This window comes from Protopterus annectens, chromosome 4.part1 (genome assembly GCF_019279795.1).
Source record: "Protopterus annectens isolate FY-2018-M chromosome 4.part1, PAN1.0, whole genome shotgun sequence".
Classification (NCBI taxonomy): Eukaryota; Metazoa; Chordata; order Ceratodontiformes; family Protopteridae; genus Protopterus; species Protopterus annectens.
Window position 1 is genome coordinate 886,240,618 of NC_056734.1, and position 72,089 is coordinate 886,312,706.

The window sequence follows — 72,089 nt, forward strand, 5'->3', positions numbered from 1 at the left end:
TGAAGAAATCCTGAAGAACAATGCTTGGTAAATCACAGTCTGTCTTAGTATGGCAAGTTACAGACCTATTTTCCATAGACAGTTGCTTTCCTTTTGTAGGTAATGCTCAGTAATATGTAATTGCCTATGCATCAATCCATGGCTTAGACGTGTTAAATGCATCTAGGATATCTGGGTTACACTTTGATTAGCCAATGACATAGCACAACAGTGCAATATTTAATGCCTTCATGTAGGCCTTAGCCCCTATCTTAGCCTGTGAGATGGACATTAGTGAGGTGTGGAGTCTACAGCATCACACAGGGAAGGTAATAATACTATCCACTGTTGAGATTTATGAGGTATGTCCACAGTTTTGCAAGCTGTGTTTGGCCATTGGCAAATGACTTTATGATTATCTGGCAGTTCAGTGTTCAACATTGTGGGTTGAGATCAGTAAGGGGGAGGAGGTATGTGGGTGTCAGACATCATACCTGTCAGAATATGCATGTTGCTGCAGCAGTTGGTGGTCTATCAGCTCTGTATGTTTGTGGGGGCAGACTGTGACACATGTCACTTTTGCTTGCCCTTTGCCTCAATCCCTTTATGTATGGGTGTCATATGGATCCTTTGTTCTAGGGTGTTGTGAGGTATCGTAGGTCTGTAACAGGTATCGTAACATACAGCTGCATATGCTGCAGCCTGCAGCTGCTGCTTTTTGCCTAGGACTCCTAGTGGGGAGTGTGAACATGTTGGAGGATGGCAAGCTGTATGTCACTGAGGGAACAGTGTCAGCTCTGTCGTCACAGCAGAGCCAGGGTAAGGGTACCCATAAAAGTCCAGTCAAGGCATGTGCCTAGGGTACATCTGTTAAGTAACAGTGCCAATCAGAGAGTAGTAGGAGACAAATAGGTAGGCTATACAAATATGTGCAGTGTGCCCATACCTACAGTCCTTTGACTTGCTAACATGTAACAGTTAATTCAGTAGCAGCAACCTGTTTTGGTTAAAATTGCATGACTCAGTCATTATTTGCTGTATTGAGAAGAATGCAATTGAATTGCAACACACTGGATTCAAACCCAGGACTGTGGGTGGCAAAATGCACTGCATGCATGGTATTTAACAGACTGACCTACAGAGTCACAGCTGCAGCAGATGTATTTGCAAGATATATGTGCATGCATACAGTCTGTGATACAGGAATTGCATCAGCATGTGTTTTCTGATGAGTATGTGGTGTGCCACTCAAATGTCTGTCATTATTTTCTAACCTCAGTCTTTAATGACGTGCCATTACTTTAGCAGACAGATATGTTTTTGTGAAACCATGCCAAAACTAGGGGGCATCACTGTGGACATTCTGCAACAGTCTGTACAGTTGATGGCTATACCTGCTATCCCAGGCTTCAAGTATATCCATTAATATCTATTTGGATGTGTACTTGTGTAGTGTCTGCATCACAGTCCCAAGTACACTGCCAGTTCCCCCATTATATGTGCTTCCAGTGTGAAAGTGTCAATCGGGAGCTCCCTACCCACTGGCAATCAACACACTGCTCCTTCACTGCCCCAAAGGTGGCTGTGCTGGAGGCTGGATGCCAGGGTCACCTTACCTCTCCAGGTTGGCCAGTCTGTCCTCAATCCAGTGCAGGCAGTTCTCATAACCTCGATGCACTATCCTGCGCACCATCACTGGTAACTGAGCCTGAGTGACAAACCTACTCCGCCCCTGTTCCCAGGGAGACAGGCCCCATCCCCTGAGGCAGTTCCACCCATAGGTGGTGCAAAGCCAGCAGAGGGGGCACCACCGGCTTGGGTCCCAGATGTGCTGAGACTCAGAGTCATGGCCAGCTGAGGTAGGGTAGGTAGATCGTCAGGAACCAGCCTACCCATTCGAGCTGTGGTGTTGAGGTATTTCAATGTGTATAGGTTAGTAATGAATATAAAAACATTTTGGTAGTTCTAACAGCATGCCAGAACATTGCAAATAATCCAGTAACATACTTTGCATAGTATATAGAACACAACAATAAGTGAGATAACAGTCAGTATAGCAACAGCATGCCAGAAACAGTTATGGCATAAGACCAACAACATAGGTAATTCAACGTTATGTTAGTATGCAACCATTGTATTGCATAGCAATAATAACACAAGGCCCAACATAACGTTTATAGAACAACATTTGTTAATAGTAAACCATAACCGATGTATAACAATAATAAATTATAATGAATATAAGGGGTAGGGGGAGAGAGAAATACAGTCCATTAGTGCCAGTATAGGATAAATAGTTTGTAGCAGTAATGGTAATTACTCTACAGGTCTGCCCAAGTTTTATGTATAACAGTGCCCTATAGCTGCTGTAGCACATACATACCCTACAAGCTATCTGCATGGGACAGTACGGACCAAGCTGTAACACCTACAGGTGCACAATTACAGAGGACTATTACATGTCAGGTGGACCTATATGACTACCAAGGTGTACTGTGGACTGATGTAGTGTGACTGTCCTATTGACATAATCATGTCGATGATAGATCTGGGACAGAGTGATTAGGAGCCAGGGATTACAGTCTGTGACAGTGTAACACTTGCGAGACATGTATCGTGTACAGTACAGAGAGTAAACAAATATTATGCCGTCCTTAGCAGGCATGGGGTTAGACTGATAGTAAATGTACACAGGCAGAACAAGCACATAGCCATACCAAGATTACACATTTTATTTATTGTATTAACTTTTATTAGTACTGTACTTGTTTCTTTTATTTTGGTGAAGTCTTATCCCATTCCTGAGCAATGCTGCAACTGTTACATCTGAACACACAAATTATTAACCCATACTTGGCCTACTGCACCAATTTACCTGAAATTCCTGTGGGGTGGACATCTGTTAACAATACATAATGAATTCAATAATATTTCGTAGTACTTGACACTGGATTCATACCTAGATCTGTGTGTGACAAAATGTACATCAGACCTAGAATTTATCAAACTGAACTACTGAGCCGCTGTTGCATATTAACTGATTGTTATTTGCCTAGAGCTCACCTGGTAACAAAATATGACCTGGTAATAGAAGTAGAGTGTTATACAAGACTGCAGTGACACTTGAATAGACATGCATGAGATTCATGCATGACAGAAATACTAGGTGAACTGTACATTAATACAGAGAATGCAGGTGTAGAGAATAAAGCCCTATTGGGTGAAAATGTCTGTGATGTGTGCAAACCATATTGGAGTACTCGGTTGGCTACCTGACCCATATACAGTTGCAGATGGCATATTATGCAGTCTACGGCTATTACAGTTTCATACTTGCCTGCAGCACCGTACCTCAGAGCAGGAATGCATGTAGCTGATATGCAATGGTTACCACAAGACAATCCTGATATGCACAATATACTTTGGATGTCCCTGGTAATCCTTCAGATCTTAGTGCAGAACAAATATCATAATGCATATATCTTGTAGTACAGCTCTAAATCTACACTTTGGCCGATGCAGATGCAGAACACTCTTTCTTAGCTAACCTTGAGTCACTTAGTGGTATTCTTTGTGTTTTCAGTTCAGAGAAGATATAATACTTGATTTCATGAACAGCCCAAAATATACACACGCTTTATGAGGGGTGACTTTATGCAGTTATTGTTATATTTTCAAGTCTTTATTGCAGAACAGTTCATATAATGCAGGTGTTGCAATACAGCTGTAATTCCACAATTAATCCAGTAGAAACTTTATTTGCTTAACATTATCAGGTTTCACACTTTCATCATTATTTAACTATACGTGGCATTACTCACTTATTTCAGTACAGTCATATGACTACATTCATTGCAGTACAATCAAAACTGTATATACCTAATGGCAGTTAATAATTTACTTTTTCTTGTTTACATGAATATAGATTGCAAGATGCATCTGTACTCACCACACTCATGGTGCAACCTGGACAGGCGCCCTGCATAGGCTTCTAAGTTGTGAGCTCTCACCTCTGCAGCTGTGGGGAGAGAAGAACACCATTATGCATACCTCTCTATCACACATTCAGATTAGGTATTGCTAAAACAATGCTAACAGTATTTACAGATTTGTGGGTCATTCCCATCCTGAGCATCCAGGACTCAGGTCTCCAGAAGTCCCCTCTTCCATTGCTTCACATCATCATAATGATGACGGGCCTGCTCACCTGTGCAGGGGATACCTGGTGGGATCGTGTGCCAGCAGGTCCCAGGCTTCTGACTTGTACTCCAATCCCTGGTACTGGCCCTGCAGCAGCCAGGAATCATGGTATTTAATTGGGAGTCCAACCATGACTCTGGACTCCAGAATGCCCCACCGTTGTGCCTGGAAGCATGCACCCTCTCCAACACCCGCCATTGTTCCTGCCAAGTTCAAACTTCAACTGGTTCTGCTCTATTTCTGCCTGTTGCACTTTAATAAGCCTGTTTTTCTGCCTTTACCACCATTGGGAAATGTTTAAATATGCTGCACATCGCTCAGCACCGCAGAAACCCATTGAGCTCAGCTGAACAGTGCATAAACTGGCAATGCTCAGCAATGCTTAGCAATGCACAAACCAACTTAGCTGTACTCAGCAATTCTTAAACTGGCATTGCTTAGCAGTGCTTCACACCGCTTAGCAATGTGCACACCAGCTAGTAGTAGAATTCTTCATGCATTCTGTTCTTTTTTTGTGGTTTTAACTTAATGCATGGTGATAAATTGATGCTGCATTGCCTTTGTGCTTTTCAAGCATTTCAGTGACTCTGAAAATCTTCTGATTGCCTATATTCTTACTGCACTGCACCACAGACCAATTCTGTAGTTCTCCAGTAGCACTGTATAGTAAATCTTCACATCACACTGTATTTTTGACATTTAGGCTTGCAAAAACATGCTTTTATTTCTGATCAAGATTTAGTTACACAAGCATCTCTGTCCAATGTATTTTTATTGTGTTTGCAAACACAGTTTTATTTTTCAACATATAACTTAACCAGATCTGTCCCAATATTTTTTTAACATACACCTGAAAAATAACAGTAGCTTACATGCAGATTTATTCAAGCTCATATTGTAGACTCAGTGATTTTATTAAATTCTGCACCATCAAGTTTAAACACAGTTGCTTTGGCTTTAATCTGAAGCTTTTCTGAACCAAAATTCCTTCTTGCATTAGTTCATTCACAACTTTATTGCGATTAAAAATGTGGCCAGGATTTAAAAGAAGACTTCAGCAAAAAGGGTCTGTTTTTGTAATTGTGAAAGCAATGATTAGAGACACAATATCTGCAATGAGGAAAGATCACATTATCAGCTAAATTGTATGTTCCTTCGTCACTATTTGAATACAACAAGCGCTAATAAGCCATTTTCTGTTGCCTTTGCTGTAATCACCACTGGCAATCAATGCATCATGTTGGCACAGGCACCCCACTCATACATAGAGCCAAAAATATAAACATATGCATAAATATACACATAGACCCCCATTACACACACACACACACACACACACACACACACACACACACACACACACACACACACACACACACACACACACACACACACACACACACACACACACACACACATACATCCCTACACCTCTTACCTATCTCATAGTTTACTATTTCTTTGCCCCTTGTAGTTGACAGATGATTACAGTCAGTCAATAATGATTGGTTTTAGAGTTTCATTTCTCAGAAAATGCATTGTGCTAAACTTGTAGATTGTTTTACCTTTTTATGTAAAATTTGTCCTTTCTGTCATCTAATGTTTCTCCCAGATTTGTTCAGAAATCATCAACATCCCATTTAGAGGTATGCCAGCCCCTCTATATGGACACACACCCCCACCCCTCTTGACTGTCCTTGATTTTACAGAATGCTCTTGCCTCTTACAACTGCACTGTCCCTCATATTTCATGGACCATTACAGTCAGTCAGTAATTCATTAGAGTTTCATACTTCTTTTTGTTCAGAAAGTACATCAGGATGCCATTACAACCTCTTCATGAAGTCTGCAGTTGATGTTCAGAACTAAAGCTTTTGTTTATTAATGCACTGCTCCCTGTTCCAAGGGTACATAGTTTAAAGCCTTTTCCCTTTGTATTTTTCTAATGATTTAAAAGAGTTGAAATATTTTTTCCTGGTGTCTACTCTTACTACAGAGGACAAAAGTGCTGCTTGCTGCACTAAGGGCAGAGGGTTTGAAGTGTTTTCTCTCTCCTTATCTCTGGTGCCTAGTGTTGCTTCCCCATCCATATGTCTTTTATACTGCAAAGTTGTCATTCTATTAAGTCTTTAAGTGAATGTTGGATAAAGTCAATGTAGGCTAAAGTTAAAGTGTATCACTGATGTCTAGTGTTCCCAGCACCTATGTATCATTCATGCTGCAAAATTGTTGTTCTATTATTTTTTTTAATGACTGTAGTGTTATGTTAAAGGAGTATTACTGAAGTCTAGTGCCCCCTGCCCATATGTCTTTCATGCTGCAAAACTGCTGGTCTGTTAGCAATTTTAAGGGATAGTATGGTTACATTTAAGAAGCATACCTGTTGTCCAGTGTCCCCAAAATACTTCAGGATTTGTTTATTAGTCTAAGGGTGTTTAGAGCTATAACAATCCCCAAACACAAACACACACACACACACACACACACACACACACACACACACACACACACACACACACATATGTTGGCACATTCCTGCACATACACATACAGACCCCACCACCTGATCACAGAGTGTGTGTGTGTGTGTGTGTGTGTGTGTGTGTGTGTGTGTGTGTGTGTGTGTGTGTGTGTGTGTGTGTGTGTGTGTGTGTGTGTGTGTGTGTGTGTGTGTGTGTGTGTGCGTGTGTGTGTGCTAGGAAGTTGACATTTCCATACATATATATTGAACGAGAGAAACACAAACACACACACACACACACACACACACACACACACACACACACACACACACACACACACACACACACACACACACACACACACACACACACACACACACACACACACACACACACACACACCCACACACTCACACACACTTCTGAGACCACTTATCCTTCTGCATGCACTCTTACATGCAGCCACACAAATAGACACATGCACACAAACCCCAGTGGCAGTACCTGTCTTCTAAATTCCACAGCAATTACCTTTAACAAAATGTCACTCATTGAAAATGAGGGTAAATGTAAACTTTTGAATGAGTTAATTAACTTGGTTGGCCAAGTTAACTTATGAAGGGTCATGTAGGTATTTCATGGGATAGAACAGCCCCCGCCCCCGAATGCCTTATTAGCATATTGCTCAACTGAGGAGACTGCCATTGTGTTGATCCTAAAGAACACATAGAAACATTGCAGTGGATCTGTCTCTGAATTAGAAAAGGCCTCCACCAGCAGTAGTAGACCATGTTAGGTCTCACTGCTAGAGGCAGCCCTTTCTGAATGTGGCTTATGAAATCCACACAGCTCATCCAATCACACTCACAGACATACTCACCCTTTCACCCATACCTCTTACTAGTTCCTAATTTAAAAAAACATCCTTGATGCTGGGTCTTATATTTCCCCATCCATCGTGGATCATGAATGAATACATTCAGTCAGTAATGCTATATGCTAGAGTTTCGTTACTTCTTGTTCAGTAAATACTTCCTGATGCATGACTTACCAAAAAACACACACATCCCACACCTGTTCATACTCATGGACACATTCACGAACTTACCCATTATTACACACCGAAACATACACACACACACACACACACACACACACACACACACACACACACACACACACACACACACACACACACTTGACAGCACTCATACCCCTGCGCACACTCAGACATGCAGCCACATATGTACAAATACCCCAACACTTTCAGTCATCAAACTCTCTGGCACTTACCACTAACATGATCTTACTTCCTGAAAGTAATGGGAGAAAGCAGGTTTTTGGTAGGATTAACAACCACAAAGTAATCCACAAATTAAGTAAAAACACACTTTATTCCTCTGACTTCTCGGCCTAAGCCTTCAAGGAAGGCCTTGAAGGCTTAGGCCAAGACGTCAGAGGAATAAAGTGTGTTTTTACTTCATTTGTGGATTACTTTGTGGTTGTTTTTCCTTTTGGTGTTTGTTGCTACTTTTGGTAGGATTAACATAACAATGAACCCAGAGCGGGGGTGAGCTCTATGTGTTTTCATTACTATTTATTTACATAACATTCCATGCACCATTCAGCTGAATGAAGCATTTACCTCAGGAGTTTCCAGTGGGAGAGCAGATGGCTAATTACCACAATCTGCCCCCCAAAATGCCTCATTAACATTTGCAGTAGCCAGAGAGACAGAATGGTTACCACTAGCTGTTAAAAGGGCTTACCACTGGTGGCAGTCTTTCTGAACCATGGCCTGTCACTTTCATTTGTACATTACTTTTGCAAAGTATATTCAGAGACTGCACACAGCTGTAGTAAGATGCTTTCCAGGATTAACAGTTCATCTGATTACACTTCATCAGGGGTGTATAATGTCTTCAAAACAAGGTGAGCTGCACAATGGGTTGGATAACTGGAATGGGATGGGTCATGGTCAATTCTGAGTACAGTAACAGTGTTAAATAACTACAAACTAGGAATAATAATCCTGAAGATAATATAAATAGTACAAGCAGAATGAGTCTGAGAAAAATCAGTTTAATAAAATGCAATACCAGTTCTAGTGCCTTGGCTAAATAACCAGCTGCAATGTGGTACTCTTCAGTAGTCATGCTTGATGTATACAATACGTGACCTGATCTTTATTAGAGAAAAAAATATGTATAAGTTTACCCATTCACTTACCCTGGAGGAAGATAGCTCTTATATACTATAATAGCTACTAGACCAAAAAAGCCAAATATATTACTTCTGTTCCATTACTAAAATTGGAATCATGCTTTATGTGCTATTTAAAATTAATGAAAGTAGTTTGTTGTATTCTTGTGTCTTTAGTAAGAGCTTTGAGGGAAATATATGTAGTCTGTAGTTATAAGTGTCAGGATTTTCTTTACTCACAAAACATATTTCACATCTTGACCTTCTTTCATTTATCTCTGCAGACCAAAGGAGTCAGATGAAAAGCATATACTTCACTCAACAGAATGTAATAAACATTATAAATAAAATAAACTGTCAACTCCACAAATGTCATAATTTCTGTAATAATATTAAAATAAAAATGAAACATAGCCTTCACAGTTTTGCAGACCTCCACATGAATGGTACAAATTATTACATACAAATGGTGCAAAATGGTACAGTGTATTGTCTCCAGATGACCTATAGTACCCACAGGACTGGGATGCAGACAGAATAAATTCCACTCTGTATCTCTTCATGTAGCACTTCTTCATAAAGAGATACTAAGTCACAAATGTCTCCAAATGAAAACACTTCCTATATACCTATATCCACTGGAGAGGCAGCAAATGTTTTTTTCTGAAGTAATAGCTATTTTACAAATTATACGGTCCTTATTAGTCTACCCTAAGTTGTGACTTTTTCTTATTTGCTTCTGGTTATTTTCCAGATACAACCAGTGCCTAACTGAAAGTTTCTTCACACAATCAAATTCATTAAAATGTGCTCCACTAAGCTCTTTTACATATTTATTCAAGAATTATAAAATAGCTAATCTACGATTCTTATTTTTGGCAGTCAGTAGAAAAAAATCTCAAAAATATCAGTTCAAACTAGTGATAATTTCTTTAGCTAAGTGTCTGCATTGTCTGTCTGTCTTGATGCCTGAACTTTTTAACCCAGCTCAGTCTCCCAACTTGTAGAACAGCAATTACTGCAAGCTCCACAACTCATCTTAAACTCAGTAATTGTCAATTGGGTGCAATATGCTTTCCACAGGTGACATGCTTTTCCACTGTGTTTCCTTTAAGCCACTCTTCTACTCTTTTCCACACAGATGTTCTTGTAGGTCCTGGCATCTTATCAGACCTCAGTATAACCATCAATTCTGTTAACATTTTCAACTCATACTGGGGTAAAATATTGTTGTAAGTGAGCTCTGCAAATATTGTTTTGCTCCTTATCATAAACATCCATTTTCCTGGATTCTACACTATGGATTTCATTGTTTTTCTCCCTTTTTATAACTCATCTTGTTCTATAACAGACTTCCATTTCACTGGCTTCTGCTCTGTGGGTTTCACCCATTACAACTCTTTTTTTGTTTGTTTTACTCTGTCCTGTTTCTTAATAGACACTTCCCTTTATCAAGTGAGTTTTTCATTCATTCCAAGTGTCTCTTGTAATATCTGCAAGTATACAATAATATCCAACTTTCTTGTGTTTTTATTTCCTTTGGAATGCTGTTCCCACAGCCCTTTACTCTATCTTCCATAATAATTTGATTTTCTGTGCACTTGCTTGTCTATAGCTCTTCTGGGTATGATAATTTCTGGGGATTGTAATGGAGCCCTCCATGTAGATTGGCATCACCACTGCAGTATTCCAGAATTTGGAAAAAAATCATGGGGTTAAGTTAAGGTTAAAAAAATTGATGAGAGATTTTGAGAGGGCATATTTGACATTTATTGAACATTTAAGTATGCTGTCACGTCCCATGGAAGAAGTATTGTTGCTGTTTATTAGCACCTTTACAACATGCTCCATGGTGATAACATGGTGTAAGAGGTTATCTCAAGGATGCAGCTTGCAATAAACTTGTTTGCTAGTACACTGTGTTGTCTATTGAGTTGGAGTGGGGGTCCTATTTAGGAAATGTTCTAAGCATTCTTGAGGATTGTTTCTTAGTTTCCTAACATAACTAACAAAGGACTGTGGTTACCCTTAGCTTCAGATGTTATGTTAGCCTAAGTTCATAGGTTACTTTATTAGTCCAAGTGGCATTTTTTTTATTTCCCTGGTAATATTTTTATACTACCTTTGTTACAAGGAGTTTTAGATCTGCTGTATACCATAAGGATTTTTTCCTTGTTGTAAACTTTATTTTTGATGGTAGACTACCAGGATAGTTTGCTTTTGGATTCTCCATTGTATTCTTTTTTTCCAATATCTTTATTTGGATTTCCGTGAAGAAATATAAAAAAAAAACTGCTTCAACACATGATGGGCATAATGCTTTGTTTATAGCACAATGAAGAATTAACAGAAAAAAAGAAAATAACATAACAGCTATGTATTCTGCTCCTTTGGACTGCTCATTCTATCATTTGTCTCAGTGGGCATAGACAGAACTCCTATGTGAAGAAGACTGCTGCATCAGCACCCAAACTGATGATGTCATAGGTGAAGACTGAGATTTTGTTAGATAATTGCATGAGGCTTTCCCACTTGATGTGCTTAAAATCAGAGATGTTGGTTTCAGAGGCCAAGATAAATATGGTAAGTTTGTTGTCCATCTTAAATTGGGAAGAAGAGGCTGAATGAATAATAAATGTAGAAATGTTATAGCTACATTGGATATGGTAGGAGTAAAGAAGACATACAAATTGATAAACTGTGTGTAGAGTCTAAAACTGATTCCCAAATACAACACATTATAGATATATTTACAGAATCTTATACAAGGCAGTTTAACTCCATATAGGGGTGATAAATTGTCCCAGCAACTTTCAGGTAACTTCAGATATTTCAATTTAATTAGATTATATTGAATTTTAACTACACAAACTGGACCAAAGCAAAGCAAAAGAAGGATAAGGAATTAGTTGCAATGACCTGAGAATCCACCAGCATGAAGTTATAGTATCATTATATTTGTTATTCACAAGGTCATTTAAGCCTGAGGAAATTCCTCAAGATTGTAGACATGCATGTGTTAAACCTATCTTTAAGGAAAAGGGGAATATGACAAATCTTGAGTCATACAGACCCAGAAGATTGCTTTCATCTTGTGGAAAAATAAAGGAGAAGGTCATTTTTGATAAATTATTGTCAGAAATGGAAAGGTTGGGACTTGAACCCATATACCAGCATGCATATGTTGAGAACAGATCTATAACCACCTGTGTCATAATGTTCTATAACAGCATAGTAACAACTAGAAAAGAAAAATTATGCTGTGATATTATTTAAATAGACTTAACTTCAGCATTTGATACAGACATACACAAAACACTAATTAATAAATTATAATAACTAGGTATTGATGTAATCTTGATGAGATACATAGCTGCATGGGTTTTAAATTGGGCATGGAAAGTATCAAACAACAAATGGACAGGTACGATTCTAGTTTACAGTTAGGGTGTCCGACAGGGCTCTGTCCTAGGCCTATACGTATGCATATCTTTTTCAGCTGAGGTGTTCTGCAGTCTGCATGCAGATGACCTGAAAATGAGTAAACTGATTACATGTGTTACAGATAGGACATGTCTGCAAAAAACTTGACTAAATTGACCATTTGGGCACAGGAGAATAACATGCTGATAAATACATCAAAAACTAAGCATATGAGATTTGGAAGACATAGATTGAAAGGTAAATTAATATATTACACAGTGATTAAACCTGTAGATTCATTTAACAGCCTGGGTATAAGGTTTAATCCAGCTTTGAGTTTGTCTAAACATATCAACCAATTGGTTAGTTATAGATATAGAATTTTAGATTATGTTAAAAGATTTATAAAGTCTAGGAAATCAGAAATGATGAAATCATTGTTTGCAAGTAAGATTAGACCCAAAATAGAGTATGGAATAACAATAAGGAAACCTTATAAGAAAACAAGCCTGAATAAATTAGAAAGAGTACTGCAGAAATATATCAAGGACATCCGTGGATGTGAAAATGTAATTTATTATGAAAGACTAAAATATCTGAACTTGTACAGTGTCTCATACAGATACTTAAGAGGGAACCTCATTGAAGTATATAGGTATTAGACACAGCTACCTATGTGAATGGGGCTATCAAAATGTAGTAAAGAATCATCAGACAGCCTATGTAAATGATTATATAGGAATGAGAGGTTTACTAATTTCTTCTCTGAAGAGTAGCTGATGCATAGAATAGACTATCAAATTACATTAAAGCAAGCACTAGTTTAAATATTTTAAGAACAACCTGGACATTTATTAAGGGAATAACTGTTTTTGTATATTGACAGGGTAGAAAGGCATTATTGCCCGCACCTGAAATATTTGTATTTGTGTAAATATGGAGGCTCCACTGCAGTTTTCAGCAGGCCTGAGTGCATGACAAACATAAGAAGTGCTTTCTTTCTTTATATTTAAGCCAAATATCAGTAATTACACAAACATGCAAAGTTCTAGATGTAGGAAAGCTTCAGAATTAGACAAGCTATTGCTGAGACATATAGTACTGAGAATGTGGTCAACACTGGGGTTTGATGAACTTGTTACACTGGAATGTTTGCTAACTGGACACAAAGGCTTAAGCCTGTATGGTAAAGCCTTTGAGCAAGAGGTGCAGGGCATCCCTTATGAAGCAACTTTGACAACTCCCATGTTGCCACATACTGGGTATTATTAGAAGGGCGCCAACAATTCAGCCAATTGCTACAGCTAATTATCTTTTCATTGTACATGGACATAATTATTTTTGAAGTAAGAATTTATGTCAGGACCACACAACTCCAAATTAAATAAATATTTGTACCTTTCACAGATAGAATTTTTGTGTGAAGTAAAAGTTCATTATCAGTGAGCATAAGGCAGTCCCCACACAGTTTGATGACATAGGTTCATAGATTAGTACCAGGCTAACTGCCCTTGTGGGCCATTTTAAGCCTAGTCAATTACCCCATGTGAAAATCAAAGCCTGCACCTTATGTCTGTAAGGTAAACACCTTAGCCATCATGCCAACCTCCCACTGCAAGTAGTAAGGAGCTGGCAACAGAAGGGAAACAAGTTGGCTGACTGTCTTTAATGTCCACAGCTTCAAGTATTAAATAGAGAAGTGCATAGGTAAGGTTAAATGATGTGACTCAGTATCGTAATTTAAGTTACATTTTGAAGAAGAGCATAGGGTAGACTATTTCAAGGGATGAAGTAGGTTAATTCTAATTTGTGGAACAGTGCGCAGGCTAAACATGTGGACGGTATAGGTGGTTTTGTGGGGGAAAAACAGTACAATGTGTAATTGTATTTAGTAAATGAAGGAAGGGAGCAATTTGTAGGACTTGGGAAGTATTGATTACAGCAGTATGCCTTAATAAAAGTTGTTATCCAGGCTCCAGCACTGTTGCATGCAAACGACTGGTGCTTTTTGACAGATGGAGCAGAGGCGTAGTTTCACAGATGGGAGTAGTTTGTCTTAAAATGTAGTGGACTAGTAAGTCAAGGGTTAGAATACTGACACATAGCACACCTTGGTGGAACCAACTCACAGTGCTTTTGCAACATAATACAGATATGAGGCAAAGATTTGTATCAAATCACCCGCATCTATATAGTGCAAGTTGCAACCCCATAGCATTCCAAACAGCCCGGAATACCAAGTGTGAAACAGATGCCAGGAATTCAAATAAAATCTTTTATAACTCAAATGCTAGTAATAATTATAAACTGCCTGCAAGCTATCAAATCTCTTGAAATAGCCAGACTCTTTCTTCGCTCACCAGAAAGAAATAATAGTAACAGGATTTCTAACAGTTAGACCATTCATAACAAAACCACAGGAAAGTAATGGAGTTCCAGCTGAATTGCTTAAAATCCTGCAAAATAGTGCTGTTACAGTGTTGCTTGGAATTTGCAAGGAAATTTGGAATACAAAGTGGTGGCCATTAGATTGGAAAAGGTAATTTTATATTCCAGTCCCAAAAGGGCAGTACTAAAGAGAGCTCAAATTGCCATGTAATTGCACTTGTATCACATGAAAACAAGGTTATGCTTACGATCGTTCAAGCTAGGGTACTACAATACAATGATAAAGAACTGACATTTGTACAGACTGATTTTAGATAGGGCAGAATCATCAAAGATCAAATGGCCAACATCTGCTGGATAAAGGAAAACTTGTACTGATTACTCGGGATTTTCAATGTGAATATAATAACAAGCTGTGCAAGTTCTTAAGGAAAACATGTATGCAATGCCACCTTAATTGCCTCCTGAGGAATCTGAATGCAAATACCCACTCAGGCATTGTTGACAAACTCAAGAGATTAGGTGCACACTCATATGTCACCCAGTGGATAGCCATCTGGCTCACAGACAGGACTCAGGAAGTTAGAATTGGAGAGTCCACCTCTACAAAGAGGTCAGTTACAAGTGGAGTCCTCGGGGATCAGTCCTTGGACTACTCCTTTTTGGCATTTACTTCTCTGAAGTCAAGACCAATTTCAGTGGTCTCTGGCTGTCTAAATTTGCAGATGATTGCAAATTAGGAGCTGTCATTGAATCTCAAACTGTCACAGATGTTCTCCAGGAGGGGCTGACACTGACAAACAACTGGTGTCAGAGCCATGGACTAAAACTAAATGCCAAGCAATGCAGAAGAGTATCCTTTGTGAAGTCATCCACCCCTGGTAACTATCATATTGACAACACACCCCTTAGAGTTGACCCAGTAGTCAGAGACAGGGACAAACATAGTAATCTAGCCTTTGACCATCATGTATCTACAGTAGTGAGGAAATCATTGTATGTTGCACAACTTATCAAGAAAGGTATGGCATCGAAGTCCAATGAAGTCATTGTTTCACTGTATTTGGCATTCATCAGACCTATCACTGAATACAATGCCCCCTTTGATATGTACCTAAAAAGGCATATCCAACAAGTGAAACATCCACAGAGGTTCCTCAGTAAAAGAATACAGGATGTACGCAAAATGTCCTATGCAGACTGCCTCAAAGCCCTAATCCTGTATTCTGTCTCCTACAGGCTTTTGAGGGGAGATCTATGTCTGGCATACAGAGCATTGCCAGACCCCACTCTGATGGAACTTCTGCATGTCCACAAAACAAACAGCACCAGAATTACCCATTCTAAAGACTTAAACCTTGGCTGTGATATAAATAGCATTTGCTGGAGAGACTGATATGTATCCCAGAGACTACCACATCTATGGAACAGACTCACCATCCATGTGAAGCCGAGTTCCTTCTAACCCCAATTCAAATGCAACTTGGACAATTGGATGGGGAACAAAAAATTCATCCCTGGTTAGGCACCTATGTCTCTAATGCACACAGGCAACCTGTATATGGTTCATCTCCCAACTCCCTGCTTACATTCATCAAGGGTATCAGAACTTGTCAGAGATTTGGGAGGAATGGCTAGGCTTAAAAAGGCCCTTATGGTCGTTAGCCTAGTAAACACCTATGAACCTGTCAACCTATGAACAACAGCCAGCAGTTAGAAGAGAATATGGAATGACTGACTGGTTTAAGACTGAGAAGGCGTAAGACAAGGCTGTATAGTCACCCTACTAATTCAATTAGCATGTTAAATACACCATGTGAGATGCTTGGCTAGTTGAATCAAATGCAGGAATCAAAATTGCTGGGTGAAGTTTAACAACCACAAATGTTCACTAATGGCTGAATGTGAGGAAGAGATAAAGAATATCTTAATAAAGGTAAAAGAAGAAAGAACAAAACCTGCCCCCTATCAATTCTTTGCAGATAGATGTGACAGAAGTGGAGGCATTGATAGATTTTATTTTCCTAGGACCATGATCGCTACAGGCTGAAATTAAAAGACACTTTCTTTTTGGAATGAAAGCTATGGCAAATCTGGATAAGATTTTAAACAGCAAAGATGCCACATTGTCAATAAACATCCATACAGACAAAGTTATTGTTTTCCCTCTAGAGACATATGGTTGTGAGAGCTGAACTATAAGGAAGGCTGGGCACCAGAAAGGTGATACTTTTGAACTGTGGTGTTGGACAAAGTTTTTGCAAATTCTGTGGACTGTAAGTTCAAATCAGTTAAGACTTAAAGAAACAAATACAGGCTTTTCACAGGATGAGCCAACAGTAAAACTAAAACTTAAATAGTTTGTCCACATAACTCAAAGACAGAATTCACTACAGACGATTTTTGTTGATTTAGCCAATGCTTTCAGTTTTGTACCTTATATTTCTGTTTTGAATTCTTTAAAACAATGGAAATTGTATTTATTTATTTTGCATTTCTTTACTGGGTATGTATGACGTGGCTAATGTCCCATCTTAAGCGAAGGCATTGTTAGAAAAGCTCCACATTGACATACTATGGTTACAGTTAAATAAAGTTATTGCACAGCCTGATACAAAAGAATGAGATTTCAGCTAAGTACAATTTCAACTTCAGTTCATACAGTGTGAATGTATACATGCATATTGCAAATATCTGAACAGGTATAACAAGCAGAAATAGAACATTATCAATAGATAAAGTATTTACAAGTTGCAGTTCATAGAGATGACATTAAACATACTGAGCCCACTCTTTGGAACAGAGATGACTAGATAATTCAGCCTAGGTAAAGATACAGTTGTCATTTGCCTAAGAAATAGATTTTACTAATTCTTTCCCTCTGAACATAGTCAAAGTATGCTGGTGGTAGAGGGGTAGTTCATCCCGGGGCAGTTGTAGGAGCAGAGTCATGAAATTTAATAAGTATGTGATGAAATGGATTGCAAATTAGTTAAATGATAGAAAAGCTTGGGTCTATATTCAAGGAGTATGATCTAAGGAAGTAAAAATTAAAAAGGGTGCCCTGCAGGATCCGTACTGGGGGCTTTTCTATTTCATGTATTCCTGGCAAGTTTTCATGTGCTATCTAAATTCTGGGTGAAGCAGATTGCAGATGAGTCTAAAATTGCTGGGACTGTTACACTGATAAGGGATCATCTGGAATTATACTGTTATTTAGATAGAGTATGTGAATGGGTACAGATTAATGGAATTGGGTAAGTTAGCCAAAACCAAAAGTATGCATTTTGGTAGAACAAATAATGAATACCCTTATGGAGTAAATGGAATAATAATTGATGACTGAATAATACAAAGACATTGGTATACTAATTGAAAACAACCTAAAAATCTACTGAAAACTTGCTATGCCATTATACATATAATATTTAAGGCAATGTCTGTAATGGTTGAGAAAGTAATGACCATACTATATAAATCCATTATTAGGCCATTTCTAGAGTGCAGAAGTGTTTTTTTGCTCATGCTCTAGAAATTAGAAAACTAGAAAAGGTGTAATTTTTTTACAAGGAAAACACAAGACCTGAGTAATGTATGTTTTCAGGAAAGATTGAAAAACTTTACAGTTAAATTCCATAATTTATAGGTTATATAAAATGTAGAATAATGATCAGCCAGGAACTATTTTGGAAATTAATTTTTCTTTTCATGCAAAATTTATAAGAGATAATAATAATAAAGTTAAATCAGGGGTTGTGAATTCAAGTTTGGGAAAAAAACAATTTCCATTTTAGAGCAGGGAGTCGATAAAATAAGTAAGGCCTATAATTATCTTGCTTGAGGTCTTTGTCATATGAACTACATTGTAAGATTGTAAGACACTGATGGTGGGAAAGATCAAAAGCAAAAGAAGAGGAGAGAAGTAGAGGTTAAGGTGGGTGTACAGCAATACTGACATATTAAATGTTAATTTGCAAGAACCTAAAGGGGAGTTCTACAGGTTTAGTGTGGTAATGATCTTTAGGTCATGAAGTGCGTTTGACTAAGTGGCTAAAGAACAACAACAAAACAACAATATTGCAAAATTTATAAAATATTAAACAATCTTACAATTTCAGTAGGTGCAACATGTTACATGAGTTAATCATATTTGTTAAATATACTAATTATCTACTAAAGCACATGTATGTAAATTCTAATAAGACACATTCAGCCATCTCACATAGCATTAACAGATGCTAGGTTATCCGCTTTCTTTTTATTTATTTACTTTTTTAATAGGACTAAGTAATTCCACTATTATTTTGTAAATCTGATTTATGTGTGTGTGTGTGTGTGTGTGTGTGTGTGTGTGTGTGTGTGTGTGTGTGTGTGTGTGTGTGTGTGTGTATATATATATATATATATATATATATATATATATATGTATATATGTATATATGTATATATATATATATATATAGAGAGAGAGAGAGAGAGGTAGATTAGTGCATATGTGGTTTTATCTGTCTATCTGTCTAGATAGATATAGATATAGAAATATATGATCTCTTGTTATAGTTGATTTTTTTGTACACTGATTTTCATTTACATCATTATAGCAGCAGTCTTTCAGCTATTGTATTTCAAGAAAAATAGAATGCTAACTGCTATACCTTCCAAAATATATATTTTTATCAAATATCTTATTATTGAAAACTTTTCCGGTATAAAAACAAAACAAAAGAATAACAAGACAATTACATGTGGTACAGTTGATGTTACATTGTACATTCATAAACATGTAATGATAGTTATTGCCCATTATGCTAATAACATTCACATTTTGTAGAAAACCATTGTATTATCACACTGATATAAGTAAATTATAAGTTTGTCTGAAAGTTTTTCATATGGCATATTTATTATACCAACTTTACTACTGTGAGCTATAATATATGCATAACATCAACCTATAATATGATAACATTCTATTCTGCTAAAAAAAAACTTATGTACATATATACATATATGTCACCTTACTTATTTTGGTTGCTAATCGTCAACAGAGTGGTGTGTTTACATTTCTTATGTACATAGTATTTACATACTATTCATGACAATATATCAGTTAATGTATTGCAGTACCTTTAGTAGCAGGTTTGATTCCAGCAGTAATGTTTACTATCCTTAAAATACACAGACTATACCAGACTATTAAGAGAGTATTTCAATTAATGTTTTACAGTACTCTTGATAATATATTTGATTTCTCTGACTTTTTGTATATAGTTTTTTGGCTAATATGTGTTTTTTTGCTACGCTTTTGTATTCTAACCAGGTTAATTTTGATCTATCAGTCCAGTTTTTTGCTATATAAGCTTTCATCAGAATGCAAAGTATTATTATGATATGTTTAGATAACTTGTTAATATTACCCTTAAATAAATGGAGTATAGCTGTTTGCCATGACAGCATAAATTTTGAGTATCCTGATTTCTCTAATAGAATTCTAAGTGAACACCATAGCTTATATACTGTTTTACAACTCCAGAATATATGAAGGATGTCTGCTTCTTTATTTGGGCAAAAGGGACAATATGGTGACTTGGATGGGTTAAATGTGTTAAGATGTGCAGGTGTGAAATATGCATTGTTAAAAATCATGAGTTGTGTGTATATTAACTTTTTATATGGTGTCAGTTTTATAGTGTTTTTGATAGCTACTTCTTTTTGGTTATCTGTTATGGTGTTGTCCTTCCTATCCCAAAATTTTGAAAAGATGATAGTGTTTTGGTATTTAATAGTTGCTATCAATTTATAAGTGTTTGATATCATTTTCTTTTTACTTAATAACATTTTTATAATTTGTTGTGCTAACTTGACTTCTTGCTTGACTACTTTGATATCTTTGGTTAGAATATTTACTAGATATATGATTTATTTAATTATCAGGCAAGGGCACCCACAGGCAGGTGCAAGGGTGTGCACTTGCACACCCCTGGAACTGGCTGGCTGAAAATTTTATTTTATTTTAATTTAAAAAAAAAAAAAAAAACTTATTTTTGTTTTTTTGTTTTTTTTAAGGGCATTCCTCTTTAAGAACGCCCTTTGCATCTCGTCCAGTCGCACAGATGCAACAGGTGTTTACGACCTGTTTTTGTCTTCTGTGTCAGTTTACATCTTCATCTTTCGCGCGCCTACCAGGAATTTGAATTCCAGAGGACATTTTGACTGCAGACACGCCAGACGAATATAGAAGTGAGAGGTAGGTGTGTGCCACAACCCCTCAAGTTTTCCTACCAGCCTCCAGTGTGCCCCTAAATCAAACACTTAAGTCAAGGCATGCTCTTTTTACTGGCTTACCTCTGTCAAGTTTAGCTGTAAGTAACCTAGTCATAAAACCTGATCCAGTTTGACTGACAACTCCTTCCGTCTATAAGCTCATGTTTCATAGTACAGTCGCGCGACACACGCACACACACACACACACACACACACACACACACACACACACACACACACACACATATCTATGTGTGTGCATATGTGTGTGTGTGTGTGTGTGTGTGTGTGTGTGTGTGTGTGTGTGTGCGCGTGCATACGCGCGCGTGACAGTACTCCATATAATGAAACATTCAGAATCTCGAACATGTTTAACACCAGCAGAAGCTGTCGAGACTTTGGATCTAATAAGACAGAAAGGATAAAACAGTGTAAGTAGTTTTATTTACAGAAGATTGGAAGCAGGAATGTGTCTACAACAAGAGAATAAGGTTTATAAGAAAGGTTACAGACAGCAATTCAGTGTACATGAAATCCCAGTTAATGAGTAAGCTATTAAGTGGTGTTAATCAGGAGTAGTTAGTTGGTTCTGTGTGGAGCTAGTTTGACATACTGCTTTAATTGCTGTAGAATTATTATTATTATTATTATTATCATCATCATTATTATATATATTTTTTGTGAGAAGCATTTGAAGTGCTTGGTGAGTTTATGCAGAGTACTAAAAATAGTCTTGTTTATTTTAGTGTTCAGAGTTAGGCTGAGTGCATTACCAAGCTATTGAGCGAGATTATGTCTTTTTCCTTTTGGCTTTTGGTTTATATGATCTCTACATTATATTCTGTTTATAATGTCTCTAATAAAGCCTTCCTTGAAAAAATAAAAACATTCAGTGATTTACCCAGTGCAGTTAAGTACTGCATTACATAAAGACTACTTAATCTCCCCATAGTCCATTCATTGCTGTCTTAGTACCATGTCATGGAATCCTTGCTAATGTGTTCATTCAACAAATTAAACAATCCAGTGCAACTATTCGAAAAGTATTAATTTTCCAATGTATACTGGTAACAAAGATGGATGAAATAAGGCTTCAATTCTGTGGTTTATTACCATTTCACTGTGTTCTGACTTTCTTAACAGAACTGGTTCATTTAATTTTAAACTGCAGGCCATGTACCTAGCCATTAGGAACCATGGGATCACTGTGTATGTGAGACAACCATTAGCTATTTTGGGCTTTTGCTCCTTTCCTTGCTGTTATGTGATCCTGCTATTTGCATGTATATATTAGAGGAGTGTGGATTGCTTAACAGCATGTGTTGTGGGTGCAGTGGGAGAGTCTGCCCCTACAAAAACAGTTATTTTTATGTGTTAAAGTAGGTTTAAGTATAAAGTGCTCAAAATTATTTTGGTAGGTATTCTTTTTTTTTTTTTTTGCAAGCAAGTGTGTGTCTATCATACATTGTGGAATGAAATTATTTATATAAAGTATATGGGATATCCATTGGTATTTTCTCAGCTTTACTTGCATGTTGATGTAGAGGGCTGTAGGTTCTACTCCCACCACATGTAGATTTGTATTTTAAGGGGGTGGAGTGCTGCAGTCCTGAGTATGTCCTCCTTTGGATGAGATGCCTAGTAACTATGAACCTGTGTTTCCACTTGCCACGTATTCCTATTGCACTATACAAGCTTAGCATTTTTTTTTAAATATAACATATGCAATTTATTGTTTAAGGGCAGTAGGCACTGAATTTGTAGATGAAACACTGAAATATAAACCTGTTTTCTAGCAACAACCTCTCCATTAGTTTCATATCTCTTTACTGTGAAATTATTCAGATGACTTTTACTTCTGCAGAGATTGTGCATATTGACTGATATTGGTAGATTGTAATGATAGATGTTTAAGTGGTCTTTTATGGTTGAAATGTTCTGAATTGGGCAATTTGTCATTATTGGTTCATATGTTTTGTTTCATTGCTTAATGGAAAAAATGTTCAAAACTATAAAACACACTCTAAGTGGTGCTGTATTAACAAGGAATATAAGTCAGTTATTATATATTATAATTACTACAATCAGGAAGGTGAATCAAAGCAGTTATGCATGGTTCTGAAATGTGTGCAAGGGGCTTATGATTTGAAAACAGTCCAAATGTAAACTTAACCTGCCACTGGCCAGATGCATTTTCTTTGAATGTGAGTTTAAATGCTGTTTCAGTGCATGCGAGTTTCAAAGGTAGAGAAGTTTTAATGCTAAGTCTGTTTTCATTGTAAGACTATTGCTTTGTTTAAATTTAGCAAATACCTATCAGTGTTTGTGCTATAAAATAGGAGGTTACTAAGCTATCGGCCCTGAGGCTCTAAAATTTGAAATAAAAGTTGAAAATTAAAACCAGGTATCTGTAATCATTGTAGAAGTAATGCATAAAACAGTATGCATACAGAGAGTTTTGAATAGTGTTTTTGGCAACCGGGGAGAAATAGCCAAGTAATGGGATACTGGAATGGCTGCGTGTGTGTGTTGGGGGGGGGGGGTTGAAGGGGGGGGGTTTGGGAGTGGTGCTTTGAAGGGGGTGGGGTTGGGGCGGTGCACTGGGTTTGCACCGCCTGCAAAAAATCCTGCAGGCTCCCTTGTTATCAGGTTATATTTTTTACTGACTTTGACTAAGTTTGTGATATCTTCCAATGAAAGGTTTCTTATTTGATAAAAATCCCAAACTGTATAATTTTTTATTAAAGGAAAGTTGTCCAGATTTATCATATTGTTTGTTAGTTTTATATCTGAATTATCATGAATTGGTTGCAGGGGAGTAATTGTATCTTTTAAGTTTACTGAAATCAGTAGTTTTTTTTAAATTTTCAGAGTTGTTAATTAATATTGGATGAATTTTTATTGTTTTAAGAGTTTCCTGTTTTATAAAGGGAATCGATTTTGGATTGATTTTATATTGTATGTCCCTAAATAGTAATATGATCCATAATGGATGCCATGTATTCCCTACTGGGTCATAATTCGCTATCTGTACGATATGGCTTGCACTGATAATTTCATAGTATAACTGAAAGTCAGGAAGGCCTAGGCCACCTTTTTCTTTTGTGGGTATTAGCTTATCATAGCTAATTCTCGTACACCTTGGGTACCATATGAATTTTGCTAGTCTAACTTTCATTTTGTTGAAGAAAATAACTGGTATTTTTATAAAAATGGCATTGAGATGATATAAAATTTTAGGCAGAATCTTCATTTTTATAATTGAGGCTTTTGATAAGGTAGATAGCTTAAGCTTTTCCCATTTATTCATACTCTCAGCTATATTGTACCATGTTTTACCAATATTGTTAGTGAACAATTCTGCTTGTACATGACTAAAGTTTATACCCAAATATTTCAGAGTGTATTGCACTTTGACCTTAGTCTCCGGAAAGTAAAACTCTTTATGTCCTATTGGATTAATTGGATATACGATTGATTTCCTGGGATTAATCTCATAGTTGGATACCATGGAAAAAGTATCTATAGATGATAGTATTTTATTTAAATCAGTATTTGGATATTGAAAGTAGATATTAAGATCATCCACAAATGCTGTGTATTTAATTTGAGCATTGGAGACATAGAAAAGATGATGGTATGTTCTCTGAGTATTTTGCAGTAGTAGTGTTTCTATATACAGATTAAACAAATATGGTGAAAGTGGGCAACCTTGTCTTGTTCCATTAACTATTTGTATTGGTTTAGAAGTTTTCTTATTAATATAAAGGGTAGTAGTTGCTTTAGTATATAATGTCTTGATCATTTTAATATATTCCTTAGGGAATCCAGATTTATACAGTATAAAAAGTAAAACAATCTGATTTACTCTGTCAAAGGCTTTTGTTGCATTGACAGATAATGCATATTTTGGGGATTGTCCTTAGCACATAAATGGGTTAGAGTGTCTATAGTTAATGTGTTATCCTTAACTTGTCTATGACTCATAAAACCTAGTTGTTCCGGTGATATTATGACTGGAGCTACCTTTTGTATTCTTTGAGCTATAATCGTTGAGAAAATCTTAATGTCCAAATTAATCAAAGCTATAGGGTTGTAATTATTTGGGTTTGTGGGATCTGTATTTGGTTTTGGAATAAGCACAGTTTTGGAATTGTTTATATATAGGTCCGATATCCCAACTTGGATAATATAGTTGTATAGTTTTAAAAGTATTGGTGTGACTTGAGACTTAAAGTGTTTATAGAATTCTGTTACATATCCATCGGGGCCAGGAGCTTTTCCAGGTTTTATTTTATCAGTAGCCCTACTAATTTCCTCTTCTGCTATTAAGCTTTAAAGGTTTTTGGCTTGGGATTCATTAACCTTAGGAAATTCTAAGTTACTTGCAAAGGATTGAAATAGGTTCTCATTAATATACTCTTGTGGGCCATATATGTTTTGAAATATTTCTTCAAAAACCCCAATTATTTCAATATCAGATCTATACATCTTGTCTTTATATATTATTTCTTGTTCATAGGTTCATAGGTTCATACTAGGCTATCTGCCCTAGGGCATTTATAAGCCTAGCCAGAGTGTGTTTGGCTTTCGCCACCCATTTTAAATTAATTTTGCTATGCCCTTTTTCGAGGTTAGTATACTGTGCCTCTGTCTAACAGTGACACAGAAGTGATACCCGGGGTAAACCTACGATCTCCCATCCACTCATCAAGATTCCTCTTGAAGAGAGTCAATGAGGGACTCTGCCTAACCTGGACTGGGATTTTATTCCAGAGTGAAGGGAGCCTCTGGGTTATGAATCTGTCCCTCCAGCATGTCCTATTTATTTCAGTGCTGAGGTTCAAGTCTCTTGAGCGTGTAGCTCGATGGGATTTGGATTTTCTGAGGTGCAGCATGTCCATTAATTCCGGGTTGGACATGGCTTTATACGTCAGGCACAGATCGCCTCTGAGCAGGCGGTATGCCACTGAGTAGAGCTGGAGTTTCTTTAACCGGGCAGCATATGGCATCTGTTTGAGCCCTTTGATCCTCTTGGTGAGGTACTTTTGGGGTCTTTCCAGTTGCTGCAGGTGTCTGGTAAGGTACATCCCAAAAGGGGCATTGTACTCAATTATGGGCCTGATGAGGGATGAGTAAAGAGGCACGATGACCTCCCCTGATCTAGATGTGAATCCCTTCATGATTAGGTGGGCTATATAAAATGTTTTTCTAACCACTTTGGCCACGTGGTTGTCAAATGAGAGATTGCTATCAACGTGGGTCCCCAGGTCCCTAATTGCTTCTTCTGTACTTAATGGATTACCACCTATGTGGTAATTTGTGTGCACTTTGTTTTTGCCAAAGGGGATGACTATACACTTTTTGGTGTTTAGCTTGAGGCCACGGCTCTGGCACCAGATGTCTGTTTCTATGAGGCCCTTTTGGAGGATGCTTGTGTCAGCTGGAGAGTCAATTATGGCGCCCAGTTTGCAGTCATCTGCGAACTTGGTCAGCCACAGTCCTTCCGTGTTGGCCTGTACCTCCGAGAAATATATACCGAACAAGAGAGGTCCCAGGACTGAGCCTTGTGCGATGCCACTTGTAACTGGTTTGGAGTCTGACATGGCTCCAGCAATTCTAACCCTGTGGGTTCTGTCCTTGAGCCAGTTTGCAACCCATCTAGTGACATAGGGGTTTATATTTAAGCTGGTGAGCTTATCTATAATGCCCGAGTGGGGCATTGTATCAAAGGCTTTTGCGAGGTCCAGGTAGGCTGTGTGGACCACCTTCCCCTTGTCAATGACCTTGGTGACTGTTTCAAAGAAATCGACCAGGTTTAAGAGGCAGGATCTGCCCTTAACAAAGCCGAACTGGGTAGGATCCAGTGTCTGTAGGTCCCCAATATCTTTATTTATGAGGTCCATGATGATCCTTTCCATAGCTTTGCAGACCAAGCTAGTCAGGCTTATGGAGTGATAGTTTCCAGGATCCGTTGAGGCACCACCTTTGTGGAGAGGGACCACTGTTGCTGTATGCCACTCTTTGGGTACATATCCTGTAGTAAGGCTGAGATTGAACAGTAGTTTTATGTTTGGGTTTAGCTCTTCTTGGAGTTCATGTAGGACACAGCCCGGGACACCGTTTGGTCCCATTGATGCTATGTTTTTTGCTTTGGAGAGAGCGGCTCTTACCTGAGCATCTGAGATGTCAGGGGGGCAGCACTCTGCTGGGATAGATATTTGTCTTTTTGGTGGGGGGGGGGAGAAGTTTGCACTGAACCTGTCAGCCAGGATGTTGGCAATGTGTGTGAGTTTGGTGTATTTTTTGTCATGTTGGACTAATACTGAGCATATCTGGGAATTCCCACCCAGGTTCCTAACATAACTAAAGAAAGCCTTGTGATTATCCTTAGTGTCCTGTGCAATTTTTCTCTCGAAGCTGGCCTTAGACGATTTTATGAGTGCCCGTAGTTTTTTGCTAATACTGATCAGAGATGCCTTCCCTTTTTGGGATTTTGCTCATTTTACACTGGGGTTTTTTATGTTGATAATGCTTGCTAACATTTTTGAAGGTGTTTGCACCCATTCTGCATATTTATGTAGCATTCTGAGTTCTGTAAATAAGAATTGTTGTGTTATAATCTCATTTAATTGTTTCTGTAAGCTTGTTATTTGCTTGTCAGTAGTAGGATTACCGTTTTTTTATAGCTCAGTTTCAAGCAGTCTTAGCTTGTTTTCTAATTGCTCTATATTTTCTCTTCTTTGTTTTTTTTAAAATATGATGCCTTTTGGATGAAAGTACCCCTAGCCGTAACTTTAAAGGCTGCCCACTGAATGTCCAGAGGAATCTCGCCACTTAAAAAATCTTCATTTAATTGTTGGAATAACTCAAAAACAATTTTATTACTAAAAAATAACAAAGAAAAAATGGACCCTCACAATTACAGACCTATTTCGCTTATAAATGTTGATATCAAAATATTTTCAGCTATCTTAGCTAACAGACTCAAACAGGTATTACCATATATAGTATCACCGGATCAAGCTGGGTTTATGTCTAATAGACATACATGGGATAATGCACTAACATTGGACGCTCTCATACAGTTCACCAAAAAAGAGAAAAATCCGTTATATGCCCTGACCTTGGATGCGTCGAAAGCTTTCGACAGAGTAAACTGGGACTTTCTGTTTTCTACGTTATCGCATTTTAATATACCTACGATCTTTTCAGATATGATCAGAATTCTTTATTCAAACTCATACACTTATTTATATATAAATAAAAGAAGATCTAAACCAATCCGGATCACTAATGGTACAAGACAAGGCTGTCTACTTTCTCCCTTCCTCTTTAATCTATTTATTGAACCATTCTTCTTATACATTACTCAAAATACACACCATAATATATCTAAAATTCTCAACACACAAGTAGCACTATCAGCTTTTGCAGATGATTTAAATCTTTACTTTCAATTTCCGAATACGGATCTGCCAAAAATTTTAAAAGCAATAAGTGCTTTTTCTAAGGCTTCTGGTTATCAAGTTAACAATAAAAAATCCCACATTCTTCCAATAAATCTTGAGGCTCATAAACCTTTTTTTTTCCCTGAATCTACCTTTCATATTTCATATAGCCTTAAATATCTCGGCATTAATTTTGAACATAATCAAGCTTCTATGCTTCAAAATAATTTGTTAAGATCATGGTCTATCATATGTCAAGACTTACAAAGATGGAAGTTATTGAACTTATCATTCCTTTCAAAGGTAGCTATTGTGAAAATGAACATTTTACCCAGACTCCTTTATCAATTTAGTGCGACAAATGTAATTATATCAAACAATCTTTTCTCTCAGTTTGATAAAGCTTTAGTAAAATTCCTTTGGTTTCCTAAGAACGTTAGGATCTCCTTTTCCAAATTAAGTCTACCCAAGGAGAAAGGTGGGGTGGGCCTTCCAAATTTTCTTCTTTATTACATGATTATATGCTCTAATAAATTATGGTCCATTGCTAGTATGAATAGCAAAGCTCAAGCCCACTATCCAGCGTGGTTAAAGATGTGGCACAGACATATTCTCTCTAATAAATTTAATCCTAAGGCTATTCCGTTTCTTTCACACACCTCTCTGAATAGCTTAAAATTATTCCCCCTATTGAAATTCAAAATAAAACTCTTTCAAAAATTGATTAAGGACATTAATCTTCAACTTATTCTTCCTCTTCTCCAACCATTACACCTGAATCCAAATCTTAAAATCAACAACAAGATGATAGATCTTACTGAATTCCCTCTCATTAAAGACCTTAGAGTTTGGGATATTATCAAACATAGATCTCTGTCTCTTGCTGAGCTATGACTAATCCTTAAGGTCAACAACAGGTATACGGTTATTCTCCGTCAACTCAGAGAACTTTTAACTTCGCAATCTATTAATTTTTTCCCTGAACCGCAGGTAATTGATAAACTAAACTTAATCATTACTACAGTTTCTAACAATAATAAAACAATCTCCTCATCATACAAATTATTATTTCCTTTACTTTACAAAGGAAAATGTCTTTTCTCCAAATACTGGGATAACCAAAACTATCTCATTACAGAGGATCAAAAATTACTAGCCATAAAAACCAGTATAGAACTATCTCCCTTCAAAAAACTCTTATACACTCAATTGATGTTAAATAACAACTCCTATTTTACCCCTGTAAAAATTAACCAATTTAATTCCAATAGCTCTCCTATTTGTACATGCTGTCCTGGTGTGAGAGCTGACTTATTACATATTATGTGGCACTGCAATAACTCCCATAAATTATGGTGCTCCCTCAAAGTGCGTCTCAAAAAAATGGGTTACTACAATTCTACCCTCTCATGGGAAACGGCTATCCTAAACATTCCCCCTCCTAGTCTGCCTAAATTACATCTTCATATTCTAATAACGCTGTGTTCTCTCATAAAACTTTACATCACCTATAATTGGTTAGATCGTACCAAATTATGTTGGCGGGGATTTAAAGATATGGCTATCAAATATATCTCTGCCCAGAAGTTCATCATAAATGGACCTAAGAAGAGAGCTTACTTCAGTAAACTTTGGAAAAGCCTGTTTGAAGTAATTCTGTGTGATTAAATTATGGTGATTGTATAAAACTTACCTTACATCTTTTTTTTTTTTGTTGTCTTTTTTATCCTTATCTGAGGAGTTTGTATTTCATAATGCAAGTTTCAAGTGGGGCTGCTAATATTTAGTCCTATAACTAGTGACACTGTGTAAATGCTGTCATGGTAGCTTTGTAAATATTGGTCTCTTTAGGTTGTTGTTGTTAGTTAGGGTACTATGCATACTTCAATATATACTACTCCTTTCCTCTGTTCAATATATTAGGCTTTCATGTTTATCTTTTTCCTCCTAACAATGTTGCAAGCCATTCTGTATGTAATATTTGTGTATTCTCATTGTTTGTACCATTACATGTATGCATGGTTTATATTATAAAATAAAAAATATTTGAGAAAAAAAAAATCTTCATTTAATTGCATTAGAGATTTAATAATCTCTTGTTCTACCTCTTTATTTTTCAGCAAATTTGTATTTAATGTCCAGTTTGCTGTATTGTGTAATTTATACCCCACCTTGTTATGTGTTATTGTTAGATGTATTTTAGAGTGATCTGATAAAGATCTAGGTTCTGTGTTATAGCCCACTTTATGATGTGCCAAGCCTTGAGAAATCAAAAACATGTCAATCCTAGACCAGGTTTTATGATATGGGGATAAATAAGTGTATCTGGTATCTTGCATGTCTGTATTGTTTAGTTCAAATGAATCTATTAAGTTGAAGTCCTCAATTAGTTCTGATAGGAATGTTGTGGCTTGGAGAGGTTGAGTATGATTTTTATTTGACCTATCTTTTAGTGGATTAATAGTTATAATCCAGTCCCCCCCCCAATTATAATCAAGTGATTCAGATGTTTATTTAGCAAATTATATAATTCAATTATGAAATTGAGTTGGTAGTTACATGGCCCATAAACATTACACAGTAATACAGGATTCTTATGAGTTGGCAGTAAGGTTGTAAAATAGCACCATCTTCCTTTAACATCATAGTTATAATTAATGATATTACCTTCGAATGATTTCTTGATTATTCTAGCTGTACCTCTTGCTGAAGTACTGTTTCCAGCTGCTATTATTTTCTTAATCCATTTAGAATTTTTTCAGTACCGTTCTCCCATTGTTACATAGTCATGTGTGTTTCCTGCAGAAAGGTTATATCAGTTCTTGAATTATAAATGAAATGCATGACTAGCTTTTTCTTTTTAGTGTCCTGTAGGCCATTTACATTCCATGAGGCTATATTAATCATTTTATGAGAATACTATTTTGTTCTATTTATATCTGAGGTATCTATGTATTTTATTTGGAATCTTGTCAGAGCACTTTGCGCACATTTTACTATGGACTGAGAAATAGTTAGATATAAGATTAAGGTGACATATTCCTCTTTGAAACTTTCATTGGTGCCTAACCACTTACTCCTAATCTCTGAAAGAGAAAAGATTATCCAATAAACAAGTAGTGTAAACAACATTCTGAAATTAAAAAAACAATCCCTATCTACAGATTTAATTATAATACAATAGTTATTATGCATTCCAAAAAACATCACACATTTCCAGGGTAGACACTCCCCAGGCAGCAACCTAACTAAAATAACTTGTGTGTTCTTAACCCAAGTAGGCAGTAAGGTAGTTAATGTTTACGCTTCTATATTCCAAGTTTCTCAGCTATTTCAGACATTAATAGCTTATTTTTATTTATTAGCTGAGTTTGCTAGTACATAACCCAAGTAGGCAGTAGGCTAGTTAATGTTTATGCTTCTATATTCCAAGTTTCTCAGCTATTTCAGACATTAATAGCTTATTTTTATTTATTGGCTGACTTTGCTAGTAAATATACTGTTAAGTAAATATATTAATATTGTAATTTGTGCTTTCAAAACTTCTTTTATTTCCTCAGTAATACTATGCATGTCAAATTACACATACAAATGCATCTTCACAATATGCTTTACTTAGCATGCATCATGTATAAACACTATACTTTTCCTCTAGCAACTGATATTAGTTCGCAAAAAAAAAAAAAAAAAAAAGATATATCATGAAAGAGCATATATACATTTTGTTAACAATAATGTGTCAACCGTTTCATATTATTCTAACCTCTTCTTCATAAACTGTTATTTTTTTCTTTTTTTATATATCTTCTTTTTTTTTTCTTCCTATTCCCTTTTCTTCCCTGCAAGGATCTTTTAAATCATAGCTTCTTGCACAGTTCTTACTTAATACCGCTTCCATCCTTTGTATCTGCTAGATTGTTAGTGCTTCAAAATTATTTTGCAATCAAGACTGTCTTTAAGGGCTTACATGTATTAAGATACAATAATTGCAGTACCTCTGTGGAATTTAAGCCATGTAAAGTTCTTATTCTTGAATCCGCGGTGATGGTGCTGCGGTAGCGTTGTCACCTCACAGTAAGATGCTGTCCAGTTTGATTCTCAGCTGAAGTGTCTTCTGCGTGGAGACATGCGTGAATGGGTGTACCTTCGTTGAAGGTTGTACGTCAGGGCTGGTAAGTCGGCACGTAAAAATCAACTGCCAATCATTAGCGGACTGGAGTTCCACTGTGGCGACCCCTAACCGGGAAAAGCTGAAAGACACAAACAAACAAAGTTCTTATTCTTGAAGAAAAAAGCAGTCTTTCGATTTACAGCCTTGCAGCTTGATTTTACTTCTTGGGTTTCGATGTATACGAGCTGTGGAAGATATAGCTTTGCTTTTACCTTGTATTTGCTTCTTTTTGTGATTTCTAGGCTACCATAGCTTGGATTTTGGCTCTGACATCACTGCTGACTTATTTACGTTTTTGGTGTGAGGTCAAAGGTCACGGGGGCTTGCTGTGACTCAGCTTCCTGGAAAAACGGCTTTTAGAATGTTGAAATGGAAAATAAAGCTTTTAAATTGTTGTTCTTGTACTTTAAGGTAAGGTTACATCAGAAACTACTAAAATAATGTTTAAAACAACAGCGACATAATTATTTCTTCGGAATTAAGTGTTTTTGTACCATAGATGCACTAGAAATGCTTACAGTAGCAGAACAAATGTATTTGCCTTTCCCTTGTTATTTTGGAGGGATTTCATTAATTACTTTCAAGAAGGTTGAGTTTGCTTCATCTTTGTTTTTTATTTGGTATGCAGACCCCTTAAATTGGAAATTCAGTGAAGCAGGATACTCCATTTGGAACTTTATTTTGTTCTTTATCAAATATGCACAAAATGGTGAAATATTTTTTCTCTGTTGTTTGATTATTAATGGTAGATCTTGTGCAACTGTTATTATATTTCCTTTTCACATTATTTGATTTTGTATTTTGCCTGCTTGTAAAACCATGTTGGCATGAGCTGCATTCAGTGATCTCACATGTACTTGTCGTGGAGCATTAGTTGTTTGGGATTTTCTTATTGCTCTATGGAACCTCTCTATTACAAAGCTTTGTACTGCCACATTTTTATCCAGGAATAGTTCACATATTTCTGTTATTGCAGCACGCAGGGAGGTTTGCTCATACGATTCAGGGATGCCTCTGATAAGCACATTGTTTCTTCTGGACCTTGCTTCTAAGTCTTTTATTTTTTGTTGCAGTTCAGATATTGTTTTTCCTGTGGCAATGTTACTCTTTTTTATTTCCTCTAGCTTGTATTCATTTTCTAGAGCTTTCTCCTCGTTTTTCTTTAGTCTGGATGATATTTGGCCTAAGGTATTACCAAAGGCATTCAGTTTTGTAGAAAAAGATTTTATTTCTTCCTGCAGAGGTAATAGAGCTACTTTAAGGTCTTCCAGTAACAGAGATTTTTCAGTTGCCATTTTGGGAGTCTGCTTCTCTGTTTGCAGCTTTGTAGTTCTTTGTTTTTTTGTACTTACGTCTTTCTCAGGAGTGCTTAATTGTGAAAGTTTTGTGTTTGTAGTTTGTGCTTCCATTGAATCCATATCATTTTAACCTCTTCTTCTAGATATATGATTTGTTTTGTTTTGATATTGTAGTGGCGGCTGGTGACTTCAAATTAAAGGGGGGCTGCAAGAGACAGCTGAATGGGTGGGGCCAATGGGAGGTGATGTGACCAACTAGAAAGGGGTGAAGCTATGCTCAAAACCACAACAACTAGAACTTTAATTAAATACGCTGCCCTGGGTGCCAAACCGTCATTACAAGAGTCCAATCAAGACAAAATGAAGTGTAGAAGAAAAAATATTTCAATGCATTGGCTACATGACAACTTACTTAATATCTAGATGGAAACACAAAGGTTGTGAGGCATGAAAAAATAAATTGCTTTTTAAATACATTACTAGAATGCCAGTCAAAATCAAGTATAAAAAAAAAACAAGCAGCACTCAGCTCAAACCACTTCTCCTTGTACTGCAGTTCTAATTATAATTTATATTCAGCTTTATAAAATTGCCAAGTAACGTGCTGAAAGTAGCAATCTCTGTAATACCCCCACTTGTAAAAATGTTTCTTATCCAAAAAAAGACCTGCTGCCTGACAACAACTATCTACTTGTTTCATGGAGAACACATGATCAAAGTAAAAAATGAACAGTGAACAAGAAACAAGCTCAAGATAAATTGCTTAAAGGATTAAAGCACAAGTTATGGACCACACATGATAGATTGGCATTCTGTTTAGTTTACGGGTAAGTCCTGCAAAGAAAACTGCAAGTCTCCAACAAATGTAATGAGCTTCTGAAAATACTGTGATCCTGTCCTTTATTACAAATACTGTCATATGCATTTCAATACCTAAGGCTTATACGTTATCTAGTTATGTAAATATTCTCGGCATGGCAACAACGAAAAGGCTTTCAGTGTTGGGAATTCTTTAACATTATGCTTATTAAAGCTTACTTGCATCTTACAATCTCTGACAAGCTTACCTGATGGTCATTAAAGCATTGCTACTTTAATACAGAGCAACAGGGTACTGCAACAGCATGCATTTTCTGAACAATAAGAAGCATAAATCAACAGTATACAAATATGACAGAAAACCAGAACATTCTGCAAAATCAAGGACAGATGAAAAGCCATGGTCATACTTGTGGTCTACCTTGGATGGGGGAATACTCTGCACACTTACACTGCATAGCTGCTCCTTGCCTTGCTTGGACACATCCAGAGCCACTACAATGGGGAGTGGAGTGCAACAAGTAGGTCACAGTTTGAAATGTCTCTGGCTGACAGTGATGTCTCTGACACTCATACCTCTCAACCTCAGAGCAAGAAATCTGGACAAAGCCATACATAGAAGTGGGACACAGGCCCAAAAATAAAGACAATTTTAAATATTGCTCTTATAAACTTAGAAGGATAATAGAATAGTAGTAGGTATTGCATTAGTATGAATTTTTGAAGGGTATAAAATCTGAAACTCAAATGTCTGCCATTATTTAGTGACTTCATTCTTAAATGATTTGGCAGAAAACCACAAATTTTATGAGGAACAAACCAAAAATAAGAAGCAAAAATCTATTAATTCTGCAAAATTCTGGACAGTTGAGCGGTATAGTTCAGCCGGGGCTGTCTGAGTTTGCTGCCCTTCACCCCTCACAAAATCATTGTCGAATGGAGCATCCCCCCTGCAGCCATTCCAATGTCCCATTCCTTGGTTATGTCACCCCATTTGCCATAAACACTGTAATGTGCATACTGCTTTACTTCTGCGATGATATGGATTTCATTTGAAAGTTTTATTTTATATTTTACAGCATAAACACTAACAGATATCTGCTAAACAAAGCAATGCAGTCTCACAATGAAAATAGACTTAGCATTAAAACTTCTCTGCCCTTGAAACTCACATTCATTGAAACAGCATTGAAACCCACATTCAAAGAAAATACATTTTGCCAGTGGCAGATAAAGATTAATTTTGGGCTGTTTTCAAATCATAGGCCCCTGGAACATGAAACATACACATGCTCTTTGATACACCTTCCTGACTGTATTAAATTATATTCCTTGTACAATACAGTACAGTTGTTAGAGGGTATTTTAAATGTATTGTTTTGAACATTTTTTCGAGTAAACTATGAAACAAAATGCATGCACCAATAATGGCAAAACTGCCCAATTCAGAACATTTCCATCATAAATGTCTACTCAAACTTCTACAGCCCACCAGTATCAGTAAATATGCACTATGCACTCTTCGTAATGGCATAGATAAATTGGTCAAATCTTGTGAATGTGATATCTATGTGAACATAGGGATTTGGACTCTACACATTTTACTTGTATACACCCATAAAGTTGAGGAGTCATCACATTGATTTATGAATAACATTTTTTTTTTAATTTTTACTTCATCCTTTGTGGTATGGCTGGCATTGTGCATTGGTCCCTGTCAGTGACACCCTGTAGAGAATAGCAGTTCACATTGTATGGCAAAAACTCAAAATTTAATTTTGCATGTATAAAGACTAAGCCATCAGTTATGCACATTAGACTGTCAGCACCTTACTCAGAATTTTGGATATTAATGAATGAAGAAAAGTACATTTGTCATGTTTTTTTCTACCTCTATGTGTTAATGAAATATGTTCTCACTAACTGGACAAGCAGTGCATGGTTTGAATCTGCATTAGGGATAATTTATGTTTATGTGTCATAATACATCTGCAACCTTGGTTTACTTTAAGCTGAACTACACATGCAACGTATCATACTAATGTCACAAAATAATTGTGTACTATGACTGCTAAATGTGACATTGTCACCTTTGTCACTTGCATTGCTCACATCACTGATTATTGCAATAACATGTACATACTGTGAAATAAATAGTACATGTGCAATACCATGAGAAAATAAAATGATCAAGATAATGAATTAGTGAAATATGAAGACCACAACAGCAAGAAAGGTTTCAAAATATGTATGGACATTGCTTCAGGGTTATATATTTATAATGATGCCATCTGTACATTCTACTGGCATATGCTGTGGAGAACATTATATTCTGTGCATGCTGCTTGGGTCTATCTTCAATATTTATTCATAGCTTCATAGGCTCCTAGGTATATACTAGGCTAAAGACCACTAGGACCTTTATAGGCCTGGCCATACAATCCATCTCAGTTGTGTCCCTATATATCATGGGTTTTTATTGGGAGGGAGTATGTTTGTTAGGAAGTTTCAAAAGGTAATGTGAAGGGGGTGTTAGTTTTCACATTACCGTCTGCCTCTTATCCCATAAATGCATAATGCTATCATTTTAAACAACAGCTCTTCACACACATAGTCACCAGTTGTATTGTTTCTTTGTTTCTTGTGTGACAATTGTCATGGAGCATTGTCACTAATCAGGAATGGCTATAGAGATCTGACTCTTCATGTCCTATGGCAAAAAATAAAAAAAAACTCAAAAATAATTACACGTGCTAAAACATTACTGTTAGATGCACAAATAAGCTTGGTTATAGCACGGGTCTTTTAGCACTGAAGATATGACAAAAATAAATGCAATGAGAACATTTACCAAAGAAAAAAAATATTTGCCTCAAATTATTACTCTAACAAAGGAACAGCGTATTATGCAACAGTTTACAGAGTTGTTAGAACTAGGTATATGTCCACCCATGTACAGATCTGTATTCCTTAACTTATAGCCTTGGAATGTCAGTTCCCCGGTCATGTTAACAATTAATACACAGAGTTCAGAGCTTCATGCTCCTTTTCATCATGGATTTGATTCCAAGGTGTTATCACTCATAGTTAATAACTTTTTATTTGGTAACATGCATTGTGCACTGCTTAAATGTACTTAAGGACAACACATATTAACAACAACAATATCATAGAGATTATGCCATTTTTGTGTGTGACACAGTTCACATTATGAATGCTATAAATCATCCCAGAGTACATGCCCAGAGGTGGCAAGATATCATTTGAAATGTAATTGAGATATTGACATTGACAAGCATTTGCTAGCATCACATTGGAGCAGATATATATAGTGATAAGCAAACATGGCAAAGTCTTACTGTCATGTTTCTCAGTGAACTGGAAATTGAAGAAATATTATAGACATTTAATTCTAGCTGATTTCTGTGCTTTCTGTTATGCAAGTGTGGTTTTCTAGAGTGTCTGTGATTGAGCATAGGCTAGTGCACTTGATATCAGATTTGGGTGCCAGTGTTCTGCCATATTTCCTGAGATCTTTGAGAAGACATGGCAGGTGATGGTGAGGATAGCGCTCCACTTAAAGCACAGAAGTGGTGTTATGATGAGTCAAAAACATTTGTAGGAGTCCTTATTAAACAGTATAGCTGAAGGCTTCTGCAGGGTGATTATACCAGGTCACAGTACAAGGCTAAGGGTTAAAATAGCTTAGCCAAGACTGTCACTGGTGCAAATGGCATGTTAGACATAGGTGAACAATTCCATCACTATTATAGTGACTTAAAAAGGTAAAAATGGGACCTCCTTAGCTGATGGGAGGAATATTATAAGACCCACAACCCATCGCAGTTGCGTAAGTACATTGGCCCATAACTAGGCAATACACTACCATGACTTGACAATACAATACAAACAGATGCACTTTTTTATTTTTATCTTTTCTGTTATGTGTAACTTTTGCAGTGTTTGAAGGGAAAAGGAGGTGCATCAGGAGACACTGCAATGCCTCTGACAGGTACAAGATAAGTATGGATTCAGGTATGACTGTTTGCCATTTCATAAAAACACTGATTGTACAAATAGGTTATCTATTCTGTAGTCATCGGTCCATAATTGCTTGATAGAGTAATACATGACTATGTGTTCTCTACATATGCAAATTGTACATACCTGTGTAAATAGCTTATGCAATATTGCATTAGTCAATTGATAAGTAAAAATAGATGTCTGTAGATTCAAATCAAAATGACAGAAATTACTTCATATGACTTAATATTTATTATTCTGCAATCAGTAAGTTAGAATAAAATGTATGCAGTTCACATGTACAGTTAATGTTATGTACTTCATAAACCAGCTTTCCTATAGTCACACTTTTTGTATAATGTTTATGGGTAGCATAACAAGGGTAGAAGAAAGCAGACAATTGCCTCAGATTAAAGTATTAGGAGGAGCAATCCAGAGCTCTTTTTCTGTGCCAAAATGCTGTGTTCAGTGTCGTTTTTGTCTTTTTTTTATTCTTTATTGAAGAGCTTGGCTGTGTATTGGTTCCCATACTATAGGTAGCCAATCATATTGAAAGCCAAGGATTTTTTGTTTGTATTTGCTCTCCTGGTGAGAGCTGGAGGAGCAAGGATTTGGTGGTGTATGACTGGCTGATTTATTGTAGGAAGCCAACTGGCTTTCTACAATAATCAGAAATCATTGTTTATTTGCTCTTCACTTGAATAGATGACAGGGTAGGACTCAGGTTTGTAGGACTGGTGCTAGTTGAGCCAGCTATGCCACTGATGTTTATACACTGAGGACATTAACCTGTAGTGTAACAAAAATATATGGTCTCATAGTCATGTGTGGGTATGACAAATCTAAAAATGTATATAGAATATGCAGAGACTGTAATATATATTATCATTACATGTTATTTGTAATATTTTTCTTTGTCTTTCCTCCCACATGCTATCTATTTTTTCTTATTACAGTTGAACTATCATTCTTACTGCAACAGAACCAGCAGCGGGGGAACTGGACCTGCCACAGGGCTCAGACTGCCATCCATCCACTGGTGCTGTTGCAGTGCCACCACAAGCAGCACAGGCACACAGCACTTCTGGGTCACAACCTTGCAAGAACCCCTGCACTACCAGCTCCACCTGTCTCAGGTAGCTCTGCCCTGGAGACTGGTGCAATGGTACACACCACTACACACCAAGAGTAGTGTCAGTGGAGGTGGCAACCATAAAAAATGAACAAGCACAGGAATGTGTCTAGTTCCAACCTCACCACCACTAGTGCAGACCCCATGTGTCATACTCCGCCCCTGTATGCGTCTTGTTTGTCTTGTCTGTTTACCTACCCAACCTACCTCCCCAAATATACCTACTTCCTCTACCTCACTTTCCACTCTCCCCTGAAAAAAAACAAAAAGGGCAATCTGTACCTGAAAAAAAATTACGCCTCATACATAGCTTCCCATTTCGCACACATGCCCATTGGACATGTACACTGATAATTCTAATTGGAAGTACAACAAACTATGTTGTCCTCACCCCTCTCTCAGGGGTGGAAGGTTTCAAATTTCACTCCAAATTTTCAACATATGCACAGCTGTTACTGGTAAAGAAATGGGCAGCTATGGACCTTCCCTACACCCGTCCTGCACATCCCAAGCTTGTTTTCCTACTGTCTTACCCAATCTGTGCCCCCTTTTTCATCACTTTCCTATCTCCCCATTTTCTTTTCTTTCAAAGAAATTAGCATGGGGGTTAGCGTGAGTAAGCACTTTTAAGCAGTAGTAAGCAGGATTAAGAGAGTGTGCGCATGTGTGTGCTTAGCTAAGCGTAACTAAGCGTCGCGCAAACCTGCACAAACCCACTTACTACTGCTTAAAAGTGCCTTAGTCACTCTATGGCAGGGCCCTTGTTCTGCTCAGCAGCAAAATAAAAAAAACTTTGCCCGACTTGAACCCCAGACCATTGACACAGTAGACTACATAACTTACCACTAAGCCACAGCAGATATACAAATAACTTGGTTCTAAAATAAATATATCATGCATTACAATGAGGGAATGTAAATGGAAATTAGGAATGGTATAACACAAACCCTTTGCTGTGGGTCTTTACCAGCAGTGGTTGTGGAATTGCATGACATGACTGTGAAAGGAGAACCAGCCATCCTAGCAGGGAATAATGTTACAGTAGCACCTTACAAACACCACACAGTATCAGACCAGGATAAATACTGGCCACAGGAATACAGTGCAATAACCACATTTGTATGGCAGTTAATTGTGTAAGTGAGAAAAAAGTACATATTCCCATGTATCCTCTGTTAGCATTTGGAGGGGTTCGTACATGTCTACACTAAGATGTGTTTACTGGAATCAGCAACATGCAGGTATGAGTACAACATGCATGTAACTGGCTACAACCCTAGCATCAGATAAGAGACATATACCAACCTTCAGACTGACACAACAGTGTCCAGAGCAAACAAGAATGGGCCCCACCTTTGAAATCTGAAAGGGCTACGCCTACCTAACCGAGCATTTTATAGCAGTGGGCTGCAATCACAGTGAGTAATGCAATCACCAAACAGCAGGCTGCATGCAATTACTGAATGGTGGGCAGCAATTGGTGCAGAGGCTGTCACATGCACAAGTACAGATACCTAGAAAAGCAGGCTGTACCTGCAGTACACACATGCAGTTATATCATTGCAGGTGTTGTGAGATAGAGAGTGAGAGAGAGAGAGAGACACGGACACAAACTGAGACAGAGACAGAAGAGAGAGAGAAACAGAGACCGAAGGTTAGCTAGAGGGCAAAACCCCCCAACAAACCACCAATAAAAAAAAAATACAAAACCATAATACATGGAGCAGGGAAATACAAAGGTAAGGTATGTAACTCAAATGTATGTTGTAGATGTTCCCGAAGAGTACTCTACACACTACAAATCATCCATGTGTGGTAGCAGTATGTATCTAACTGAATCTGCACATGTGCATAGGGCAAGGGACATACTGCAACTGTTAGTGAAGGGTGGACAGCTATCTGTCAGTGAAGGTTGATATGTGCATATATCCATGTAGGTCGTAGTGTGTGGCCTAGAAGACAGCATGCAGTGCGCAGGTGTGGCTTTAGGTCAACTGGTGCCCTAGGCAAAAGGGGCCCATGGCACACCTACCACACTTCCTGGTGACCCCATCCTTGTGTCCACATAAATAGTGGAAAATCACCCCTCCTAGAGCGGCACCCAAGGTGGCCGCCCAGTAGGCCTATGCCTAAGGCCAGCTATGGTAGTGTTGATATATGTCATGTTGTGGTTAAATGCTGTGAGACAGATTTATCAGATCTGATGTGTTACAGACAGTGAGGCCTGCTAATGCTACAAGGGCTGAGGACACCCACATGCATTCTGCACAACACTGTGCAATGTAATCACATACCTGTACATCCCACAACTGTTGCATAAGTGATATCCCCACCATGAAAGGTGGACTGTACATATGCCTATATGTACATCCATGTGTACAGCAATGGATGTGTGCATGTATGTGTATAGATATGAATATATATATATATATATATATATATATATATATATATATATATATATATATATATATATATATATATATATATATATATATATATATATATATATATATATATATATATATATATATACACATATAGAGTGAGAGAGAGAGAGACACAAGGTCATATGTACCAGAACAGGTGTGTGGTGAACAAGGCAAGGACTGTAGACAAGTGTTGATACTGCAGTGCCATTCCACTTTCCCAAAACAGTGTACCCAGTAACTACCACATAGGCAGAGATCTACCTAACAGTGAAGGTGTGATAAGGGAACATGGGACACACGTGGACAGTAGCCTCCACTTTGATGAGACAGTGCCACACTACACCTGTAATCTGTCTGTGTGGCATGTGTCATGACAACAGGTGTGTCATCTATGGAAGTATAGGGTAGAGTTCCCCTCTACTCATCACAATGCTCTGTGTGGTATGTACTTCACATGACAACTACACCAGGTGAACAGGCCACAGACAGACCTCCCAAATGGTAATACTGCCCGCAAACAGATGCCCTATTCAGACTGACTCACAAAACCACAACTACACTGTATTGCATACTGGCCACACAGAGGTGACCTCTGCCAGACATACAGAGGTATGTCACACCCATAGCTGGGTGACAACCACCATGGCAACATATCACAATCCCTCAGGGATACATGCTCTAGGGCCCTAAACCTTTTCAGCTCACTAAACGGCACATGCTGGAGGGACAGGTTCCCATCTCAGAGATATGCCATACACCAGAATAGACCACATAGCAATAGCAAACAAGGCTCTTCCTTAGCAGTTGTTATAAATACCCCTGATGATTGTGTGGGAGATTGTTAATACACCCCAGGAAACACCTCTGTGGTTCAGGTTGGCAGGGGCAAGTGAAATCAAAGTACATGTGTGTCAAAAGCCAGGGTAGCATATGGCTAGGCTGCTGTAGGCCCTAGGGCCAATAGCATATTACCTACCTATGACACTATGCAGTCACACGTGTACTTAATGCAATAGCTGCTATGTGAGGTTGATTAAGTGTAACGCTGAATGTGTGCAAGGTCTGTAAATGTGTGATAGCTTAGTGTAATGTTGTATCTGACATGGTAGTGCCTATCCTAACTGTGAGGACAGCAACTGATGTGTAATGTACTGTTAGGCAGACATAGTAGTACGGCATATGATGTGACATAGTTCTCCGTTGACGAATGTGGTGTCTCATTGTAGGCTAAAGCAATACATGTATGCTTAGTGAGTGGTACTGCTTGTGAATCCATCACCAATATGAACTGTAGTACTACCTGAAGCTGTAGGGCTAAACAGCATAGTATGGTGTGCATTCACATTGCTTGGAAACACTGTCATGTGTGTTTCCTGTAGTCTGCACAGAGGACAGACTGCAGGCATAAGGGTGTGTAAGTAGTGGCACACAGCACTGTATGGTACACAGGTAATGCTCATCTGTGTTGGCATACAGTAGCGCATTGTATGTCTGGCTGATGTGTGTGTGATTTTGCCTGTACAATGGCTGCAATCATATGTGTGTTACAGGGTTAACGTGTGTATCCAGCAACATATATAGTCTGTTACAGCAGTATGCCACCTATAGTAACAACTGGACAGATCTGTTAGGCAGGGCTATGGCATCAATGACTAGGGTGTTTGATTGGTACTACTGTACCTGTACTTTACATCCATTGCAATGGATGACATCTCTGTTTGAGCATTGGTGTGATATACACCCCTGTCTTGAGGTTGTGCAATGTGTCACAAACAGTATGTCAGGTACTGTTGTATAGTGGTGTGATATATAGAGTCTGTCAGGCAGTGTTATTTTGTTGTGGCCTGAGAACCAATAAGTGTTATTGAACATGTGTAACCACTGACAGACAATAGAACAGTATATATGTCAGTAAAGTGATATATGTGGGTAAATGTGTAAAGTGTGCCACAGGGCACTCTCACACATATCGTTCATATCTTTTTCAGCCAGATGGCCCACCAACGCAACCCAGCTTACACAGCGGATGAGGAAGAGGTGATAGTCAACAGCCTTTTGCAGCAGTACACTATGCTCTTTTCCAGAAGCAGCCAGCACCAGCAGAAGCGGACTGCACTGTGACAGGAACTTGTTAGTCGGGTAAATGACATAGGCATGCATAATTGGACATATGAGCAGGTACACCATCACTGCAGTGATTTAATTAGACAAGTCCGGTGGTGTGCATCTGATATCCAACGACAGCAGCTTGCCACTGGTGGTGGGGTGGCCATTCATCCCCCCCTCACCAGAGCGGAGGAGCTGCTCCTAAGTGTGGTGGCTCCTGGACAACAGCTACAGCAACCTCTGACATGTGTTGTAATGGAGGCTGGAGCCACCCAGCACATCCACCTGGATCAAGTAAGTAATATGCCCTATCTGTAGACTACTGTTAACTGTATTGTTAGATTATGTGTACGTGAGATGTGTACTGTGTGTTTAGCGGTTCCACTGCCTACTGTTGTGCAATACAGATAGTTTGTATAATATCCCTACACCTGTGACTGTTGACTGTTGTTGCACTGCAGTTTAGCATTCCCACTGTCGCAATGCCACAGTTGTGGCCACTGATGATTCCTCTCATATTCTCGTATGTCCCTCTGGTGTGACGGCAGGGCAGCCGATCCATGCTGGTGAGTGTGTTATACCTGCAATGTTGGTAATGAAATATGCATGTCATAGGTGAGATGCAGGCCATGTACACGTAACACACCTACGCATAATGCATGCCATGCATGTTTGCTGTGAGACGTTACACAGCTCAGTAATGTCAGTAGCTGCCTCAATGACATGCAATACACAGAGCATGACAAACAGTTGTGGCAACCCCATACTGCACATTGGATAGGCATAGTTGCAACACCTGTACACAGATAAGACATTTATCACATGCAGTGCACAAAGTCATGTTACATATGGCATAACCACACACCCGCTGTAAAGTCACACGTCAGTATCCCACATGTCATCCACACACACATGATGTACCTCAGTGGTAGAGGCCTATCATGAGGCTGTGCAACACTCTTCAACACATAACACAGTCATGTTAGGCAATGCTCCCTACTGGGCACCTCATACACCCATGTACAAAGTGGCTGTGTAATAGTGAACATATCCACAGCACTGCAGTTCAGGTACAGCATGCTAGGCGGTGGTCTGTCACACAGCAGTAGCCGTGAGTGATCACAAGATGCATGATGATGATGATGGCACATGGTATTACACCCCATCCAGTTACAGTGACCACAGTACTACACATAGCAGTCTTTGCTGTGCACCTCATTGTTCTGTGTGTACAAACATATGCATCTATACACACCATGATTAGCATGTTGTGTGTGTGCTTACATATGCTAGTATACACATTTTGCACAACAGTTGCCATCTGTACAAAGAGTCACATATATGTCCTGGAATGCTTTTGGGTGTATAGGTCACATGACACACATTGGGTATGTGTGGTGTTTAATGTTGCAGTCGTGTAGCATGCCATGTCATGGCTGGCAACAACATATCTGCAATATGTCCCACATGCACCATAACCACTGTGCAATGTCCATGTCGTGCACTGGGATTCCTTCTCATCTACATGCACCAGTCATGTCATGTCTGTACATTGCATGCATTTGCTACACCTGTACCCAATATTATGTGATATGGACACAGACACTGTCATCAGACATGGCAATCTATGTGTCACACAGATAACACATGCAGCCATGGTATGTATACCATTGAGTGCTGGTGCACATGACATTGCAGAGCAGATAATACTTGCACAGCAATGTTGTGTCCATGTACACATTGTGTTCCAGGGTGTAGCCAATCACTGAACAACTACACACATGCATCAAAGCCATGTATAATGTCATTAGATAGGGCTGTCTACACTTGCACTGCATGGTGTTGAGCAACACATGGTCTGCAAGCTGACACATGTGTGGTGACTGTTTGCCTTGTGATACTGTCACCCACCATCACCCACAATTGTGTATGTGTTGGATTGCTGGTGTGTGTGTGTGCTGTGGTGAGCAGTGTATTTCTGTGCATGTGTGCATGTGTGCATGTGTGCATGTGTTCATGTGTTCATGTGTGCATGTGTTCATGTGTGCATGTGTGCATGTGTTCATGTGTGCATGTGTGCATGTGTGCATGTGTTCATGTGTACATGTGTGCATGTGTGCATGTGTTCATGTGTGCATGTGTGCGTGTGTGCATGTGTGCATGTGTGCTAACATCATGTACAGATTGTAAAGTGCGTTTCCTGTCTTCGCTCCTCAGGTGCTGTGTTAGGTGTGGCTGAATGCGGCAGGGAACCTGATGTCACCGCCACTAATAGTGGAGATGATGAGACATGCATTGTGGCACAGGAAGGTCTGAAAGGGTCTGTCGTTGGTCCACCAATCGACAGTACACAGCGGTCAACCTCTTCTATGCACACACTCATACTGCCAATACATCCCTCGTCACCAATGACTGTAGCTGAGGGACAGCATACAGTTGGCATTGACCAGGAGAGTGTGGTACCTATGGCACATGCATCCCCTCACAGCAGCCATATCTGGATTACTGGAACGGTACCACATAGCCGGATGTCAAGGGGTTATCGGGGGAGCACCACTGGTCATATTGCCCCTGGCAGACGTGCCTCTGGTGGTATTACAACCTCCAGTATGTTCCAGGCTGTAATGCAGGCACAGGCATGTATGGAACGGTACACCCGACAGGGACTAAGGGTGCAGAGGCCCCATTACACTGCTATCAATTATAGCATCCGTGACCTTGCCTGTTCCATACGGAATTACACCGAGGTCATTGATAGCCATTAGATGTCCTCCACAATGTGTTAGCCATGAGCCAGGACTGTGCGGGAAGGATGAGAAGCCAACACGGATGCATGCCAGTAACAGCATCAGCTGGCAGTCGTTGCAGACGGACCATGGATCACAGCCACTCCCGTAGTGGTAGTACCAGCCCCAGCAATGCTGGGGCTGGCCTGTCCATTGACCGTCCTACTAGACCACATGCACGTGGCACTGGCCAGTCCCAGCAGGGACATGGGTCCAGTCATCATACCTCTGCCTCTGATGATAGCACCGAGTCAGGGTTGGTACCCGATACTGCCCGTAGCACCCCTGCTAGGCACAGGTATGATGTCCATGGCCAGAGACAGTTATCTGTACAGCCTAGCAGGTACACTCTGTGGCTGTCTCACAAGCGCTCGTATATGGCAGCCACATGGTGGAGTTGTGTGTATGCAGATACACACACATTTACCATACAACTAGGGCTCACACATACATACACACATTACATCAACATTGGCCCATGCAGTACTATTGTCCCTCACACACACACACACACACACACACACACACACACACACACACACACACACACACACAGACATGCCGATTGGATGGGTCAATGTCGGGCTCTGGCAAACCTACAACACACCCTGTGCATATGATGACACCTGTGCCACCTCCTGTCATCTGTCACATTGATGCAGGAATAGGCTAACATGGTTCTGATGCACAGGGTGACATTATAGCAGTGTAGCAATAGTAGCAAGTTGCCAACAGGAAGGTGTACTGATATCCTTGTAGGTATATCTAAGCAGGAATTATGCATCACAGCTCTGATAGTCAGTGTAGCATTGTTTACACCAGTGTTAGGTCTGAATATGTAATGTCCACCCATGTGCCACTTGGCTGAAGTGTACAGTGTTGCCAGCATGTGTTAGTGAGTGGACAGTATGTGTGTGATGTGTGCATTACAAATTAGCGGGTGTACATTTGTGAACATGGTGTGTGCGCACTGTCTGCATGTACGTGCATAGTGGACACATGGGATGTGCGACATACCCTGTTCTACACATGGTTAACATCTCATGGTATCTTTCGATGGCCAGTATGTATTCTACTGCACTTATGTACTAACATGGGTACACATGTGCATGACATGGGTTGGCACTATGTTGTGGGTGATACCGTTGATATCTGTCAATGATCTGCAGTCTGGCAGTATACACCACCTCAACAGCATGACTATAACCAATCATTAGATGATGTCCTGACAAATGACTTACAGTTGTAGGGAACTCAGTAACAGTTGGATCCTTCCAGTACTATACTATAACAGTAACCAGTGGTATTGACCGCCACACATTCCTAGGACCACACCTGTGTGGCATAAAGCCCTCTTCAGTACATACAAACATACTAGGGATATGTCCATCCACATCTGGAAATGCATGCATTGGCCTACACTGCATTCCCCAGATGGGACGCATATCCTACACAAGGGTATCATACAGACAGATACCTGTTGTCCAATATATGCTGTATAGCAGTACGCTGTCTATGGCATAGTCATCCACATTTACTATACATACTATCCCGACAGTACCACATAGGTGGTAGCCCTGAACATGTATGTTGGGTACCAATTTGTACAGACAGACACATGTTATGTCATCTGTCCCTTGGTATCCACATCTCCATAGGTATTGTGGGGTCCCTCGGTGTTTCACATAACACATTAGGGGCCTGCATGCATATCCACGGGGCTGGTGCACACCTAACATGACTGTCCATTATTGCCAGTCATTGTTGTGTATGAACATGTCTGACATATACCCAAGCAATTACCCTCACTCACAGTACTCTATAGTACGTGTCATGGGTGTGTGTGGCAGGGATGTCCTTGGCCATGGATCACTACATTGGCCGGTCTTGACGCAGACATACATATGTGGCCTATGATCTGAGAAGCAGCGGCACAATCTGTCGAAGGTTACAAATGTATTCATGTAGTATGCAGGCTTCACACCTATGTACTGATTGAGGTGACATGTACACAAATCTATTTGACACCCAGATACCCGATGTGTGCAATGCACATACTGTTTGAAACATATGCCATACCGTAGTAAAAGCAAAACCCACACAGCATTGACCACCTGTCGCACACACACACTCAATGTTTGCAGGACTCAAACCCCTACCTAACTATGTTATGACACTAGAGAGATACGCATTAACATGGCACGCTATATGCATTACTGGGTGGTTTCTGTTCTCCTTGAATATTTGTAGGATGCTGACATCATCAGACTTTCCGAAGAGGGATGTACCTCTTTTAAAATGTGTTTTCACAGTCTCCAAAAAGGCTACTCTTTTCAAAGGAAATCACACACATACACCCCCACTTGACATTTGCAGGATTCAAACTCCTACCTGACTATTTTTTGACACTAGTGAAATACACATTCACACAACGCATTATTTGCTTTACTGGGAGCATTTATTTCCAAAGCTCTATTTGTAGGATGCTGACATCATCACACTTAGCAAAGAGGTATTCACCACTCCTAATGTATTTCCACAGTCTCCAAAAAGGCCACTCCTCTCAAAGGCAGTCTCACACACACACATTCACAAGATTCAAACCCCTGCCTAACTATGTTATGATACTGGAGAGCTATGCATTAACACAGCACACTATAGACCTTACTGGGTGGTTTTTGTTCTCCTTGAATATTTGTAGGATGCTGACATCATCAGACTTTCCGAAGAGGGATGTACTTCTTTTAAAATGTGTTTTCACAGTCTCCAAAAAGGCTACTCCTCAGTCTTATACACATTCATTCTCAGCATTTGCAGGATTCAAACCCCTACCTAACTATGTTATGATACAAGAGAGATACACGCATTAACATGGCATGCTATATGCATTACTGGGTGGTTTCTGTTCTCCTTGAATATTTGTAGGATGCTGGCATCATCAGACTTTCTGAAGAGGGATGTACCTCTTTTAAAATGTATTTTCACAGTCTCCAAAAAGGCTACTCCTCTCAAAGGAAATCACACACATACACACACCTTTTAAAATGTGTTTTCACAGTCTACAGAAAGACTACTCTTCAGTCTCATACACACACACATTCACTCTCAACATTTGCAGGATTCAAAACCCTACCTAACTATGTTATGATACTGGGAAAGATACACATTAACACGGCATGCTATATGCATTAGTGGGTGGCTTCTGTTCTCCTTGAATATTTGTAGGATGCTGACATCATCAGACTTTCTGAAGAGGGATGTACCTCTTTTAAAATGTGTTTTCACAGTCTCCAAAAAGGGTACTCCTCAGTCTTATACACATTCATTCTCAGCATTTGCAGGATTCAAACCCCTACCTAACTATGTTATGATACAAGAGACATACACGCATTAACATGGCATGCTATATGCATTACTGGGTGGCTTCTGTTCTCCTTGAATATTTGTAGGATGCTGGCATCATCAGACTTTCTGAAGAGGGATGTACCTCTTTTAAAATGTATTTTCACAGTCTCCAAAAAGGCTACTCCTCTCAAAGGAAATCACACACATACACACACCTTTTAAAATGTGTTTTCACAGTCTCCAGAAAGGCTACTCTTCAGTCTCATACACACACACATTCACTCTCAACATTTGCAGGATTCAAAACCCTACCTAACTATGTTATGATACTGGGAAAAATACACATTAACACGGCATGCTATATGCATTAGTGGGTGGCTTCTGTTCTCCTTGAATATTTGTAGGATGCTGACATCATCAGACTTTCCGAAGAGGGATGTACCTCTTTTAAAATGTGTTTTCACAGTCTCCAAAAAGGCTACTCCTCTCAAAGGAAATCACACACACACCTTTTAAAATGTGTTTTCAGTTTCACACACATGCATTCTCAGCATTTACAGGATTCAAACCCCTACCTAACTATGTTATGATATTGGAGAGATACACATTAACACGGCATGCGATATGCATTACTGGGAGGTTTGTGTTTTCCTTGAATATTTGTAGGATGCTGACATCATCAGACTTTCCAAAGAGAGATGTACCTCTTTTAAAATATGTTTTCACAGTCTCCAAAAAGGCTACTCCTCTTAAAGGAAATCACACACAAAAAGTCGTTATTCCTGGGAACACTGGGGAATGTGAAGGTCTATTTGTAGGATGCTGACATCATCAGACTTTCCAAAGAGAGATGTACCTCTTTTAAAATATGTTTTCACAGTCTCCAAAAAGGCTACTCCTCTTAAAGGAAATCACACACAAAAAGTCGTTATTTCTGGGAACACTGGGGAATGTGAAGGTCTCACCAAACACCATTATATTGTGTGACTTCAAATACACAAACATTGACTGGGTATACTACTCAAGCAGTGATACCCTTGCACAACAGTTGCTAAGATTGTTACACTCAAATGCTAGGGTAGACCTGGTCACCAAACCCACAGGGGGTAAAACATGTGGGACCTGATCATCACCCACATGTGGACTCTATGTTCCACAACAGAGGTATACCTGTAATTGTTAAGGTCGGAACATACATTCATCTCACTAGACATACATGTCCCATACACACACACATCCTATGTGATCTCAGTGACATACTTCTCATGAGCAAACATCACACTTGTACAAACTGAGGTGGTATCCCTCAATGACCCTGGGACAGTGTTAATTACGGCTCAAACAACTTCATACTTTACAAGCACATTCTATGGACAACTACTGGAATTCATGGATCATGTTATCCCAGATAACTACAAGACTCACTCCTCCAAAGGCAGGGGACCTGTCTACTGGACCACGGCCATTACTGAGATATACAGGGACAGGAGGAGGCTACTACATTATAGAGCACAATCACAATCAGGAAAGCATCTCTGATCAGTACTATGGTATAGCTACGATCACTTGATTCATCTAAGGCCCACTTCTAACGGACACTTGCAACAGACACTATGGACAATCACAAGGTTTTATTTAGTTATGTCAGGGACCTGGGTGGGAACTCACAGATATGCTGTGAGTTACTGCATAATTACAAATGATGCAGTGAACCCACTGACATTGCGAACATCCTCGGCAACAGGTTTAGTGGGAATGCTTCCCCACCATCCCCCCTGCAGTGCACATGTCCATCACAACAGGGTGTAGCCTCCCTGACATCACAGATGAACATGTGTGTGCTGCCCTCTCCATAGCAGACAACACAGCATGAGTGGGACCAGATAGTGCCCCAGACTGTGGCATACACGAGATTCATGACAAACTTCACACTCACATTATGTCACTGTTCAATATCACAGTTACTACAGGATGTGTACCCATGGAATGGCATACAGCTATGGTGTACACGCTCCACAGTGCTGGTGCCACAAGGGACCATGGACATTATCACAATATATGCCTAACTATCCTGGTCTGCTACGCTATGGAGTGTATAATCATGGAACACATACACATATACATTGTGAATCTACAGACACTGGATCCTACACAATTTGGTGTTGTTGTGGGCATATCTTGCCTCTTGCAGATGTCTGATGTCTTTAAACAGTTAACAGGTCCATAGACATACACAGGGTTGTCCACACACCCTACCTGGAGCTCGCACAACACTTCTACACAATACCCCGCTTGGTCTTTACACATTAGAACACTGGATTCAATATTTACACATATGTCACAAGATGAATTGCTAACTGGATCATGTATAGCACACACATGGTCAGTATTTCGGGTGCCATGTCTGACTATACACCAGTTACACGTGGCATCCCACAGGGCTCAGTCCTGGGACCTCTCTTGTTCTGTATATATTTCTGATACATACTGGCTAACACAGGAGGAATATGGATGACTATGTTTGTAGATGACTGCAAACTGTGTGCCATAATCGACTCCACAGCTGGCACAAGCATCTTCAGAAAGGGTCTCACAGAGATGGATGACTGGTGCCAGAGCCATGGCCTACAGCTACCTTACTTTAGATGCATAGTCATCACCTTTGGTAGTAACATCGTGCACACACATTACCACATAGGTGATGATACATCACGTACAGTGTGTGTGATTTGTGATTTGGGGACATGAATACTTAGTACTCTCGCCTTTTACATTCATGTTGCCAATGTTGTTGGACACACCTTCTATTTAGGCAACCTTATCCCATACAGTTTTACATCCAGATCAGGTGGGGTCATTGTGACCCTGTAGTCATCAGGCACATGCTTGGATACAATGGCCCATTTCAGATGTACCTTACCCAACATTTGCAGCAAATGGAATGTACACAGATTTACATAAACAAGTGGATCTAGGGACTCACACAGATGGTATGCACAGTTTGGCTATGGTCACTCCAGCTCTCCTCAGTTGCTTACTGCCTACTTGGATGCAGTCTGTGCCCTTTGTTTGATGCCATGTCCATCACAGCATTGATGGACAGGCTCCACATGAGGATATCAAAGTCCCTTAAAGCTACACTCTCCAGGGACAGGTACATGAGCAATGATGTTAATAGGACATGCTGGAGGGGCATATTACCATCACAGAGGCTCCACTCACTCAGGAATGTGATCACAGTCCCACATATGCACAGACCCATGCTGACCACCTACAGGTGACATCTTCACAGGTGGACGGATGATTGTATGTTTAGCCCTGGGATATGTTATGGGTCCTTGCTAGACAGAGGCAGAATGAAATGAACATATGTGAGATATCTTGTGTGGCCTACTATTAACATGCACAGTCTACTGATCTAGCATGATTGCAGAATACAAACACACTGTGGCTAGGCTTCTACATACCCTAGGGCAGATAGCCTAGTGTCAACCTCTAAACCTATGCTAATGTTCAGGATGCACATTGTTCAGTGATGGTACTGATTGCAGGTTTTGTTTCTTCTTTGCTTTACCACTTCCTATGAACAACCTAGGTTTCTGCATAACATATTTGATTGTGACAAGATTTCACTATATTATATTGTGTCTGTTGTCATATCACTGTGTGCACATGGTGGATTGGTGAATAGTGTGAGGTTCCATGCAACTGAGGGATATGTGTGGCCCACTGCTGTACTCAAACTTGCCCTAAGTGTGTGAGCATGCCCAGTTCAGACTTTCAGTGTTTTGTTGCCTGACATTTGTCTCATAGTTTCAAGTGTGTGAGCATGCCCAGTGTGACCTTGCAGTATGTTGCTGTCTGAGGTCCACTACATTTGTTGATGTGTGTGAATATTACCAATATTAACATTTATACTATATGTGTGTTGAATATCAGGTTCTATTATTACTACAGGCCTCACCTTTGTGTCTTAACTCGACAGGGATTATGCTATGCCTGCAAGGTTTCCATGAGATACTTAGCATTGACTTATCAACATTTTTTCATGCAAGCTGACCATTGATGTACTGTCATGGTTTAGTGGTTCTGTACTCTGACTATAGTGCACTGTATCTTGGGTTCGAGGACTGTCACTGCTTTGTGTTTTCATACATGCCAGAACAGACTGCTTCAAGAAAAGTGAAGCAAATATGAACTTGTTTAACCTGCTTTTGGTGAACTATACCCACATTTGACCAGACTTGCACAACATTGCTCAATGTTACCCAACATTGCTGGACAGTGCACAATATTGCTGAACATTGCCTGTAGTTGTGCTACTTAGTGTGTGCAATTTTGTTTACATAAACTAAATAGTGGTGAGAGCTGTTTAGCAGTGCTTTATAATGCTTAGCACATAGCAATCATGCCTCAGGTGGTGCTTCAGGGCTGCCTATGTCGGATGCACATTTTACACTCCCTATACATGTTTAACAGGTAGTGTCAAGTTAGGCATCGCTTTTACTGTATGTGCGAGTCAGAGAGAGGTATCATTTCCAGGGTTCCTACTGAGCCAGTGTATATGCCATGCGTTGCCTCTTTGCCAAGGCCAACGCATACTGGGCACGCCTCCTTCTGCCTACTGGGGCAGGCTCAGGTTGTTCCTCCTCCGAGTCACGCTCTGCCTGTGATGGCCTTGGCAATGGTGGGGGGCTGTTGTGCCCGGCCCTATGCTGCTCCTGCTGCAGCTGTTTTTGCAGGATCATATTGTGTAGCATAGCACATACCATGACTATTTGGGTACATGTAGTTGGTGAGTACTGCAAGGCGCCACCAGATGTGTCCAGGCATCGGAACTGTGACTTGAGCAGCCCAAACACACGCTCGATTACATTTCGTGTTTATGCGTGTGCCTCATTATGGCGTTCCTGTTCAGGTGTGTGTGCATTTCTGATGGGTGTCATCAGCCACGGCTCGAGTGCATATCCAGCATCCCCCACTAGGTGACCATGAGGGATGCCCCATTGGCAAATGTCTGGTACAGCTGTGTCAAATGCCAGATATGGGAGTCATGGTAGCTTCCAGGGCAGCCAGCACACACATTCATTATTATGCCCTGGGCATCACACACGACCAGGAAGTTGATGGAGGGGTAACCTTTGTGGTTATAGTAGATCCTACCCCGCTCACCGGCTGGTGCTTTGATGCGAATGTGCGTGCAGTCTATAGGACCCACTACCTCAGGGTATTCCGCTATTTGCTGGAAGAGATGCATATTGCTGGCCAATACCTTACGGGAATTGGGGAAATATACATGATCACCAACATGTGCTGCCATGGCATTCAGGAACTGGTGCAGTACCCTAGATGCTGATGCCTGTGGAATCCCCATCATATCGCCAGTTGGTCTCTGGAAGGTACCTGTTGCTAATATTCTTAGGCCAACACATACCTTGGTTTCCACTGGGATGGGTTCCCCTCTGTTGGTTCTGTGTGTGAGGCATGGCCTGCACAGTTCAACAATTTGCTGCATGAGGTCTCTGTCCACTCTATAGCGCTCCACTATCTCCAGCTCATATAGCCCCTGGTAAGTTACCCTAGGCCTGTACACTCTTCTCCGTCTCCTCACTGTGGGTTGCTCAGCAGCATTTGCATTGTCACCACCCTCAGCATGTTGCATATGTCGCCTTATGACAGCAATGGCAGCCCCTAACATTTCTTTGTCTCAGTAAAGCTTTTTCAGTTTTCATTTCTATTAGCTTAATGCAGTGTTGCAGTGTGTCTGAGAAATACATACTGGAATGTTTTTTGCTGAGTTTTGAGTGCTGGGCTGGGCTGGGCTGGACTAGTGTAATGCCTGTGTAATTGGCTGATTCTGATTGTTTTCACCTGCTAGCTCTGCTAGTACTCCCTGGTTAACTTCCTACTATTTGTTGTGCTTCCTTTTCCCTTTCTGTTTCTTCAGGGGGCAGTGCCGCGCAAACAAGTGCAAACACATATACACCAGCTCACACGCGCGCACACATGCTTACACAGACTAAAACTTGATTATTCCTGTTACAACACATGCACACCAGCCCAAACGTGCTTACAACTGTTTACACAGCCTTACATATGCTTACTCAAGCCTATTAATAAAAAGTTATTTTATTTTAATTTGCATCACTTCCCATTGCCAATGGCTGTATGTTTGGCCATTGGCATGCTTCCTCTGTGAATGCATGCTTTTTTTCCAGCTGGCATGGCTCCATTTTGCTATTTGCAGAACCGTACTCAGTTATCAACTGAGTACATTTCTGCAAATAACACTACTCGGACAGGTTCGGGTTTCCTGGATCGCAATTTTACCTCATTTGCATGGCTTTCACCTGCAATTGAGGTAATTTGCATATCCCAGCCCTGTCTGTGTAGGACTAGTTTGGAGAGCTCAGTTGCACACCCCTGCTGGCTGTTCCTGGATCGCTCGGCAGACATGTTGGCTTGCTGGAGTCTTACTCTACTCTTAGACTCCGTGCAAGCCTTCATGAATCCGGCCCCAGGACTTAACTGCTATTGTTCTGTTAAGAGTGTGTTGAATTCACGTAAGCTGCCACACAATCTATAAAGGTTTTTTAGGGAATTTTTTGAGGAATATCTTTATGTACTAAAAATATACTGAATAATAATAAAAATGATTAACCAAAGTTCTAATTTGATTAGATTTATTGCATCACACTAGCGATTTTTCATGCCACTAATACCATGTAGTTTTTGGTATAATTCCCCCATTTACCATACTGGTGGACGCTCACACACACTCATGCACATACCTCCACACCTTTATACATTACTAGTTTACTTCACCCACATTTTTCTGTATTTTTTGTGTATTTTTCCTACAAGGTTTCATTGTATAAACATGTTTTGGGGGCTGTAAACATGAAAGCTGTCATGACAGTTTTTTTTTGTTGTTGCAAAGCACTGACATTTTTTCTGAGCTGTTTAGTTTTTTTATGCACACTAATGCACACAGATGTATATTTACTAGATATTATTAGACATATGTATTTTCATATTTATGGTGTTCTAGTTTGATTATGTTTATGGTTAGATAGCTATGCATTTTGCTTAATTTTAGTTCTTGTCACAGGCCTGATGAAGGCTGTATTGCATTAGTTAGCCGAAAATGATTTTAGTTAAAACTCATTTTATGTATATCTTATGCTTTTCATAATAACTGAGTTTGAAATGTGGGTTGCAAATAGATAGGTAGTGTTTTCCTTAACTAGGATTTAATTTGATCTAACCAGTAATAGTGCATGTGTATAGGGATATTTGCTGTTCTAATATGCACTTTTACGGTCCTGTTTATATTGTTTGCCATGAATTGGCTGGTTTAAAATTAAGCAATATGTATATTTTCCATACCTACTTCTAAGTATATAAAAGCTGATATGTTTAACATTGTTAAAATATTTCTGATTTTTTGTTACTGAGCATAGCTTGTCTGTGATGAATAAAGGCTTGTTGCTTTGGAATACTACCTGGGCTTCATGATTTTTGAAAATTATTGTGACTGAGCTCATCAACAAAGTTTTAAGAACATTAGTTTCTCTGTTTTATGGAGACAGCAACCATATTACTCAAGAGCTGGCAGAGCTGGTGCTATTGCTTTTCTTGATTAGGAACTAAAATAGCTAAAAAGATTGTCAAATGCATTTTTAAAATAAAACAAAACAACAATACAATTGTAACAGTATAATTCTTATCTTTTCTATATTAAAAAGACACTTTAGTAGTAAAGGAGCAAATGCTTATTATATCATCAAAAGTCTTTGGGCACTGGCCACAAAATCTAAATTAAAAAGATGCATTTGAATATGAAGTCATTGAATTGCATTTTTATAAATGATTCAAATATCAGTGGCACCCAAATGGCAATAAATAAAATGCTTCCTTTTTTATATATCTCTAAGTCTGAATAATTCAAAAGTACTTTTTTTACTAGTTCTTCAAAATGTATTTCAATAATAAACATACAGGGGGATTCAATAAAGCCTACACAATAATTTTGACCATGTCTGTGTCACTGCCCAATGCGAACATGGCCGTGAAACGTTTTAGAGTCAGTAAACTCAGCATACTGGCGTGCACTCATGTGCAAACACAGATTTTGTGATATGCAAATTACAGCATAAGTAGCTGAATTTTATGCTAATGAAGCAAATCAACACAGTGGAGCGATTCAACAACCTGTAAAGCAACTGTGTAGACTCCGTGTTCATGTTGGCTGTGTATTCCAAAACTTTCCAAATACAGCCACGGAAAGGAGTCTACTCAGAAACAAGAGCAAGTAAAAGCTCTTACATTTGAACTGAACTGCCCTTAACATGTAACACCACACATATCCTGACCTAATTGCACAGGGTGAATGCTAGAAAATCAGTGTAACAGTCATACTAATTCCATGAAATAAATGTAGCTTTGCTTCCCCATCCCCAAAAGGAAGAATATACTTGTAAGTAATGCAGTTTGCTAAAATGTGTAAACCTCCATGAAACAGAGTATTATAGTGTAATGTATGCATATGCAGGCTGTAGCTGATAGATTACAGTCCCATTTTACTAAAACATGTATTCCTCTGTTACAACATTGCACTCCTGTGCAGTTTCCTTGCCTACACTGTTACTTACTGTGTAGATTCTGGGCTGTCTGCACGGTGAAGTTGCAAATGAGGTCAAAACTCATTAGTGAATTTCAGAAAACAGTAACAGTGTACAGATGTTCAATTTGTGTAAGCAAATCCACGGTGTTCGTGTTGAATGGATGGCAACAGTGAATGCTGACATCAAGAGGGTGTGTCAGGTTACACTTGCTGAGGTGAATATGCAGAGCTGTAAAGGGTGAAAGTGCATGCAAGCAGTGCCCAATTCCCAAGTTCAGTTTCATCCTCATTATTTGGTTGTTAAAATGTGTGCTCTCTGTCCAGTTTATTATTATTTTTTTTTTTTTACTTTGCCATTGTTTGCACAATACAATGCTTAGTGCAATCACGAGAAATAGAGGAATGAATGGCAGGTTTCTCTGGCTTGTTGTATAACTATTCCTGTGGCAGCACATGTATGTGTTAGGGCTGGAATGTAGATGGTCCTGGGTTTAACTACAGGGTGTGCAACCTTTCCTTCACTTTTTATGGTCCATGTTTGTAGAATATCATAAGAACAGAGGAAATATCAATTGTGCCTATGCTTACCTTATTTAAGTAGCAGTTAAGGAGTGAAACAAAAAAATCCATCCTACTTGACAAAAGAAAATATTCCTCCATCCAGGTCGATCCTCCACCCCCCCCACCCCACCCCCACCCCCACACACACACACACACACAGATACCAGCAACAAAAGTAATGAAGAGGTGGCAAATACCTTTAACAGTTTCTTCAGTGAAACTATTCAGGCCCTTGCCAGACAACTAACTCCTAGTGCCTCAGCAGTCAATACTTCTATAGTCGATTCTTCTCTTTTTTTCAGCCTCCAACCAGTCTCTACATCCTTCATCCAATCCTTACTAAACAAGCTAAAGCCAACTACCCCTTCAGCTGACCTTCTCCCACCTGAGTATCTGCAAATAGCTGCAGATGCAATAGCATACCCCATCTCAATCCTAATCAACAAAACAATAACAGAAGCCACCATCCCCTTTATCTGGAAAATATCATATGTCATACCTCTCCACAAAGGTGGCATATCTACTGAATTGTCTAACTATAGGCCCATAGCCATACTGTCTCCCTTTGCCAAAATCATGGAGAATTGCGTGCACAAACACCTTATTCATTATCTCATTCAGAATAAACTACTGACCAACTCTCAACATGGTTTCAGACCCCATCACAGCACCTACTCAGCTCTCTTCTCCTTCACCAATGTCATTAATCGCAACCAGAATAACAATAAAATCTCCTCTACCCTCTTTCTAATCTAGACCCTTATCCACACTCTGAAAACCCTATCTTTAGATAATCATGCTCGCCATTGGTTTGAAGCTTATCTGAATGGCAGGCAGCAAACTGTTTTGTGGCAGAACAAGCTCTCTCACCTGTTACCCAACACCTTAGGAGTTCCCCAAGGTTCCATATTAGGACCTCTTCTCTTTCTAATATGTATCAATGATCTCCATACAGCCATCCCAGATGCTAATTGCATTCAACATGCAGATGACTCTACTTTGGTATGCACTCATACCGCCCCAACAAATCTACTGTTAAAAATGCAGAGCACATTCACCAAAGTTAAAAACTGGCTCTCTAATAAGTGCCTGATCTTAAACCCGAAAAAAACTAAACTACTACTTTTTTCCCCCACCCACAAATCCCCAGTTGTAACCTTTACCATTACATTGAATAATGGAACTATCATTTTACCTGACTCCAATACTAAACTCCTAGGAGTCATAGTTGGTAATAATCGAAGATTTGATTCACATGTAAATCAAACCATTAAATCAATCAATAAAAAACTTGGGTCACTCTATAGAATAAAATACTTCTTAACTCCTCAAACTAGAGTAGCTATTGCCCGTTCTCATCTTCTCTCTACCCTTCTTTATGCCTCACCAATGCTTACTAATCTTAGCAAATCTAACCTTAGTAAACTTTCCCGCAGCTATAACAACATTGCTAGATTTGCCACTGGTACACCTTATAGGACACAACACTGCCTTAATCTAAAAGAGTTAGGCTGGCTTGAACTACAGAGCCTTCTACAACTTAATCAGCTTATAGAAGTTTAAAAAAATTCTCAAACGACCAGGTGACACCCCTGCACTAGATAATATAATCGTCCCATATAGTAATCTCGGCTCACCTCACTCTTCAAATAGACTGCTCATCCAAACAGTGAAAGCGAATAATTCAGCTGGAAACTCCTTATTTGCTAATGCCATCAATAAGATATGGAAATCCCTCCCTGCTCACCTTAGTCTCATGACGTCCTTATCCCAATTCAAGAGAGGACTTAAACTCCACTACAAAGCACAATGGCTATGTCCCTGCACTAGCCATGCTTAGCCCGCTCCTCTAAAAGTTTATGCTAAAACCCTTCTGGATTCAACTCCTTACTTGGTTGACTGTCTCTGTCTGCATGAAGACATCTCTATCAAAAAGTATACCATTTGTAAATATGTAACAATCTACCTGTTGTATGCAACTTAGAACCTCACTAAGAGGTAGTATTTATGTACTAAACCTATTATCAGCATTTTTTTAATGTATCTGTATAACTAGCTGGCTTGAACGAATCTGGAAACAATAAGCTTTTATATTCAATATTCTTTTCTCTATGTATGTATGTTGGAGCTTTTCTCCCCGGGCCTTCACTGAAAATGGATATGTATCCAGTCAGACTATCCCGGTCAACAAATGTAAAATGAATAAATAATTTATGTGATGGTGCACTGAGGTGCACGGAGGTGTGTGGAGCTGTGCAATAATAAGCAAGTACCATTTGTGTTTAATAGATGCTAATTATAACATAAGCATGTAAACTGCATGTTAATCAACCAATCCAACACAGTGGGGCTATTCAACAATGTATAAAGCATCCATGTAGCCTCTGTTCAGTTTTTTCCTTTATCCATCAAAACCACTGGAGCAGAGACAAGACAATTTAACTGACACAATGCTCAGGGCTGCTGCACCTGTTCTACATCTGTATGTGCTAGAGGCTGAAGCCAATGCTGTGGTACTGCTGACAATAGGCCTAGGCCATGAAGGGAAGGAACATTCAGGCCCAGGGTAACTTTCAAGTGCAACATGAGCTGGAGATTGTAGAGCACTACGGAGTGGACAGGGACACATTACAAGAACTCTGTGAGCTCTGTTGCCCTCAACTCAGAGCCAGAGCCAATCAAGGGAAACCCATCCCAATGGAAACTAAGGTACGTATAGCACTTAGAATTCTAGCTACTGGTACCTTTCAAAGACCAGCTGGGGACATGATGGGTGTGTCACAGGCATCCCTCCACCAATTTCTGGATGCTATGCTTATACATGCCAGTGAGCACATATTTTTCCCCTGTAGTTCTGAAGACAGAGCCAGCAATATGCAACAGTTTTACCATGTAGTGCACTATCCTGAAGTACCGGGTGCCACATATTGCACTCATGTGCACATTAAGGCACCACCTGGTGAGCAGGATAGAATCTACATTAACTGCAAGAGATACCACTCCATCAACTGCCAAGTTGTGTGTAATGCCTAGGGAATTATCTTGAATGTGTGTGCTGCCAACCCTGGCAGTTATCATGACTCCCATATCTGGCACACATCACAGCTGTACCAGATGTTTGCTGTGGGGACATCCCACTGGCCCATTTACTGGAGGATGCTAGCTATGCCCTGGAGCCATGGCTGATGATAGCCATCAGAAGTGCACACACACTCACAGAAGAATGCCATAATGAGGCACACACTAGATGCATCATAGAGTGTGTGTTTGGGCTTCTGAAGTCACATTTCCAGTGCCTAGATATATCCAGTGGAGCACTACAATATAATCCACACACATGTACACAAATATTCACATTATGTGTTATGCCCCACAATCTGATCCTCCAGAAACAGCTGCAGCAGGATCAGCAGGAGGAAGGGACACACATCCCCCCATCAATGCCTAGGTCATCACAGCCACAGTCAGAGGAGGACTCAGTGGAGGAACCCCAGCTGCTGTCTCTGTAGGCAGACATAGACATGCTCAGTATGCCCTTGCTTTGGCTAAGAGACAATGCAAGGCACATTCACTGAACACCTAGGGACCTAACACCTTTCTTCTACTCACATACATAAAGTAAAATTGATACCAGACAACTCACATAACCCTTACCTCACCATGTATTGGCTGTGTACTGCTTACATCAGACAGAGCCAACCCTGAACTAAAGGTGTGTCAACTGATGCATTTGCAAGGTAATTCCTGAACCTAGAGTGTATTCTTTAATAATATGATGGTATATCCTTGTATTTCCTAACTTGGTACAGTAAGCAAGTAAACAGTGGTGGATTTGTACAGAAAATACCTTAACATGTAACACCAGACACTTATTTTACTTGTATTTGTCCATTAGTAATTAGTAGGCCTCAGGAATGAAAGATTCACACAGTCATACTTCTGAAGAATTCTGATATTCACTGCATAGCCACAGTTTAGCACCATATTTTTCTACTGGTATATCATGAAAGATGGAAATTAGAAAGTGATGATACACATTGCAGTTTCAGACTTCAGACTTATTTGTGTCATAACAGTAACTGAGCTTTGCCCCCCCTAAAAAAAAGAGGAGTGTACCCTTGTTCCTGCCATAACAGTAACTCAGCTATGCTACCCCCAAAAGAACAGTATATGTGTGTTGGTGCCTTCCGACCTGGACTTCATTTGTTGGCAACTGCATATCATGTTATTCCCGGTTAATAACCTCTCACATGTTAAGGCCAATGATATAGAATGGCTTACACACTGCATGTGTTAGATAACTGATGAATGATCAAGAAACTCAGAAAGGTAGCAGAGAGCAGTGTATTTGTAAACATAATAATGACAGACTGTGTGATCACTTACTGCTCTATGTCCAAATATAGTAAAGATAATTAAATGTATAGATCACAGCTGATGCTTTGATAGCAGTGTACATTTTGATGAAGTTGGTTGCATGAAGAATGACTTCATTTTGTTGATGCAAAGCTGTTTGTGTGGCAAAGAGGACTAAGGCATCCCCCCTGGTTTCTGAAGCTGTATTGGTGTAAGGGCTCAAATCCTGACATATGTAGAATTTGTGATGTGTACTATCAATTTTTACTGTTCTTTAAATATTTTGCATATGTGCTCCTTAGTTTTAGTATATTTTCCTCTTTATCGTCTTTTAATTCCACTTTTCAAACTGCACCACATCCTGAAAAACAGTTTGGCTAAGCTTATCTTGTTTGCACAATGTACAACATTGCAGAAACAGGGAAAAAACAGATTGCCTGAAAAGCAGACGCCCAAAAATCGAACATGGATACATTCAATTAATGCTCTTAGCCATCGTAAAAAGCTAGCCTTTAGTACAGGTGGGACTGTGGTATAGTAGCAAACATTAATAATGCAGGTCGCATTTGTGCACTGCGTCCCTGTGCACAAATAGGCTTATCTCACAGGTGTGTCTACACTTTGTTAACCATTGAGGAAATCCACTGCTCATTGCACTAGGGAATTCTCTATATGATATTTTAGGGTCTATATCAGAACATCGAAAGTTCATACTTTTGAATGCTCTTACATCGACCCCTATTCAGCGAATGGTGAAAATAGTGAAATGACAAATAACCAAATTTTTTCCTAGGGAAAGAATTTGGTTGTCAGTTTCTGTCGTTTTGCTATTTTCAGGGCTGTGGTGGAATGTTACGGGTCGGGTTTAGGTAAGCCTGCGACTGGGCGTAGGTTAGGTGAGTTAGGGTTAGGGCATGAGGGAGGTATGTGTGCAATTGTGTGGACGTGAGGGTTAGGGTGGGTTAGGCGAGTTAGGGTTAGGGCGCGAGTGAGGTGAGTGTGCGATAGTGATGGACCTTAGGGTTAGGGTTTGGGTTAAGGTAAGTGGATAGTTAGTGGTGTTTGTACAGTTTAGTGCAGGGTTAGCTGTAAGATTTTGGGTGTATGTGTGTGGATTGCTGTTTGTTTGGTGTGCTTGTGTTGTGTGTATGTGTTTTGGAACAGCAAATTTCTGAATGTTCAATGTCAGCATTCGCTGATTAGGGGTCAATGTAAAAACATTTGAAAATGTGAACTTTCGGTGTTCTGATATAGACCCAATATTTTATTATTGGTGTTTATTGTCCATTTCCTTTATATGACATAAAACTACATGTGGAAACATTGCAAACTATGGGCACAATATAACTATATGTCATATATTTAGAATACATCCATTTGTTCCCCCACCAAACCACCCCAAACAAGCACTAAACCCTGGAGTCTCATTACTTTTTCCACACATATATCAACCACAATACAAAGTGTTATGCATAATGATGTGCTCACTCATGGACAGGACCACTTGGTGGTGCTCACAACCTTTCTCTTCAAAACTCAAACAGCCAAGTATGCTCAATAAGGGTACTTATGTTGTTACACAGCTAGACTTCCAAACAGTCTACTGCTAATAGGCTACTAGCCTCAGATGACACTATGAACCAATGTACCTATGCAGGCCTCCCAACCTCTTGTTTCCCACATAGCCTGCTGATGTCATCTACTATAAGTTCACCTGCAGTCCTGTCAAAATCAGACTTTGCTGTGATGTGTGCATTAAATACTGTATTCTATAATCTGTGTACTTAGATAAGAAGGGATTCTATTCTTACTGCTGTCAACTGTGTGTGTGTGTGTGTGTGTGTGTGTGTGTGTGTGTGTGTGTGTGTGTGTGTGTGTGTGTGTGTGTGTATGTGCGTGTGTGTGTGCGCGCACGTGTGTGTGTGCATGTTTACACAAAAGAGCAGACGTGTGTATCCCACAGTTACCTCTCCAGTGGCATAGCTTGCCAGTTTTTTGAGACTAGCACAAGCCTACACATCCATTTCATCCAGGCCTCCCAAACTGTTTTCTCCCACATGGTCTGCCAATGTCATTTATTTATTTTTATTATTCTTTATTGGCATTTGATTACTTGGAAAGTCCAGTGGGTCAAAAGAGCCCAGTTTCACTGAAGGCCCAGAGAGAAAAGCTCCAAGGAACATGATACAAACTAGAACAGATAAATAAAATATAGCAGTATACATACTAACAGAGTTAAAGAAAAACATAAATTAACAACTTGAGATAGCATAAGCAAAATAACATATACCATAACAACAAAGGCAAAGATGTACAGTTGAAGAAGACATAACTGCACATGTTAGAGCACTTTCAACAGAATAGCATATAACATATCAACAAACAAATTAGCCAGTTGCCATGATCACTTTTACATTGTATCTAAGATATAGAATAGAAAAGAGAGTGAATGTGGTTTGAGAGTAGAGGCTGAGTGTAGTCTGAGAGGTAAGGTCAGGTTTTGAGAGAGGAGGATATGGAACAGTTACAGCTCCAAATGGAAGATAGGTGGTTAAGTAAGGAAGATTTAAAGGTGGTAAAGTTTTGATTTGATCTGAGAATTATAGGAAGACAGTTCCATTTTTTGGTCATGATGTGGGAGTATAGAAGTTGGCCAGCTGGGTGTTTTGGGCTATGAACTTGTAGCAGATGTTGATTTTCAGATCTAAAGGGTCTGTTGGTTATGGAGTTAGTGAAAATGGAGGAGAAGCCAGGACATAATCAAGGTTTGTCTATGATTTGTGGGCTGTCATTAGCTAAATATAGGAAAGATGGTGTGGTAGTTTTAACCAGTTTAGACACCGCAATGCTATACGGTAATGTGTAGAATAAGAGGCATTTATTGCAAATTGAGCAATTTTTTTGTTGAAGGTTTTTAGTATAGACTTTAGATTGGAGGCTAGGTTTGTAAGCAATGGAGTACCATAGGTTAGAGAGGGAAGTAGATAGGTGATAGCTATTTTTTTTGTGTGTAGTAAGTTCACCTGCAGTACTGACAAAATCAGACTTGTGCCATGGTGCATGCATTGAGTATTGTGTTCTGTAGTGTGTGTACTTAGGTAGGAGTTTTATTCTCACTGCAGTCAAATGGGAGGTTGGTGTGTGTGTGCATGCATGCGCGCGCATGTGTGTGTGTGTGTGTGTGTGTGTGTGTGTGTGTGTGTCTGTGTGTGTGTGTGTGTGTGTGTGTGTGTGTGTGTGTGTGTGTGTGTGTGTGTGTGTGTGTGTGAGCTGTTGCTGGACTTTACAATGAGCCTTTTACACCAACCTGTGGAACACTGTTATCTTGTCCTGGTCAGACACACATCTGTCATTACTAGGTTATACAGTAAGCAAAAGAAGCTGCTGTCTACAAATACAAAAGTATTGTAAAAAAGATGTACCTGGAACCAAAAAAAGTAAAAAGTATGTTTAATTAGTTATACACAAGTTGCTAAAATCAGTTCAGTCAAAGTGTACTCAAAATGCTAAAAACTCAGAGTCAAAATGCAGTTCAGTCAAAGTGCATGCAAATACTAAAAACTCAGGGTCCAAATGCAAGTATGAAAAAACAATTTCATCCAGTGGGCTTCACCAGGCAAATGTCAGGTAAATTGCATGGATGATTATATATATAGCATTTCAAAGTCACGTTTAAAAAGTCACATGTTTAGTAAAAATCATATGATTAAAAAAGTCCATGTTTAAAAAGTTCCAGTGAAACACATTGATTATATATTGTAAATCAGTCTGCAAAATAATTGTATATAGTTATCTAATAACATAGACAAAGCATTAAATAAATGTATGATAACATTTATAAAATTTATGGAAAGCACAGCAGGTAGATGAGTATCATCAGACTTGGTTATGTCGATGTCTAAGAAGTGGTTTAATGGTTACCATTTCATTACGTCTTGATGATGTTTGCTTTAAATATAATGTCTTCTCCTCTTATTGGTCATGGTATGACTTTTAGTATAGTAAACATAAAGGTATGTGCTGCATCTGTTTCAGTAGTATGTTTATAAAGTGTGTTAGTCAAAACCTGACTTATGCTCACTGAACATCAATATTCATGGCACGAAGCTGCACGATGCTGCAAGATCTGCAGTATCATGTATGTGAATACACTCCATGTAGGCTCTGTGCGGAATCTACACAGCTTTTATTGAATCCCCAATAATCTATTTATACCTTAAAAATACTGACTCTGGATAATATTAATTATTTAAGGAAATATTGGAAGGCTTGGAGTTAGAGAATATATTAGATTAAAATTTTAAGGAGAACAAAGCTAAAGGTTTAGATGGACTTCTAACAGAAATGTATAAATTGTTACCAAAATATTTAAATTTTGCATGTGAAATGTTGAATATGATTCTTAAAAATCACTCATTTGCCTCCTTCATAGTTATGTTCTAGTGCAATCCATATACTAAATCAAGATTGTGATCCCATTGAACAGAGCTCTTATAAATCTACATCCTTTCTAAAGGTAAATAAAAAATCTAAGTTTTAAGAAATACAATTCAAATTTTAATTTATTTTGTATACATAGTGTCCAGATGGTATTTATACTAAAAATAGATATAGGAAAATATCAGAGAAAAGTAACTGTATTAAGTATAAAAGAAAAAAAAATAATTAGAGTGGATATTGTAATGTGCTTGGTTATTTTAGAATGCTTTTATTTGTTTAAAGTTGTATAGCTATATAACTTTCCCAGTATTTGTAGTGATAATTAAAAAAAACATATATTTTAACTTTAAATTATAGGTTAAATTTGGATGTTATTCATTAACATTAACAAAAGCCACCAGGCGTACAAAACATGGGTTCCTACTATAATCTCTGCTTTTTTCACATGCTATTCAACCACTAACAAATGATACCAGGCAAACTGATAATATTAATGGGGACTACATTTGGAAAACAAGCTATATCTAACTACAAAAGTTCATAGATTAGTACTGGGCTAGGTGCCATTGTAGGATATGTTAAGCTTAGAGAAAAATTTCCTCAAGGGTAAGAATCAAGCCCTGCACCTTGTGCTTGTGAGATAAGCACCTCTTCCTTTATGCCAACCCCTATACATTATTTTCTGCTAGCCATCACTGATATGAATGACTCAGTTCATAATATAAATATGTTATTAGAATTTAGTTCTATCTCAATTTCAAAATTTAACAACAATCAAAATAACTTCTTTTCAAAGTGATTTTATTTCAGAGGTGTGGTGTATAGCCTAATATGAAAGGGAGACTTCTCCTGAGTACTTGGCAATTTGCCATTTATTTCTGCAGTGTCCATAGTCAGATATAACTCTACAGTAATTTGCTGGAAGTATGAAAGAAGGAAAAAAGGTAGATCATGTGTATGTTTCATTAGAAATATTAAATGGCAGATGTGTGATAAAGAACATGTTCAGAATGTTGGCGTTTGCCACTGAGGAAAGGAATGATCTGCAAAGATGCTTAGTTAGACAAACAAGAAGTTCTAACTTCCATGGATTCAGAAATGAATAATCTCCAGATAACATTTAAGAAAAATGCTAAGATAAACAAACATCAAGAAATAAATTAGTTGCTCAGAAACTGACTTGCAGACTTTGGGAAGTAAACTAGACTGCATGAAGAACAAAAGATGCAGAGGAAAAGTGCACCTAACTGGAATACTAGATAATATGAGCAACAATGATCTCTGTAAGTTTCCCCACTATTTTTTTTCTGCATTGAGTGAATTCACCTTATTGGACTGACAAATAAATAGAATGCATTGCTTTATTGAAGAAAATAGAAATAAGTTAGACCCAAACAAGTAATTTGCAAATTTAATTTGTATACCAGATAAGACTGGTTATTAAAATAAGACTACATTATCTGTTAATTCAAGTACAAAAAAACTTTTATCCAGGTAGTGCTTCCATAAATGCATCACTTACTCAGATATGGACCTTTCATCTTGAATGCCTTATACAGGTTCTCTGGTCATGGTATTAAAAGGCCTGTGAGGAAATATTAATACCTCATAAGAAGTATAGTCCTTTTTTGAGGCATTGCAGTCCTCTAGCAAATTGTGTCAGGTCACTCTGCAGCACAGAAGAAGAGGGATAAAAGTAGGAAAGATGACGCCTGATAGTATGGAGGACAATGTGGAGTGGATGGTCAGCAGGAGACATAGAAAGAATGAAAATAAACTATAGTATATTTTTCCTTTAACCTTTGAAAAAATTAGAGATGAAGTAGCAGCAGGTCCATGTAAATGGATTACCACCCATGAACTCCTTTGCCTTCTTGTAGTAATTTCCAAAATAACATTGTTGCTATACATAGAAGTATTGCAGCAAATGGCAAACCCAAGCTGCTCCAGATAGATATAGACATTGGACTACAGAGGAGCAATCACACAAAAAGTGGCTGCATCTACTGAGTGCTAGATATAGAGAGAAGGCCATCTTTAGTGGTTAGTGTAAGCCTCCTGACAGGTGAAAAAAATTAAAAGGGAGCTATGGATCTAGGAAGCAATAAGTATATCCCTAAAAAAATATCCACACTACCAGGGTAGCTCAGCAGATTTATTTGAAGTACCTCAGCTAACATTTATTTATTTATTTAATTGTTTATTCATTTGTCTTTGTTTGTCAATAATGTTTGACTGAGCAAAGCTCATTTTCAGCACAGGCTAGGACAGAAATGTTCAGATACATTTATGATGCAGATGACAGAACTTTTTGCAAAGATACAGTACAAAGATAGTTCTTAGGACATATATATACAAACAGGCAATTGTTCTGTAGTTACACTATAAAAACATGTATTTCTTCTGTGGTGACATTACACATGATATTAAATTCCAAGTATGAAATATTTAGCATGTAAACACTTCATGTGCAATATATCTGACAAGCAGACATTGAATATCACTTATAAGACATGGGTAAAGAGGATTACAATATAGATTTTAGGAATAAATAAAACTGAGGTAAATAGATGTGAAGCAGTTGGTAAGAAGATCGTAGTTAAAGCTAGAAGATGGAGAGAGGCAATATATATAAATGATATGTCAAGTAAAGTGGGGCTAAGTCTACCAGGGGACTTACTGACATAGAACCTGGTTATAAGAGTGTGACGGAGAGTACTTGAAGGAGATGGATAAAGTGGAATGGTCAAAAAGAAATTGAAATGCAAAGTGAGGATTAAGGTTAGAAGAAAATGGAGTGGCAGAAAAGTTTGTTGTATACAAGGGGGTAGTGGTTATAAAGGGATAGGGGGTAGGAGCTGACAAAGAAAAATGGAGTTAGCTGGATGTACATCAATTTTGCCAGATGTTTGGTTCTATTGCCCAATAAATTTTGCATGAATGCATGAAAACTTGCATCTTGAACAAGTCCTCATTTGCTCTGTTTTTCATTATATAATTCATGAATAATTATTTTGTACAAATAAAAGCAAATATGTAAAATGAGATTCCCTGCTTGAGACCTTTTGAAAATGAAATTACTTCTACACAGAAATGATGGTGTTTCATTAGGTTCTAAAAGTAATGTGGTTTGTGAAGAATTGACCTAGGGTGGAAGGGGAATTCCCTTATCTGTTTAACAAGTTGTAACTTAAAAAAGTTGTGTGGAGTTCTTTGGGTTCTTTTAGTTATGCTTCAAATTATACTGGAAAGAATAACATATTTTGCTATAAAGTATTTAAAGGAGAACCACACCCACAAACTGAAGAAAACATGTTTATTTCATCATGTCTTGATGTTCCCTATATTTTAACACCACTTTCTGACAATATATACTTTTTATGTAATTCAGATTCTGCCCACATGTGGTCTGGCATCTTGATTTTTTTAGTCTTCCTCTAGGTACCCCACAATACAGTGTTTGGTTTTAAAATATTTCATCACAGCCCCTAAGTTCTTGTTAATGCATTGACTTTACATGAGTTTTCACATATACACTGCTTTCTTTTAGTCAGTTAGGTTTAGTTACCATTTCCTGCTTTTCAGTGACTACATAAGAGACAAACAGAACAGCATAAATCACACA